This window comes from Rhipicephalus sanguineus, chromosome 8 (genome assembly GCF_013339695.2).
Source record: "Rhipicephalus sanguineus isolate Rsan-2018 chromosome 8, BIME_Rsan_1.4, whole genome shotgun sequence".
Classification (NCBI taxonomy): Eukaryota; Metazoa; Arthropoda; class Arachnida; order Ixodida; family Ixodidae; genus Rhipicephalus; species Rhipicephalus sanguineus.
Window position 1 is genome coordinate 87,786,820 of NC_051183.1, and position 72,089 is coordinate 87,858,908.

General features: G+C 47.6%; 1 protein-coding gene across 2 annotated transcripts; it reads right to left on the bottom strand.

The window, feature by feature from the left end:
• Positions 1-14,963: 14,963 nt before the first annotated feature.
• Positions 14,964-49,425, bottom strand: LOC119402887 (uncharacterized). 2 transcript variants are annotated; one of them, XM_037669929.2, is made up of 5 exons: positions 49,323-49,425; positions 35,723-35,880; positions 19,954-20,033; positions 18,133-18,216; positions 14,964-15,183 (listed from the first exon to the last, which is right to left on the bottom strand). In XM_037669929.2, exons 1-5 carry the CDS (start codon positions 49,410-49,412, stop codon positions 15,041-15,043), a joined length of 555 nt encoding a protein of 184 aa, XP_037525857.1. In that variant the 5' UTR covers positions 49,413-49,425; the 3' UTR covers positions 14,964-15,040. The 2 variants fall into 2 exon arrangements, with proteins under 2 accessions (XP_037525857.1, XP_037525858.1); XM_037669930.2 differs by lacking the exon at positions 18,133-18,216.
• Positions 49,426-72,089: the final 22,664 nt, after the last annotated feature.

Sequence of the window (72,089 nt, forward strand, 5' to 3'; positions counted from 1 at the left end):
GCCCACAGGAAGCACACCATCCGGCCGGAATAGTGGGGTTTGAATAAGTGGCGCCGTGTCGCGCGGGAACTCCGGGCAGCCACTTTCGTTGTTTCGGCACTTATAGCCCGCGGCACGCCGCGCAGGTCAATCCATGTCAAATCAGTCGTCACGTTTTTCCGTCTTCGCAACTTTTTACCATCAGAGAGCGAGGACTCCACACAGTACACACTTGAAAGGCATGCAGACACGACGCACGAAGTGCCTGCTAAGCCAATGGCTCCAGCGGTTCTAACCCCGTCTTCTCGCCAAAATCATATAGTGAAGCGAGCGCCACCTTTCAGCGCCTTCGCATGGAAAAAATAAAAGGATGCTCAAGTCACAGCAGAAAATCAGAAACGAGTAACGACCACATCGCACGCCTCCCTTTTGGGATACGTATCAGGATATTCGCAATGCCCACGAACTGTAGGTGGCGCACCGTGCTTTTCAATATGGCGCCAGGAGGAGGGTCAACCCGTTTGTTAGCATAGGAACAGATAGGACGTGCGGACGTACGGACCGTGCCACTTTCACCGGATGAAGTCATGAGCTGCGCTGAAATGGATATGAGACTAAAATACTTTCCCAAACCATGGAAAGTGCTAAGTACTCGCCACCTAATTATTTGCTGCGAAATGAAAGGTTATATTTCAGCTCCGTTACCGTGCATAACGATGCTTTGCGAAATCCTGTGCGTGCTACATAAACCTGTATGAACTAGAATTGACGTATGAGCTGAACGGCACTCCGAGGTAGTACGTACAGAGCCTGCCTGACGGATTTGCCGCAGTAGTAGGGCCGCCAGCGAGTAGCGCCATCGCTGCTGCGCGTGATGATGGCTTGCAAACATAAAAGTGTTCTGTGATAATACCCCGTCGTCATTACTTGCGCAGTCGAAAACGCGGAGTTACGTCTTCAACGGAACACAAGCATTTAACATGCCATTCAGTAGCGCTTGTGTCACAGCCATGCTGAGACTCTAGCCGTGTGTACTTCACTCGCATGTTGCAGGTTCGATCAGCACGATCGAAACATGAATATCGAAAAGAATAAACACGTATGCTTTTCGCAACGTCGAAGAAGTTCGCCGAGAGGCGTGGATTGTGGCCGTGACTGCACGTTCCATCGCTCTAACCATTTCGCTTCGTTGGTCGAGCTCGAGCGTGTTGGAGGCATGCGGCGCTCCATAATATCCACAATAATTGTGATACATGCAATGCACAAGGGGAACTATGCTTTTATTTTGATCTCGCTCAAGGATATTATACATTAAATACAATCAAAGTGACTTACGAGCGTGAAAGAACATTAACGCACGAGGGGACGTGAAGTGCAACTCGCTCCTCGTGAGTTAGCAGATGGTTCATCGTCGCTGTCACTCTCGGTGCTTTGACAGTCTTCTACGTCCAGTGAAAAATCCTCGTCGTCAAGATGGTTTCTTTCAACATCACTGCTGAAAGCAATATGAAGAATTTCCTCCGCCGAACGACTTCGACCACTCCGCGTCACCGTTTACAATTAGACAGACGTCTGGGCGCGGAGAACGTTTTGCTCTCAGACCGGTCAACAAGCAAATCGCTTGCAGTGTGCTGCCACCTATCAACAAACGTACAAAAACAAGCGGCGCAGCGGTGGCTATGAAACCCAACACACTGGCGAAGGACGGCGTGGATGGAAAGCGTTCGCTCCACGAAAGGCGTCGAGCAGACGCGTCCTCGAATGATTGAAACGTCGCTCGCACGATTCGTAACAGCGCTTTGCTGACAAAGGATAGATGCCCTATTTTAATGTATCGCCAACTTGAGATCGCTCAGTTACACATGAGCCCATCGCGAGCCCGCGCGACCTCCCTCCCGCGTGCAGTGCTATGGGACTCATGCATTACAAGAAACACTGACCAATTATATATGCAAGTAAAACAGGGTGAGCTTCAACTGAATATGTCAGACGATAACATTTAACTTACCTACGTGGCTACAGAAAGCCTCGCGAAGCTGATAGTATGTGTACACTGTGGGCTAGCATTGAAAGCGCGAGTTGCCACGTATTTTCACGAAAACTTCGCGTCTCGCAAGAATGAATCAGATTTCTCGTGTCACGGAGGTTCACTGATGCAGGGAACATGCAAAGTCGTAGTGTTCCTTTCTTGCCAACGCGTTAACACTGAGGCTAGCACAGCCGAACAAGGGAGCGACTGCATAGTGCCGCCATTTTGTCGTCTACTAACCCTCCTCGAGAGGACGCTCCTGAATTCCGCTCGGTGGCGCGACAGTCTATGGGCATTGCGAATATACTCGCCTTATGAGGAGAAGAGCTATCGGCGGCGCGGTCTTTTCTAAACGTGAGTTTTGCGGTTCTCACGCATGAATTTTTGGATCGCGCGTAAGAGAAAGCGATTGTGGGCTTTGTCGACCCGCGTCACGCTTGGGTGGAGGAAAAAAAACGAGTATTTTAAGTGACGTGGCGCTGAAAACGAATGTTACGACGCAAAGGAGCGTGTTTCACGCACCCTGGCGTCATTTCTTTGCGAAGATTCCAGGAAGCGAGGCAAGGTCGACGTTTTTTTTGAATGCGCTTCCTATCCACAGCGACTGCAGGTTACGAGAATATCTAATAAGCCTTGTCTAAGCAGCGTATTTCACAACCTTGCCGTGGGAATGTAGTACGGAGAACGCCACGGAAGCCCTGTTAGCACAACGTAGGCAGCACGCCATCACATGTCTGCGCAACCTGTTGTTGTGAGTTGCAGCTGTAAAGACACAGATATATTTTTATAACTACTTTCTTTACTTGCCTTAACATGCTATAGTATTGTTTTCATTGCCCTGAAGCGGCTAAACTCCTGGGTACAGGCTGCACTGATAGATCTTGACCTATAGGTTTGAACGTGAGCTTATTTGAACTTAAGCTTCAACTTGATCTTGAAACCAATTTGCAAGATTTTATTACAAGAAACAGCGCGAACACGTGGTACAAGAAAGAGAGGAACGACTTGGCACCGACTACCAACATATCGAGTTGGTAGTCGCTGGTACAAACAGACTGGGGAATGAAAGCAGGATGGGGAAATCAAGCCAGGCGCAAGCGTCCCAACGAGTCTACGACTGTGCAATATTCATTTTTATTTGAAGAGGAGCGTTGCACAGTGATAGGCTTGTGGGGACGCGTGTGATTGGTTTCATTTCCCCCTGCTGGTGTTAAAACATATCAGAGTTAAAGTAATTTACAGCTAAAGCACTGGAGATACACCAAGGCACATACCCACTTGTTCAACATTAGTTGCGTGACTTTCTGCATAATGCGATCCTCTGCCAAACTACGTCGGTCCTTTAGAATTACTAACAGAATTGTTCCGTAGTTCTTGTGTTGTAGAAGGCGCGTATCTGGCCTGTTAGCTTTTGTAATATGCCGAATTCTTCTGCATGCTGTAAGTTGTATTTTATAGCACAGCTCTTAGGCGCCCGTTCCTGCGTTGAGTGGCGTCGCCGTTGGTGTCAGCGTAACCGATAGAGCGAACGACGACGAAAAAGAACGAGCGCGGAGTCGGTCGATATCACAGCCACTGGCCTCTAACTTCGCTTTCTTCCGCCGTCAAGCGCGCTGGCCTCTCTGTCGGAGCTCGTGCACATGCAGGGCTGCCACGTGCACTGCGCCTCGTTTGGCTTGTCGCAACGGGGCTGTCGTCGTTACGCTTGGTTCGCGACGCCTGCCATGCAGAGAGGGGTGAGCGTAGCACTCGAGAGCTGGCAGTTTATGTGGCAATAATTAACGAATGTTACATTGGTACAATTGTGGAAAGCCGTAACTTAAAACATAATTGGCGTTGCCTCAATACGAAGCTGCACTCATAGCTCTCATTAGGCAGTATTGTAATCATCAGTGAATTTTTATTCATCTAGTAGAAATTTCATTTTATAAAAATATATCCTACTATAATAAAAAGCAACATTTTCGCGGAATGAAATGTACCTTCCGAGACGCGCGCCCGAGTTAGTCTAAAAGTAGTTTCTTCATAGACACACTTGAATGTCAAAGAAGCTGTGTTGTCACACAAAATAGCGTTGACTTGACTGAACTTTGTGTTGACTCTTGACAGGTTTCGACGTCATTTTTCGCGGAAATATTTTTAGTTTTGAGAATAACGCCAGCAAGGACTACTATTGAAAAACAACTGCTCTTGAAAAAGCTGACTCGGAGCGCAACCCCCCCCCCCCCCAATGGTATTTTAAGGTCACTCGTAATAGTGTGACTTTTTCACGGTTGGTGGGCTCTTTTAGAAGTTTTAGTGCAACTACTGAGCTTTGATCTGTATGTGCATCACTTTTTTCAGTGATCTGTACCCCCTAATAACCGTCGATCGCTCTTTTTCTCCACTTGTCATTATGCGTTTGCGTAGTAGCCGGCGTAGGTCGGCACTGTAAGAGAATACTCACTCACACTCACTCACCCCAATATTTTCAGCCTTCGCACTCACTCACGTTCATACTCACGCCTACTCACACTCATAGGCACTCACTCACGTTCATACTCACGCCTACTCACACTCATAGGCACCCACTCACGTTCATACTCACGCCCACTCACACTCATAAGCATTCACTCACGTTCGTACTCACGCCTACTCACACTCATAAACACTCACTCACGTTCATGCTCACGCCTACTCACACTCGTAGGCTCTCACTCACGTTCATACTCACGCCTACTCACACTCATAGACACTCACTCACGTTCATACACACGCTTACTCACACTCATAGGCTCTCACTCACGTTCATACTCACGCCCACTCACACTCATAAGCATTCACTCACGTCCATACTCACGCCGACTCACACTCATAGACACTCACTCACGTTCATACTCACGCCTACTCACACTCATAGGCACTCACTCACGTTCATACTCACGCCCGCTCACACTCATAGGCACTCACTCACGTTCATACTCACGCCCACTCACGCTTATAAGCATTCACTCACGTTCATACTTACGCCGACTCACACTCATAGACACTCACTCACGTTCATACTCACACCCACTCAGACTCATAGGCACTCACTCACGTTCATACTCACGCCTACTCACACTCATAGACACTCACTCACGTTCATACACACGCTTACTCACACTCATAGGCTCTCACTCACGTTCATACTCACGCCCACTCACACTCATAAGCATTCACTCACGTCCATACTCACGCCGACTCACACTCATAGACACTCACTCACGTTCATACTCACGCCTACTCACACTCATAGGCACTCACTCACGTTCATACTCACGCCCGCTCACACTCATAGGCACTCACTCACGTTCATACTCACGCCCACTCACACTCATAAGCATTCACTCACGTTCGTACTCACGCCTACTCACACTCATAAACACTCACTCACGTTCATGCTCACGCCTACTCACACTCGTAGGCTCTCACTCACGTTCATACTCACGCCTACTCACACTCATAGACACTCACTCACGTTCATACACACGCTTACTCACACTCATAGGCTCTCACTCACGTTCATACTCACGCCCACTCACACTCATAAGCATTCACTCACGTCCATACTCACGCCGACTCACACTCATAGACACTCACTCACGTTCATACTCACGCCTACTCACACTCATAGGCACTCACTCACGTTCATACTCACGCCCACTCACGCTTATAAGCATTCACTCACGTTCATACTTACGCCGACTCACACTCATAGACACTCACTCACGTGCATACTCACACCCACTCAGACTCATAGGCACTCACTCACGTTCATACTCACGCCTACTCACACTCATAGGCACTCACTCATGTTCATACTCACACCTACTCACACTCATAAGCATTCACTCACGTTCATACTGACACCTTCACACTCATAGGCATTCGCTCATGTTCATACTCACACCTACTCACACTCATAGACCCTCACTCACGTTCATACTCACGCCTACTCACACTCATAGGCACTCACTCACGTTCATACTCACGCCTACTCACACTCAGACACACCCATTCACATTCATACCCACGCCTACTCGCACTCATACGCACTCACTCACGTTCATACTCACGCCTACTCACACTCAGACACACCCATTCACATTCATACCCACGCCTACTCGCACTCATACGCACTCACTCACGTTCATACTCACGCCTACTCACACTCAGACACACCCATTCACATTCATACCCACGCCTACTCGCACTCATACGCACTCACTCACGTTCATACTCACGCCTACTCACACTCAGACACACCCATTCACATTCATACCCACGCCTACTCGCACTCATACGCACTCACTCACGTTCATACTCACGCCTACTCACACTCAGACACACCCATTCACATTCATACCCACGCCTACTCGCACTCATACGCACTCACTCACGTTCATACTCACGCCTACTCACACTCAGACACACCCATTCACATTCATACCCACGCCTACTCGCACTCATACGCACTCACTCACGTTCATACTCACGCCTACTCACACTCAGACACACCCATTCACATTCATACCCACGCCTACTCGCACTCATAGGCACTCACTCACGTTCATACTCACGCCTACTCACACTCAGACACACCCATTCACATTCATACCCACGCCTACTCGCACTCATACGCACTCACTCACGTTCATACTCACGCCTACTCACACTCAGACACACCCATTCACATTCATACCCACGCCTACTCGCACTCATACGCACTCACTCACGTTCATACTCACGCCTACTCACACTCAGACACACCCATTCACATTCATACCCACGCCTACTCACACTCATAGGCACTCACTCACGTTCATACTCACGCCTACTCACACTCAGACACACCCATTCACATTCATACCCACGCCTACTCGCACTCATACGCACTCACTCACGTTCATACTCACGCCTACTCACACTCAGACACACCCATTCACATTCATACCCACGCCTACTCGCACTCATACGCACTCACTCACGTTCATACTCACGCCTACTCACACTCAGACACACCCATTCACATTCATACCCACGCCTACTCGCACTCATACGCACTCACTCACGCTCATACTCACGCCTACTCACACTCAGACACACCCATTCACATTCATACCCACGCCTACTCGCACTCATACGCACTCACTCACGTTCATACTCACGCCTACTCACACTCAGACACACCCATTCACATTCATACCCACGCCTACTCGCACTCATACGCACTCACTCACGTTCATACTCACGCCTACTCACACTCAGACACACCCATTCACATTCATACCCACGCCTACTCGCACTCATACGCACTCACTCACGTTCATACTCACGCCTACTCACACTCAGACACACCCATTCACATTCATACCCACGCCTACTCGCACTCATACGCACTCACTCACGTTCATACTCACGCCTACTCACACTCAGACACACCCATTCACATTCATACCCACGCCTACTCGCACTCATACGCACTCACTCACGTTCATACTCACGCCTACTCACACTCAGACACACCCATTCACATTCATACCCACGCCTACTCGCACTCATACGCACTCACTCACGTTCATACTCACGCCTACTCACACTCAGACACACCCATTCACATTCATACCCACGCCTACTCACACTCATAGGCACTCACTCACGTTCATACTCACGCCTACTCACACTCAGACACACCCATTCACATTCATACCCACGCCTACTCGCACTCATACGCACTCACTCACGTTCATACTCACGCCTACTCACACTCAGACACACCCATTCACATTCATACCCACGCCTACTCGCACTCATACGCACTCACTCACGTTCATACTCACGCCTACTCACACTCAGACACACCCATTCACATTCATACCCACGCCTACTCGCACTCATACGCACTCACTCACGTTCATAATCGCGCCTACTCACACTCGTGAGTGCTCACTCGCGTTCACACTCACGTCCACTCACACTCATGAGTACTCACTCATACTCACACTCAACGTTCAAATGAGTGTGAGTGTGAGTGAGTGCACTCATGAGTGTGCCGAGCTATGGTCGTTGATCTTTTTTGTAGTCGTTGAGTGAGACCGTTTGGGACGAACTGGTGATGTTGAGTCCCAGCGAGCCTGGCAGTTCTCAATATTGTTAGGGTGGAGTCCGCGTGCGTTCACTTGGAGAAAAACCTGATGCTTCTAAGTCCACGTGAATCCGGCTGAGGAAACCTCTCTTTAGCCTGAATGTGAGTGAGCTTGGCTGAATAGTGTTTTAGCGAGTTTGAGACCAAGTGAGCCCATAAGAAGCAGCATATTTTTTTAGTGAACGAGTGAGTGTGTGCCATAAACTTTGCCGACCCCTGACACACATTCCTTGGTGCTTTTAACTTACCTTCATACTAACCTCAACTCTCACTCCTGAGTACTTACATTCAAAGTCACGCCGACTACCACGCAAAGGCACACACCATGGTTCCTCAATCACTCAGTTTTATTTACCTACCCACACTAACCGATACGTTCATAAGAAGGTCTACTCCCACCAATGGCGCTAACTCATGTTGATACAGTCATACTCAATTACAGTCATACTCACAGTCATACATTCGCACTTATATCCATATTTACTCACGCTCACAGGTCGTGTTCACACTCAATTATCACTCTCCCAGAACTCATGTTCACACTCGCGTATACTCACACACATCGGTAATCACTCATCTTCATACTCTCGTCTACTCTCATTCATCGGCTCTCACTTTCATACTCACTCTACTCGCACATTCAGGTACACACTCACTTTCATACTCACTCCACTACACCCTCATTGGTGCTCACCCACTTGCATACACTTTTATATTCACACTCATCGGGGCTCACGTTCATTCTCATTTCCACTCACAGCCGTCGATACACACATTCACCGGCACTCACTCAGGTTCATACTCATGTATACTCACACTCATCAGCACTAACTCACGTTCGTACTCACTTCTACTCACACTCATGAGTACCCACTCACGTTCATACTATGCCTACTCACACAAATCAGTACTCACTCACGTTCACTATCGCCTACTCGCACTCACTGGTACTCACGTTCATAGGTCTACTCACGCTCACGAGCACTCAGTCACTGTTATACTCACGCCAACTCACACTCATCGGTAGTCACTCACGTTCATAGTCGCGTCCTCTTACCTCCGTCAATACTCACATTCATACTCACGTCTATTCACTTTCATGAGAGCTCACCCACGTTCACACTCACGTCTACTCACAATCATCGGTAATCACTCACGTTATACTCATGGCAACATACAGTCGATACTCACGGTCATTCTCAGGTCCACTCACTCTCGTCAATACTTACTCACATACAGCTCCCTTCTACTCACACTCAATAGTACTCACTCCCGCTCATACTCACGCCTACTCACACTACTCGCACTCATTGGTACTCACTCCCGTTCATACTCACGTCTACTCACACTCATGAGTACACACTCACGTTCACACTCACGCCTACTCACACACATGAGTGCTTACTCACGTTCACGTCCACTCACACTCACGAGTACTCACTTTCATACGCCTACTCACACTCATGAGCACTCACTCACGTTCATACTTATACCTACTCACACTCATGAGTGCTCACTCACGTTCATGCTCATGACTACTCACTCTCATGAGCACTCAGTCATGTTCATACCTACTCACACTACTGAGTGCTCACTCACGTTCAAACTCACGACTACTCACACTCATGAGCACTCACGTACATACTCACGCCTACTCACCCTCATGAGCGCTCACTGACGTTAACACTCACGTCCACTCACACTCATGAGCACTCACTCACGTTCATACTCATTCCTACTTGCACTCATGAATACTCACTCACGTCCACTCACACTCATGAGCACTCACTCACGTTCATACTCATACCTACTCACACTCATGAGTACTCACACACGTTCATACTGACATCTACTCACCCTCATGAGTGCTCACTCACGTTCACACTCACGTCCACTCACACTCATGAGTCCTCACTCACGTTCATACTCACATCTACTGACACTCAAGAGTACTCACTCACGCCAACTCACCCTCATGAATGCTCACTCACGTTCACACTCACGTCCACTCACACTCACGAGCACTCACTCACGTTCATACTCACGACTACTCACACTCATGAGTGCTCACTCACGTTCATACTCACGCCTACTCACCCTCATGAGTGCTCACTCACGTTCACACTCACGTCCACTCACACTCATGAGTCCTCACTCACGTTCATACTCACATCTACTCACACTCATGAGTACTCACTCACGTTCCCACTCACGCCAACTCACCCTCATGAATGCTCACTCACGTTCACACTCACGTCCACTCACACTCATGAGCACTCACTCACCTTCATAGTCACAACCACTCACACTCATGAGTACTCACTCACGTTCATACTCACGCCTACTCACCCTCATGAGTGCTCACTCACGTTCACACTCACATCTACTCACACTCATGAGTACTCACTCACGTTCACACTCACGCCTACTCACACTCATGAGTGCTCACTCACGTTCACACTCACGTCCACTCACACTCATGAGCACTCACTCATACTCACACTCACAACGTTCAAATGAGTGTGAGTGAGTGTGAGTGAGTGCACTCATGAGTGAGTGTGCCGAGCTATGGTAGCCGGCCAGAGCGCACTAGCGCAATCTCCACTGTCGAACTTCTTCAGTGAGCTCCTCTCTCTTGCTGCACCATGTCAACGCCGCAAGAGACGAAAGCACATACACATGGATGTTAAGAGACCTGGACAATGTTAGCGCAGCAATAAACAGATGTGAAATGCTGCTCTGGACGTATTAATTCTCCAACTTTTCAAAATTATTTCAGCGAATTATTCGAATATTTAATTAATGAGGAATTCAAAATTCTTAACCTATTTTGCTCTAGAGTAATGTTCACAACTAGCGTTCGCATGAGCGCACAATATATGTGTTTGTTTCTTCAAGTTGATCGACTGCGCCATATGCAGCTTACTCGGCTCCATTACCGCAAAACAAACTGATGCTGTTTCAGATGCACAGTGTCTCAGATACATTGTTCTTCAAATGCGAGGTTATTAGCGTGAAAGCTTTAAGTCTCTCGTTAAGTGGCCCTCTGAGCAAATCATGGCAGGCGAATGAAATGGTGCAAGAACCCACGCGACCTACGTCAGTGATGACGCGATGTGGTGACATCTAATGCAATATCATAATTACTGTGCATATGACAAATTTTCGAAATCTAGATTACGTCATTGTTACATCACATAATGCTGTCCTCATATGGCACCATTGTTTGGTCGAAGGTGGGCTGGGCCGATTCTGGCGCAGTACAAACCATTAGGTACTGAAACCTTCCGTGAATGGGGGACGAAGATTGGAATTGGCTGAGCGCGTCACGGTAATTTATTGCGTGCCCCACACACCGGCTCGAAGTCCGGTCCCCGATGGTAGACCTTAATGCGTTACTAAATGTGGAGGAGGGGCTCTCTTCAAGTGTTACAAAGTGCGTGTGAATATTTTTTATTTAGTGCAGTCAGCCGTGGACAAACAAATTCAAAGTAATGCCCTTATACGGATTACTTTATTGAAACGAAGGTTGGTGTGAGTGGCCTTGATATTGGAAATATGGGGCCGCAATAAAACTGCGACCGTTGTGTTCAGCGTACTATACTTCGGCAGCTTTGTTACGAAGCTTTTGAAGGACGCAAGAAATTACACGCATGTATCCTGGAGAAATGTACCAGTTTGCAGCGCTTGTTACGTTAACCTTAACTTTGACAAGAATATTCCTGAAGGATCAGCTGATTGACATGGTAAAAAAATCAAGCAGTACACAGCCATCTGGAAGACAGCACGGCATACACTCCATCAAATAGCACATATCGATGAACAAGGGAAAGACGAGGTGACGTTGCAGTGATGCTATCAGGCAAACCTAAATGACAAGGTTTCAATGTTTCTAAACTACGGATGAGAAGGGTAGCAAGTCAGTCGCTATAGATAATGTCAAATCCTACTTTCGGGACTGTAAGCTCGCTTCGTTGATATTGCCATGCGCTTTACATTTATTTTGATGTATTCGGCTTTGACCTGCAACAGCTGCTAGCAACGACTGGCGCAGATCGCAACGCAATGTTCAGGAATCTTCGCGACTGATTGAAATCATTAGGTTTATGTTAGGTGAAGGACACGAATTGTTAAGTTTATTCGGGACCTTAAGCGAGCACCAGCGATAACTTGGTGATGTTAGATGAATGATCTATAAAAGGCGGCGCGTTCCAGCGATGATCAGATTACTCGGTGGACGACGAGTTTTCTCGGGACTATCGTTTACAACGCCAATCGCTTGTACGTTGACCTTTCTTTTTCGGGCACAAGTTCGCCCAAATAAAGCATTCTGTACCTCTCAGTCTCGCTGCCGCCTTATTCACCGTCACAGCCACGTGATGCTGTATAAGGGCGCCTAGAGACCAAAGACTTCTACAATACTATCTTGTGTGAAAGGCATTTTATTGAGGACACTTACAACCTGCAAGTACACGATAGCGTCCGAAGTAGTATAATATTACATAATGTATGTGGCGCACTTGATCATTTAGAAAATTCAAGCCAAGCGGTGGAAAACCTTGTGACGACGTCAATAAGTATCACGTGACGGTCACATCCCGTGGAGTAGATGTTTGTATAGAGATGTGCTGTCTGCTACATTTCGCACGCCCCTCCATGTGGTTGAAGGCCTTCTTGTGACGAGATTAATAAGTATCACGTGACGGCAACATCACGTGGAGTACCAAAGTGGAGACGTTTGCAGACAGATCTACTGTCTGCTAGATTTCACATGGCCGCCTGTGGTGGAAAGCCTTCTTGTGTCGACATGAGTAAGTGTCACGTAACAGCAACATCATGTGGAGTAGCAAAGCGGCCTAAAAGACATACCGTCTGCTACATTTCCAAATCTGTGCCTTCGTTTGCGGTGCCTCTTCTACAGAGGCGCGCAGCTGTGTTTCCCGACAAATAGACTATGTAGTCGTCGCTGCCGTCTTCGGGCGTATTTGACCACCAGTCCGACCAACATGTAGTGACTGGAACAACTTAGTTGTAGTAGATTTTGTGCCATAAAGCCGGCCGTTCCTCTTTAAAGCGTGACGATAAGTTATTTATCATAACATGGTAAGGAAGAAAACAATGTTGTCACATTCCTACGTGTGCTTCGTTAAGTAGTTTCTAGGTTAAGCAATTGCTGGATATTTTTTGTTGTTGCTTGGCTTCGCGGCATCGAACGGCCTTCGCCTTGATTGTTACCGGAAGAGATAGATAATGGGTTTGCAGACAGATAATGGGCTGTAGGCGCCCAGGCTTTTGCGGTGATTCGCTAAGTCTGCGTGCAGCTCTGTCTCTACAGTTTCAAAATGCCATTTGTGAAGAACAAGTATATGTCGCACTTTAAAAATCTGCTTTCAAAGAGGTGGCCGAAACCCGTATGTCCCATATTTTTCAATGTCATACACTACAGTCATGTCATTCGCTGTTTCAGTAGTACTGGGCGGAGGAAGCACTATTATTCTATGTTCTTGCAAGAAGCTGTGTGGGTATTTTATTGCGTGCCCATATGTTCAAGCAAAACCGCCACCTTGTGCTACTGCACAGTTTTTCATGTTTAGATGCTACCGCGGTAGCGTCAAACAGCCCGCGTCATACAAATTAGGGGTAGGCATCGTTCGATTTGAGCGAGAAATCGCGATGGTTCCAAATAAAGGTCATGGGTTTCGGCTGGAATCACACCCATGGGACCATACGCTGGTCATGTCACACGGTTATATTTTTGTATTTCCCAGGCATCCTAAGTAAGCAGAAAAACACTGATGTTTAATGCATATTTAGAAACTATCTAGCCGGGCGTCTTGCAAACCGATGTGCAACCTTATAATTGGAATTTTAGATGCGAAGTATCTCTTGCTCGGGGGTGTGTAAGGCGGCGTGGTTATCCGCACGCAGCGTCGGCGTCCGCACTCACACTACGCATGCGCAACTCTCTTCTTTCCCTCTCTCCTACAGCTGCGCATTACTCTCTCCACTTCTATCGTACCACCTGCTTGTGCTTCTCCTGCGTTCTCGCATCTGCTCTCACGGCGCATATGCTACTCTCCTCCTCTGGTCTCCTCTCCTTCAAATAGCAGAGCGCTGCGCACGTTCAGTCCAGCGCTTGCCTTGGTTGGCTGCTCTGAAATGCGGGCTCGACATGCCGAAATTCTCTCCTGCGCATGCGCGTCCCCCCCCCCCCTCTCTCCTCTATTACGCTGCTTCTCTCTCGGGCGCCTGTCGACGTACCCCGCACGCCCTGTGAGAATTAACTGCCAGGCTAGAGGGAAGACACGACGCGCATAGTGTTCCTCTTCGCGTTCCACGACGCGAGGTCGGTAGCATGCCCAGCGAACGCCAACGGAACGCGATCGTGCAAGTGCTCCGGCTTCGCATCGCCTCATGGTCCCCTTGAGCGGGAGATGGTGTAATTTTTTTTTGCCCACCTTCGTTGCTTCAAAAGCCGGTGATATTAATCTTGCTTAAATAAGTATCTAAGCAGCGCACAAAAGATAGCGTGTCGTACTCAAAACTGTAGTCATCAACATGCATATTTTCGCGCGTTCATATAGTACGTCGGCGTAATCTTAAACTATGGCTTGAGTTAGCTGGGGCAGCCCATAAATGAACCCGCAATAAACCTTCGGCTGGTATTCCGTGCTTGGCTCTGTCTTTAAAGGCCAACTCCGGCGATTTTTACATCTACATTTCCAAACTGTAATGTCTATATGTGTTACGCCCCACTATTGAAGTTCGAAAAAGGCAATCTACTTCTTTGCGCAAGAGGAAAAAATTTATTAAACTTGGATGAAACCACGACTTTTTTACAAGGATGCCCTTTAAACTTGTGGCGCCTAATTGATGTCTTTGCACCATTTAACATATGGGTAGTTACTGTCGCGTCCCGGACACTGGTAGTCGAACTCTTCTTCGCACTTTTTGTAAGTGCTATAGTAATGGTACTCTTTCCAAGCATGCAGCTCGCATCTCACGGTGCCTAGAAAAACAAAAAGACAGGAAAAATAAAGAAAATCACATTCTATAGGTAGAACAAACAAGCGTACTTGACACGTTTATAGCTCACTGTACTTTACTAATCGTCCGCTACGTTCACACACTACACAAAGGTGGAGTGTACTATTTATTTATTTATTTATTTATTTATTTATTTATTTATTTATTTATTTATTTATTGGTTTATGTTTATTTAGAGTATACTTCGGTCACGAAGGACCATGCAGGTGAGAAACTACAGAGTTGCAAATATATATGTACAAATGGAGCCATAAGGGACACGAACTCGCAGAGAAGGGAAACAAAGCAAACGTATCAGTGTATCTAGATGTAATAAAAGGAACAGGCGCTATCTGCCTAGGCAACAAAATAATACAGCTCATAGTAGGGTGTAACGCATAACAGTTGTAACAGAAAAAAAGAAAAGAAAGACAGAAACAACCCAACGTCCTCTCTCCAAAAATTGACACAGTCCATAATCGAGTACAAAACTTATAGCAACAGCAAAATAGAAAAAAATCAAACATAAAGGAAACTCTCCCCGAAATACATCGGGTGCGTAAACACAGAATTTGCAGATAATGAAATAACGCTGCATAAAAAAATATGTAGTTAAAAAATTTTAAAAAAATCCTGAAAAAGTAAAAAAAAGAAGCCACATCAGCTCTGAGTGGTGTACTGCCTTTAAAACCAGTTAGTGGCTCACTTTCGAAAGCATTTGCATATTCTAATGAAACAATTTTTTCAGGCAGTGAATTCCAATCGGGAACGGTTTGCGGAAAAAATGAGTACTGAAAAATATTAGTGCGCGTTTGATAAGGAAGTAAATTATGTGCATGCCAATTTCTCGACGTGCGCAAGAAAAATGGCTGAATATGCGCGCACATTCACATTGAGTCGTCTTTCACGCTACCTGCTGGTGATGCTGTATGTTCAGTCCATCTTGTTTATTATATTCAATTTCTGTATGGCATATTGCAACGTGTTTTCGGACGTTTGGAGAGATGTGGACAGCGTTTCTATTTTTAGATTTGACAAACTTTATAGTATCGTGGATTAATCATACTTTCTGTATGTAATAATACGCAATGTTTCCTGTTTACTGTGTGGTAATTCCTAAAATGCCGTACTCTTCACGAACGGTCCTAATATGATGGTGTATGTGTCCATATATTAGCATGTTTAGGAAGCCCTAGTTTATGCGTTTAAGTTGGTGATGTTCTTATGTTTTTCACCTGTAAAACATGCATTCTGGTAAATGCAGAGACTGGAAATGGCTAGTACCGGTATCTATTTTTGAGTCACCGGACCTACAAATGGGAAGTTCCGTGACCCAAACGTAAATCTATACCGATCTCACGCGCTAACACATATAGACTAGGAAGTCTCAAAGATGGTGCCTTGTTTAAAATGAAGCAACCGCCAACATATTAATGCGGTCGATTGAGAGCATTCCCAGCATTTGAGGACACATGTACGTGGCCCCATCTCTCGGCGGCAGCATCGGTGTCCTGCCAGAATGGAGTAGAAGATAGCCGAAAAAAATAAATCTCTTGAAAAAAACTAGTTATCAAAAACGACTCTGGGTTATATGGAGCAGAGACCCACTGTAACATTTTGGTAAAATTGCAGTATCGCACTAAAAACCTGTGGCTTCCCAGGACAATTGAACACCGCCATTTCGAGACACATGGGGCCTCACTGTAAAATATGAAACACTTGGAAATGCCATGCGGGATGCAGTGCGACACTGTAATTTTACCAGAATGTTTAAGTAAATATCTGCTGTATAGAGCCGGGAGTTCTTTTTTTTTTAAACTAGCTTTGTTCAAGAGATATAATTGTTTCGCCTGTTTCCCATTCAGTTACGGCAGGCCGCCGTCGTTACCGACGAGAGATGACGCTGCGTGCACATGTCCACAAATCCTGGTCATGGCGGTTTATCGAATCAAATTTCGGCAATATTTATTGTTGACAGTGCCAATACAAGTGATGTTTCTAGTCCAGTGCGAAGAGATGAAAATACATTTGAACAGAAAGTACTGTTGGAGCCAATATGTCGCCACGCGGCCTTGCTTCGTCAAGGCCGCAACTGCCTTGAAGAAGGCCAATAATGGCTGCCCTGACGAAAACAAAGCCACTTATCCAAACGTTAACTCTAGCGACAATACTCTTCGAGGACATTTCGTGTTTTCATGGCGTCAAGTTTTATCTACTCGGGAACTTCTGTCTCGTTACTGCATATAACTACTGTATAAACACAAGAAATTGAGCATCAAAGTGGAAATGACGTTCGTGTGGCATGAGAGTGAGGCAGATGGGGCCGACACATAAAAGGGAGCATGAATGTAAGTTAGGAACGAAGTTTCTTCCTTCCGCCCTTTTGGAGAAGAGAATGTGCAGTTTAATGCAGATGTGAGGTGGCGTGTGTTCTTAAGAAAAGACCAAAGGTAACAGCGTTGGCATTCGCAAATAGAGGTCAGTGCGTAGAATCATAGGTTACGTAAGAAGTAGACAGTCGCCTGATGGTCGTTGTTAGGCTGCGGACAATACCACAAAGAAAGCTGAGTTGTGCGTCGTTTCAACCGAAAAAAAAAGCCGACAGAAAATGAATTTTTGACCAAACGCTTAGGGGTGTGTATGACAACAAAATGACGTCTAGAGTGCATCAAAACCTGCATCTAAAAATTGTAGACTGACGTTGCTGAAAAAATAACTTGCAGTCACTTACGGTACCTTCCCGTATAAAATAAGCAGTGAGCCCACGCAACACACTTTAAGAAAGAGACAACAAATTTGAGCAAAACTGAAAGCACAGAAATGTAAAAGTCGTAGATAGTATATCGAGCAAAAATGGAAGTACAAAAATATAAAAGTCATAGATGGTCACTATGTGGGCTCGGACAGAACATTCTTGGCCCAGCGAACATACCAGAATAATCCTGGAATGTCAGCACGGCACAGTGGGCACTTCCATCATAGAAATGAAAGTTGTAATTTCTTTGCATGGTGCGGTCTGGAAAATACGAATCACCATTCTTTTTCACACAGGATGTATGCGATGTACACAGACACCTATTCGCGCGATCAGTATGATACGTACGCATGCAGTAGGATGTCTAAATACAGTTACCATGCCTCCCTGCCGTATATTGTGTGGATAAATACACCACGCCATCAGGTCCTGTGCTAGTAGTAAAGATTAACACATATAGGATGAGGCGTTATGTTCCCGGATTACAACTTTGCCCGGTGCAACTGAGCAGTCGTCAAATATAACGGGATTTAACGCATTAGCAATGCGAGCGTAGAAAGCGTAGCGAATAATTTTCTTGCCCTATGTCTGTAGGCTTAGTTACGTATTTCAGGGGTATTGGTGTTTCTGTTCCGAAGTGGGAGCGGCCCGCAAGGTGCTATGGCGCGTTTCTAGGGACCAAAATAAAGTATATTGATCCATCCATCATCCATCGAATGAAGCTGTGTCGATTTAGTAGCAATATTGGCTAATATGTAATGCATTTAAGGCAGCCCACCTTTTTACACTTTTGTAGCAACAAGCATACAAGGTGAACATGCCCTGTAACAGTTCTACGGTAAACACCGGTGACGCGGGATCATGATACCATTGCTTGTTGCAGCCCCCTATTTTGGCAAACACGATACCGCATGGTGCGCGTAACATGCTGTAGGAACTTCACCGCACCACAAATATTGATACCTATAACGCATATGCTACTGTCAAACAAATTTTACTTGCAGATATTTGTTGGAATAAATAAGTAAGTTTGTTGGATCGTAATCACCTTTACTTTGTCTGTGCAAGTTAATAAACATAAGCTTATTTTCACAGCTTGAATCACCTTTTGAGTGGTCTATTGTATAAAACGATTGATTCTGTTTTATTCCTGAGAACAGATCGATATAGCTGAAAGAATCACTCACAAAAATTCTTGGAAATACCTCGATAGAACTCTGAAACCACGGGCCTCAACGATTTAGGCTCCAATGCACTTTGTAAGGCTGTTTCTCGGCTAAGCTGTAGTATCATCAGATTCGACAACAACCGTGCGACGTAGCTCGCATAATATTATTCAATAATTTATTTATTCCCACCATTACACTGTTGATGGAGGGAATTATGCAATGCACGGCATGATATGACTGGTAGAGAGAACACTAAATACACTTTGCCATTATGTTAATGGTAGCAAGATTGCGAGTTGGGCTCGTCGGTTTATGTTGATCTTTCAAAAAGTGGGTTGAAGTGCACCGAAAAACGTGGACATTGTACTCTGCGAGAGTCGTGACTGTCCAGTGCCTTATCATACTCCGCACCACCTCGTGCCACAATCACAAAACCGATGAAATTTGCTGAGGAGCAGACTCTTCTTTTAGATATCAACATTTAATTGTGTAGCTCCCTCTTTTGTACGCTACAGCTCCCACTTGTCGACAAATGCAATTGATGTACTCGTTTCAGTCTACAAAAACACAAATGTCTTCTTACATAAAGCGCAGTTTACTTAAACATCTCGAGCTATATTTCTTCTTGCGGGAACGTTTGATGTGTTCCTCGTGGTGAAAAGCCACATCCATTGCCAAAGAACCACTTCGAAAATTCGCGTTTGAATATCTCTAGTTATACGAATCTTCATCACAACGCTTCCAAATTCGACGTTTAATATGTACTGCAATGTCATTTGCTGAGATGTAGTGCTTGGAAAACACAACAGAGAAAAAAAGAACGTCTTACTGCTTTTTACAAACGCCGACATTACAGGTGCTACATCGGTTGGGATGTATGCTGACTGTAGCGTGGCCTGCACTTCGTACCTGTGGAACGAACGACGACATACAAGTTTAAACAAATCATGACTACGTAGACCCTGAAAATCTACACAAACGCACACGCACACATTATATATATATATATATATATATATATATATATATATATATATATATATATATATATATATATATATATTGTAAAGGCGTTTATTGACGGCGACGATGCACGACAGTCACGACGAAGCGCAGACTCTCACGAGCACGAGGAGCTCTTCGTCTCCGAGAAGAGACGAAGAGGGCGACCCACTAGAAGGCGCTGAAGAGGACGGCCCATTACAACGTTCCAATGCTTCTCGACAATTACCCCGGGTACGAAAAGGGAGCCGTCCGGCGACCTAGCAGCTGGTCACTATGAGCGGGTCATGGTAGGGCCTGAGGCGCTCCACGTTGACAATGTCGCGCCCTCGACGGCGCATGTCGGAAGATGGGTCGATGGGTTCAATCAGGTAGTTGACCGGGGATGTGCATTCGACGACACGGTAGGGGCCTTCGTATTTGGGCAGCAGTTTCGAAGAGAGGCCAGTTGCAGTGGTAGGGACCGAAAGCCACACGAGTGCTCCAGGTAGGAACGTGGGTGCAGAAGTGTTGGTCTCACCGCGGATGCTTTTCTGCAGCTCTTGGTCCTGCGTAGTAAAGGTCTTCGCAAGCTCGCGACACTCCTCAGCAAGTCTGGCTGTGGCAGAAATAGGCGCACACTCAGATCGATCCGGCTTGTATGGAAGGATTGTGTCGATTGTGTGCGACGGGTGCCTGCCGTACAATAGGAAAAATGGTGAGAAACCAGTGGTGCTTTGAGGGGCGGTATTGTAGGCGTAGGTGACGAAAGGTAGAATGGAATCCCAATTTGTGTGATCGGCGGCGACATACATCGAGAGCATGTCTCCGAGCGTGCGGTTAAAGCGTTCCGTGAGCCCATTCGTCTGCGGGTGGTAAGCAGTAGTTTTGCGGTGAACAACGTTGCACTCTTTGAGGATGGCTTCGACGACTTCCGACAGGAAGACACGGCCTCGATCGCTGAGCAGCTCCTGGGGTGGACCGTGGCGCAGCATGAACCGGCGCAGCAGAAAGGAGGCTACATCGCGCGCTGTAGCCGCTGGGAGGGCGGCAGTTTCGGCGTATCGCGTAAGGTGGTCTACAGCGACGATGGCCCAGCGGTTACCAGCCGAAGTCAGAGGGAGTGGCCCATACAAATCGATGCCAACGCGCCCAAACGACCGGTCAGGGCAAGGTAAAGGCTGCAGACCTGCTGGTGACTGGTGCGTTGAAGTTTTGCGGCGCTGACAATCGATACAGGAGCGAACGAACTTCTGCACGTAGCGGTACATGCCTCGCCAAAAGTACCGTTGGCGAATGCGGTGGTATGTTTTCGATACCCCAGAGTGCGCACACTGCGGATCAGCGTGGAACGATTCGCATATTTCAGAACGCAGACTGCGGGGTATTTACCAGTAGCCACTGGCGGCCGTCGGCGTTGTAATTGCGTCGGTGGAGGAGGTCGTCGCGAATGGCGAAATGGTGGGCTTGACGACGCAACTCGCCACGGCCCGAAGCTTGGCCGGATCGGGAAGGATTCCGTCCTTGGACACGACGTAGCCTAGGATTGTCAGCTGCCGTGCTGCAAATCGGCACTTCTTCAGGTTCAGTTGGAGGCCGGCGTTGGTCAAACGCGTCAAAACATGCCGCAGACGTTGAAGATGCGTAGAGAAGTCCGGAGCGAAAACGACGACGTCGTCCAGGTAACACAAGCACGTGTGCCATTTCAAGTTGCGCAGAACGGTGTCCATCATGCGCTCGAAGGTCGCCGGCGCATTGCACAGACCAAACGGCATGACGTTGAACTCGTACAAGCCGTCGGGCGTGACAAAGGCTGTCTTCGGTCGAGCGTCATCAGCCATAGGTACTTGCCAGTGCCCCGAGCGCAAAAAGAGAGATGAAAAGTATTCTGCTCCTTGGAGGCTGTCAATTGCGTCGTCGATTCGCGGCAGCGGATAAACATCCTTGCGAGTGATCTTGTTGAGCCGTCGGTAGTCCACGCAGAACCGCACGGAACCGTCCTTCTTCGCAACGAGAACAACGGGAGACGCCCATGGGCTGTCCGAGGGCAGAATAACGTCGCGTCGAAGCATATCGTCCACTTGCTCATTAATTACCCGACGTTCTGTGGGAGACACGCGATATGGACGTTGCTGCAGTGGCAGCTGGGCGCCAGTGTCGATGCGATGCGTAACGGCGGAAGTGCGGCCGAGAGAAGTTTGAGCGACATCGAAAGAAGAGCGAAATTCGTCCAATAGGCCCAGAAGCTGGGAGCGCTGGACCGGTGTAAGATCGTCAGCAATGGAGGAACCAAAGACATCAGCGGGTGATGAACCAGACGTCGAAAGAGCGCCGAGCGTACTGGAACTGCGGCAGTGCATTTCATCTGGTTCGTCCATAACTTGTGCGTCTTCGAGGGGTTCCACGCTGCCGAGACATTCCCCTCGGACCAACGTAACACTGTACGGAGATGGGTTGATAACAAAAATTGACGTACTGCCCTGAGTGACTTGCACGGTCGCGAAAGGCACCAGCATGCCTTTCGTCGTGCAAACACGGTCAGATGGCGAGAGAAGTGCAACGGTGTCGGAGAGACTGGCGCAGTACACTGACACCGCCGTCGACGAGTTTGCAGGCACCTTGGTGTCGTCTTTGACAAGTACCTTGCCCGCAGCCGATGGACTGTCTGCCGGCGCCAATTCACAGAAGGGTGAGAGCTCTATTTCGGCTGGTGCGCAATGAATGACGGCGTCGTGGCGGGAGAGAAAATCCCATCCTAGGATGACGTCGTGAGAGCAGGCAGGAATTATGATCAATTCGACGGCGTACAGAGCATCCTGAATAATGACGCGAGCTGTGCACACCGTTGTTGGGTGAATACTTTGGGCGCTGGCTGTACGGAGGGAGAGCCCGGAAAGCGGCGTCGTCACTTTTCGCAGTAATCGGCTAAACTTGGCGTCTATAACGGATACGGCGGCTCCAGTGTCGATAAGGGCAGATGCGCGAACACTGTCCACAAATACGTCAATCACGTTCGAGGGGCTTCGCTGAGGGCTTTCGCAGTTCGATAGCGTCGCAGCCCTTGCCTCGTGGACTGCGACGACTAGTTTTCCTGGTCGCGTGAGCCCGAACGTGGCCGCATCGGCGACAGTGAGCGACGTCGTGGAGACGGTGAACGGCGGGTAGATGGTGCGGGGCGGGACGTCGGTGACATAGGCGGCGCTTGGTCATAGTAAGGGCTGCTTGATGAGCTGGTCAGGGTTGATGCGACCCGAGGCGGCTGCACGCGATTGCAGTAGCGTGCGACGTGACCGGCGCAACCGCACGCAAAGCAAATGGGGCGGTTGTCGGAAGTGCGCCAGCGGTTCGCGGGTCCCATCCATGTCGCAGAACGGGATGGACGAGGCGGCTGCTGATATGGGTGCATTGTGGGCAGCAGTCGGGGCCTGGGGACGACGTCGACGTATGTAGGCGGCACAGCCGCGTCGAAGGCCTGTGGTCCGACGACGGCTTCGGCGTAACTCCGCGGGCCAGTCACAGGAATCGCTGGGGGCGGCCTGGCTACAGCTTGCGCGTAGCTTAGTGGTGCAGGCACTAGAGGCGGCTGGTGGTATTCGGGAATGACCTCCGCGATTTCTTGCTGAATCGCTCGGCGGAGAGGAGGCAGAAGTGTAGTCGGCGGCTGGTCAACATGCTGCGGTGGAGTGAAAGCCAGTAGAGAGACCTGGCGGGCAATTTCCTCACGCACGAACGACTTGATTTCGGCGAGCAAGGTGGATTGGTCAGGAATTGCCGACAAGCCTGCGAGATCAGCATCGCGTGATGGCGGTCGACGGGTCATCAAGCGCTGCCGGCGCAGCTCCTCGTAGCTTTGGCACAGGGTAATGACCTCTGCCACTGTGCGAGGGTTTTTGGCCAGCAGCATAGTGAAGGCATCGTCGTCGATGCCTTTCAGAACATTCCTGATTCTGTCAGACTCCGACATGCTCGCGTCGGCTTTCTTGCACAGGTCAAGGATGTCCTCGATGTAGCTCGTGAACGATTCCCCTGCCTGCTGAGCTCGTTCACGTAAGCGCTGTTCGGCTTGAAGCTTACGAACGGCAGGGCGGCCAAACACGTTGACGATGGCGGTCTTGAAATCGGACCACATCGGGAAATCGGATGCATGGTTGTTGTACCACATGCCTGCCACACCCGCGAGGTAGAAAACCAAGTTGGTCAGCTGGCCTGCTTCGTCCCATTTGTTGGGGACGCTCACACGCTCGTAGATCGCGAGCCAGTCCTCGACGTCGGTGCCATCCGCGCCGGTGAAGACAGGAGGGTCGCGGATACGGGGGACACCGGGACAAGCGGTCGGGGCAGGAGGCGGCGTTTGCAGAGCGGCGTCTTGCGGCATGGTAGATGGCACGGTACGGGATCGGAGCTCCAGGGGCATCGAATGGAGACCGAAGTTGTGGTGACGGTACAGCACCTCCACCACTTTGTAAAGGCGTTTATTGACAGCTGAATTGACGGCGACGATGCACGACAGTCACGACGAAGCGCAGACTCTCACGAGCACTAGGAGCTCTTCGTCTCCGAGAAGAGACGAAGAGGGCGACCCACTAGAAGGCGCTGAAGAGGACGGCCCATTACAACGTTCCAATGCTTCTCGACAATATATATATATATATATATATATATATATATATATATATATATATATATATATATATATATATATATATATATATATATCAAGGTAACAAAACAATGTAATAATATAAAGTGCAGGCGCAGGCATTCCACGTTTCTGTGGGGCTTCGTGTTTTTCAAGAGGGCTGTCAACAGGTAGGGTGGCTGAACTTATACACGTTCACTGTGAGAGAAGTGCAAGCTAAGAGTTACATTGTAATAGCAGGAAGATGATCACTGCACCCACAGAAAAAGGAAACGCCAGGCCTGCGCGGAACACGCAGCACAGTCGCGGCAAAAGCTGTAAGAGCGGGCTTTCTATAGAGCCCGTACGCGTGGTTATTTTGCTCTTACACCACGCTTTATAACATACGCTAACGCGATTTCGGGTACGGAATCACGCCTGTGTGTGTTTTTTGCAAATGAGTTTAACGCAGGGCTGTATATATATATATATATATATATATATATATATATATAAGTATGAGAGGTGGCACTTCAAGAAACTTCATTTATTACGTCGACGTTTCGGTCAGAGCCTGCCCTTTCTCAAGACGAAATGTTCGTGCATATTTCCGTGTTTATATGGACATCAAATGAGAGGGGAAGGAGGTGACAGAGCGAGAGAAGGAGCGGGAGGGGAAAAGTTTGCTTAGGGCCCATCAGGAGCGAGGAGTAACACGCCGCCGCCGACAGCGGAGTGCTTCGCGAGAGAGCTTATACTTATGCGTCGGCTATTACTCATCGTTAAAATTCGTCGCTCTATTCTGTCCCGTAGGGCTGGACGAAGAGCCGGCTGAAGTTAAAAACAGCCGGTGTGCGATTCAAAAAGGCCGACCGGAGGAAAAAAAAAAGAGGGGGGGGGGGGTTTAAGAGGGTGTCGGTGAGCACTGTTGACGCGGCGTATTGTACTTTTGGGCCATGCCGAAAGAGTCTTGTATACCATCTGACTTGTTGCCGAGCCTGCTCGTTTGTCTGATAAACGACGCCCGCTTCCAAAGCGAGAACGAACACGTTGAGTGACATTAGCGACTTCCGTTCAAGGATCTACAGAAGGGGAAAAAACAAAGAAGGTAGGGGCAAGAAGGAAGAGGGGGGCGGGCTTCCACTTGCTGCTCTTTCCAAGCGCTGCACAATACAAAGCAGGGGAAGGTAAAACAATACAAAGCAGGGGAAGGTAAAAGACGGCACACATGAAAGGGTGAAAAACACTGCAGGTATGGATCACCGAAGGCATTGGCTTACACATGCATCTTTGCTGCGTATTTTGTTGGGATGATAGTTTCATTCAAAGTACTATTTGTGCTTTAAGGCACGCAAAACAGGAAGAGCACCCGGATGTTCATTTATTCCATGTTCAACGGTGTTGAATTTGTGCATTAAGCATGCTTCACGGCTGTTCACGTTCTCTATGAGAGTGGAACGTTCCTTGGAGTAGTGTTACTTTAATGGAATCGAAACTGTGACCTTCTGACTTAATATGTTTGGAAAGGGAAGGTTCGGTAGTGTGTTCACATGCGAGCGGTGGTTGTTGAATCTAATTCGAAAAGGTGTATCAGTTTGTCCAACGTATTGTTTAGCGCAGATTCCACATTCCAACAGCTAGACAACGTTTGGGGAGTCGCAGTTGAGGTCACCACGTATGATGTGTGTAAAACTACCATGCGTACTTTCAGCTATCGTCGTTGTTTGCATGTGCTTGTACACCTGACATCTACTTTTCCCGCAGGGATGACAGCCAACTTGTCCTGTTCTTTTTGTTTTAGAGTGTACTACATAGTCCCTCACATTTTTCGGGCGTCTGTATACCACCCGCGGCGGGACAGTGAAGAGCTTTTTGAGGCGGTCGCTTTGTTCAATGATATTGAAATGCTTTTTGAGAATTTTGTTAACATTCGGCGCGTTACTAGTGAATGTAAGAATTAGGTTGCCTCGTTCCCCTTTGCTTTCTTTGTTCTGATTGTGTAGAATTGGGTGGCGGTTCAGATTCGCTGCTTTTTGAATCGCGTCGTCGATGATTGGAGGTGGATAATGCTGCTTTATAAGGACGTTACGTAGACGGTCCGTGTTCTCTTTGAAGTCCTTTGTTTCAGAGCATATTCTCCTAAATCGGTGTGCCTGGGTGTATGGGATGCTGGTTTTGCAATGCCGCGGATGACAGCTCTTGAAGTGGAGGTATTGTTGCGCGTCTGTTGGCTTCCTGTAAACACTAGTTATCAATTTACCCCCTTCCACCCTTACGTTATCAAGAAAGTTAATTTCAGTTCTAGAATAAGTATGCGTGAAAGAAATGTTTTTATGAACGTTGTTAAATGCATCAATAAATTTAATTAGTTGTTCTTCAGTGCCCGTCCAAATAAGAAAGATGTCATCCAGGTACCGCTTATAGAAGGCGGGGCCCGTGGGATATGTTGACAGAAAACTGGATTCGATCTCGTGCATCAATATATTGGCATAGTTCGGCGCCATTCTTGTTCCCGTCGCCGTTCCATTTATTTGAAGAAAATATTGGTTGTCGAATTCGAAGCTGTTTAATTCGAGGACGATCTTGGCTAGTGTTTCAAGGACAATCGGGCGTGGAGAAGAGGCCGGTGCATTTTCCCTGTAGGATTTCACAGGTGCCTGAATGCCATCATCATGTGGTATGTTTGTGTATAGTGACGTGACGTCTAGTGTGACAAGAAAAGCACCTTCCATTATTGTAAGATTTTCAATTTCTCTCAAGAAGTGGTTTGTGTCAAGCAGGTACGATGGATGCCGAGGCGGAAAGTCCCTAATCAAGAAATCAATGTAGCTAGATATTGGTTCAGTAAGTGTCCCCGTTCCTAATATTATAGGTCTTCCAGGGTTGCTTTTTTGTGTATTTTTGGTAGCATGTAGAAACGTCCAGGTGTGGCGCGAGCGGGAATGAGTGATTGGCAGAGCTTGATGCCTATTGCACCCTGTTTTGCGAGGTCCTGGAGGGTCGCAGTAATGAATTCTTTGTGCTGTTTTGCTGGGTCATAATCAAGGGGTTTATAGAATTTCCTGTCCTGCAATTGCCGTACGCCTTCTTTGATGTAGTCCTCCTTGTTGAGAACGACTATTCCACCGCCCTTATCAGCTGGTTTTATAACAATGTCCTCACGATTGCCTAGCGCTAAAAGTGATTCCTGCTCCTTTCTAGACAAGTTAGAGGTGCCGCGTTTACTAGCCTTATAAGCTTCTATAATGTCCCTTTCTACCGCTTCAATGTATATATGTAAGTGTTTGTCTCTCTGGGCGTCCGGAGTCCACTGTCTCCCTGTGGCGTGATGGAATTCTGGTTTTCTATTCTGTGATTGGTTGGAGAAGAATTCTGCTAAGCGTAAATTTCGTGCAAAATTATCAAGGTCCCTTAATAGTGCAAATTCTGCGTATCTTCCATTATTTGGACAGAATGTAAGTCCGCGAGACAATACTGAGCGCTCATCCGTGGTGAGATCGGTGTCGGATAAGTTGATGATGTTTTCGCCCGCATTCTTATAATCTTTTTGATGTCTGGGTAAGCTTGTTGAGTTAGTTTGGTTTTTTATTGTGGCAGCCTAATGTTGGTACAGGTGGCGTGTCTGTGTGAGTTGATGCCCTGTGTGATGTAATGCCATCGCGAGTTAGTTTTTTAGATTTCATAGCGGCTATATTATCAGCTAGATTTCTTTCGAAAATAACTAGTTCTGTGGCCTGTGATGCGGAAAGGGTACCCATATCCCTAGCCCGACGTTCTTCGACCCTCAGCGACAGCAGCGTCTTCTCACAATGTTCAGCTAATAATTTGGTTAGATCCAGTGAGGCCGAATTCAGAATGTTTTTCCATGTTATGATTTCAGTCGGGGATAGATTATGCATAGCTGGAGTCAGCGATACGCGCAAGCCTCTCGGTGGAACACCAGCTTCTATATATGTTTTGAGCGTCTTGACATGAAGGTCATGCCGTACGCGCTTATCTACCAATTTTCTAATTTTGAGAAAGCTTAACGAATTTTCATGTGAAGAAGTCGCTGCAGAGTCTGAGGGCGAGGGTATCGGGTGGATTGCACGGCCATTATATCAATCCGCGGGAACGCGACGAGCAGAGCCACAATGCCTCCGGAGATCATACCTGTTAGTAATTTGAGTTGTGCAGGCGTTAATCTTCGGTCTCTGCATCGATGAGGTGCAGACGTTCGTCCTGGGTCCCTGCAGCGATGGGGTGGTTTCGAGGTGTTCTGTAGCCTGTGGGTGGCCGGTAGCATTCAGCTCGGTAGTGTCGTTTGGCGTGCACCGGTATTTAAATGTTGGTTCCTCGGCCAATGGTTGAGGTTCCGGAGAGGCCTCACTGCTTCCCTCGTTGCGGTGATGGGAAGCAGGCGCTGCTGGGAGTCGAGTTGTTGTTCTCGGGTGGCGTTCCGCATTGCTATGTGCCGCCGATAGGTCGCCGAGAGTTGCCCTGATGGAATCCGACTTTGCCTTGGGGGAGTGTGTCGCAGGCGGTTTTGCGGGAGGTGCTGCTGCAGTCCGTGCTCGAATTTTAGGCCTTGCCCCAGTCGACCGGTAGCCTTCGGTGTCATTGCCCTTGGGTCGCTGGCAAGCCGCCTGCGCGTAGCTCGCAGTGACTGGCTGATCTGTACATTCCGCGGGTACTGCGCAGTCCCGCCAATCTGCCACAACGGGTCCCTGCACTTGTAGGAGGAGGTTGTATATTTTCCATGCCAGCAAAGACACGCCACCAAAGCCCGGGTGTACTCCGTCGGCTGCTAGCACCATCCCGGTGGGAAGTGGTAGAGTTGATGGTCCAGGAAGAACACACCTTCCTCTCGACGGCAAAAATCGGCTATGTGGCAGTTAAAGTGATGACTTTCTTTGTTAACCGATTCACAGCACGCCAGTTAGGCCGGTGTAGTCGCTGGTTAGGCCCACGTGGCAGTAGCAAGGTTATAAATATCGTGCGGATATCTGGCCTGGTAGTCCTTATGTGTCTCACCAGTCGCATGTACCTCTCGAAGGCAGTAGAGGAGTTTGAGCGGCCACATCGTTAGTGCCAACATGCAGCACCAACTTGGTCACACCCCGAGGCACAAAGTCCATAAGATCCGCTATAGAGTCAATACTGGCACCCTGTTGACACACAAACACAGGAGAGTCTGGATTCCCAGGATTGAAGTGATTGGACAAATACCTGGTTTGAGAATCACCGATCACAGCCGATTTCGGACGATGCAAGGGGTACTTCCAAATAACAGGTCTTCCTGAAGTGCGAGCAGCAGCCATTGTAGTAGTAGTTGAAGGAGTGGTTGCCTTTGGTTGCCGTATAAGTATGGAGAGGTGGCACTTCAAGAAAACTTCATTTATTACGTCGACGTTTCGGTCAGAGCCTGACCTTTCTCAAGACGAAATGTTCGTGCATATTTCCGTGTTTATATGGACATCAAATGAGAGGGGAAAGAGGTGACAGAGCGAGAGAAGGAGCGGGAGCGGAAAAGTTTGCTTAGGGCCCATCAGGAGCGAGGAGTAACACGCCGCCGCCGACAGCGGAGTGCTTCGCGACAGAGCTTATACTTATGCGTCGGCTATTACGCATCGTTAAAATTCGTCGCTCTATTCTGTCCCGTAGGGCTGGACGAAGAGCCGGCTGAAGTTAGAAACAGCCGGTGTGCGATTCAAACAGGCTGACCGGAGGGGAAAAAAAGAGGGGGGGGGGGGTTAAGTGGGTGTCGGTGAGCGCTGTTGACGCGGCGTATTGTACTCCCCCAAGGCAAAGGCGGATTCCATCAGGGCAACTCGGCGACCTATCGGCGACACATAGCAATGCGGAACGCCCACCCGAGAACAACAACTCGACTCCCAGCAGCGCCTGCTTCCCATCACCGCAACGAGGGAAGCAGTGAGGCCTCTCCGGAACCTCAACCATTGGCCGAGGAACCAACATCCAAATACCGGTGCACGCCAGACGACACTACCGAGCTGAATGCTACCGGCCGCCCACAGGCTACAGAACACCTCGAAACCACCCCATCGCTGCAGGGACCCAGGACCAACGTCTGCACCTCATCGATGCAGGGACCGAAGATTAACGCCTGCACAACTCCAAACTACTAACATTTATGATCTCCGGAGGCATTGTGGCTCTGCTGGTCGCGCTCCCGCGGATTGATATAATGGCCGTGCAATCCACCCGATACCGTCGCCCTCAGGCTCTGCAGCGACTTCTTCACATAAAAATTCGTTAAGCTTTCTCAAAATTAGAAAATTGGTAGATAAGCGCGTACGGCATGACCTTCATGTCAAGACGCTCAAAACATATATAGAAGCTGGTGTTCCGCCGAGAGGCTTGCGCGTATCGCTGACTCCAGCTATGCATAATCTATCCCCGACTGAAATCATAACATGGAAAAACATTCTGAATTCGGCCTCACTGGATCTAACCAAATTATTAGCTGAACATTGTGAGAAGACGCTGCTGTCGCTGAGGGTCGAAGAACGTCGGGCTAGGGATATGGGTACTGTTTCCGCATCACAGGCCACTGAACTAGTTATTTTCGAAAGAAATCTAACTGATAATATAGCCGCTATGAATTCTAAAAAACTAACTCGCGATGGCATTACATCACACAGGGCATCAACTCACACAGACACTCCACCTGTACCAACATTAGGCTGCCACAATAAAAAACCAAGCTAACTCAACAAGCTTGCCCACACATCAAAAAGATTATAAGAATGCGGGCGAAGACGTCATCAACTTATCCGACACCGAACTCACCACGGATGAGCGCTCAGTATTGTCTCGCGGACTTACATTCTGTCCAAATAATGGAAGATACGCAGAATTTGCACTATTAAGGGACCTTGATAATTTTGCACGAAATTTACGCTTAGCAGAATTCTTCTCCAACCAATCACAGAATAGAAAACCAGAATTCCATCACGCCACAGGGAGACAGTGGACGCCGGACGCCCAGAGAGACAAACACTTAGATATATACATTGAAGCGGTACAAAGGGACATTATAGAAGCTTATAAGGCTAGTAAACGCGGCACCTCTAACTTGCCTAGAAAGGAGCATGAATCACTTTTAGTGCTAGGCAATCATGAGGACATTGTTATAAAACCAGCTGATAAGAGCGGTGGAATAGTCGTTCTCAACAAGGCGGACTACATCAATGAAGGCGTACGGCAATTGCAGGACAGGAAATTCTATAAACCCCTTGAATATGATCCAACAAAACAGCACAAAGAATTCATTACTGCGACCCTCCAGGACCATGCAAAAGAGGGTGCAATAGGCATCAAGCTCTGCCAATCACTCATTCCCGCTCGCGCCACACCTGGACGTTTCTACATGCTACCAAAAATACACAAAAAAGCGACCCTGGAAGACCTATAATATCAGGAACGGGGAATCTTACTGAACCAATATCTAGCTACATTGATTACTTGATTAGGGACTTTCCGCCTCGGCATCCATCGTACCTGCTTGACACAAACCACTTCTTGAGAGAAATTGAAAATCTTACAATAATGGAAGGTGCTTTTCTCGTCACACTAGACGTCACGTCACTATACACAAACATACCACATGATGATGGCATTCAGGCTCTTGTGAAATCCTACAGGGAAAATGCACCGCCCTCTTCTCCACGCCCGATTGTCCTTGAAACTCTAGCCAAGATCGTCCTCGAATTAAAGAGCTTCGAATTCGACAACCAATATTTTCTTCAAATAAATGGAACGGCGATGGGAACAAGAATGGCGCCGAACTATGCCAATATATTGATGCACGAGATCGAATCCAGTTTTCTGTCAGCATATCCCACGAGCCCCGCCTTCTATAAGCGGTACCTGGATGACATCTTTCTTATTTGGACGGGCAATGAAGAACAACTAATTAAATTTATTGATGCATTTAACAACGTTCATAAAAACTTTTCTTTCACGCATACTTATTCTAGAACTGACATTAACTTTCTTGATGTTAACGTAAGTGTGGAAGGGGGTAAACTGATAACTAGTGTTTACAGGAAGCCAACAGACGCGCAACAATACCTCCACATCAAGAGCTGTCATCCGTGGCATTGCAAAACCAGCATCCCATACTCCCAGGCACACCGATTTAGGAGAATATGCTCTGAAACAAAGGACTTCAAAGAGAACACGGACCGTCTACGTAACGTCCTTATAAAGCAGCATTATCCACCTCCAATCATCGACGACGCAATACAAAAAGCAGCGAATCTGAACGCGCACCAAATCCTACACAATCAGAACAAAGAAAGTAAAGGGGAACGAAGCAACCTAATTCTTACATTCACTAGTAACGCGCCGAATGTTAACTAAATTCTCAAAAAGCATTTCAATATCATTGAACAAAGCGACCGCCTCAAAAAGCTCTTCACTGTCCCGCCGCGGGTGGTATACAGACGCCCGAAAAATGTGAGGGACTATGTAGTACACTCTAAAACAAAAAGAACAGGACAAGTTGGCTGTCATCCCTGCGGGAAAAGTAGATGTCAGGTGTGCAAGCACATGCAAACAACGACGATAGCTGAAAGTACGCATGGTAATTTTACACACACCATACATGGTGACCTTAACTGCCATTCCCCAAACGTTGTCTACCTGTTGGAATGTGGAATCTGCGCTAAACAATACGTTGGACAAACTGATACACCTTTTCGAATCAGATTCAACAACCACCGCTCGCATGTGAACACACTACCGAACCTTCCCCTTTCCAAACATATTAAGTCAGAAGGTCACAGTTTCGATTCCATTAAAGTAACACTACACCAAGGAACTTTCCACTCTCAGAGAGAGCGTGAACAGCCCGTGAAGCATACTTAATACACAAATTGAACACCGTTGAACATGGAATAAGTGAACATCCGGGTGCTCTTCCTGTTTTACGTGCCTTAAAGCACAAATAGTACTTTAAATGAAACTAACATCAACCCAACAAAATACGCAGCAAAGATGCATGTGTAAGCCAATGCCTTCGGTGATCGTACCTGCAGTGTTTTTCACCCTTTCATGCGTGCCGTCTTTTACCTTCCCCTGCTTTGTATTGTGCAGCACTTGGAAAGAGCAGCAAGTGGAAGCCCGCCCTCCCTCTTCCTTCTTGCCCCTACCTTCTTTTTTTTTTCCTTCTGTAGATCCTTGACCGGAAGTCGCTAATGTCACTCAACGTGTTCGTTCTCGCTTTGGAAGCGGGCGTCGTTTCTCAGACAAACGAGCAGGCTCGGCAACAAGTCAGATGGTATACAAGACTCTTTCGGCATGGCCCAAAAGTACAATACGCCGCGTCAACAGTGCTCACCGACACCCACTTAACCCCCCCCCCGCTTTTTTCCCCTCCGGTCAGCCTGTTTGAACCGCACACCGGCTGTTTTTAACTTCAGCCGGCTCTTCGTCCAGCCCTACGGGACAGAATAGAGCGACGAATTTTAACGATGAGTAATAGCCGACGCATAATTATAAGCTCTGTCGCGAAGCACTCCGCTGTCGGCGGCGTCGTGTTACTTCTCGCTCCTGATGGGCCCTAAGCAAACTTTTCCCCCTCCCGCTCCTTCTCTCTCTCTGTCACCTCCTTCCCTTCTCATTTGATGTCCATATAAACACGGAAATATTCACGAACATTTCGTCTTGAGAAAGGTCAGGCTCTGACCGAAACGTCGACGTAATAAATGAAGTTTTCTTGAAGTGCCACCTCTCATACTTATACGGCAACCACTCCTTCAACTATATATGTATATATATATATATATATATATATAGATCCATGCGTTAAGTACAAATTTCATTGTCACAAACGGGTTATGACACACAGCAAACTACATGTAAGGCAATGAGAGGCTGTCATTGCCTTACACTTGCCTAGGCGGAGCCGATTTCACGTGGATCGTCATGAGCCGTGCTGCGCATGCACGGGTATCAGTGATGTCACACAGCTGGCTCACCGGAGCCGGTATCTCAAGCGCTCTCCGCCACTGCCGCGCGCGCCTCGCCGCTGCTGGCGTCGTAGTGGCGTCGTAGCCGCGGCAGACAAACTGGCGCCGGCGCGCGCGCAGACTCCACCGCCGCCGCTCTGGGCTTTCCAGAGGAATGGCGTCGTAGCATTGGCAGACGTATTGGCGCCATGGAGAAGGAGAGCGCAAATGCTGCTCGACGGCGCAGAAGAGCCGAGAAGCTTATCTCATCGGATCCCGAAGTATTTGCCTGGCAATTAGCAGTTCAGCGTACGAAGAATGAACTGAAGAAGGCTAATAATGCTAGACAATCTGGAAAGCTAAGAATAATCAGCTGAACTTTTGCTAACGCTACGTATATCCTGGCATAGCCGAGCTAAGCGACTGCAAATGTTTTTTTTTTTATTATGGATGGATGCGATGAGCGAGGCTTGGGCTAAAGCCGCCACCTCGCGCCGTAGGCCCTGAAAAATATTACTTTATTTGAAAACGCGTTGAACAATTCGGTCATAGGAATGGTGCAACCGCGCGATGCCGGGGCTAATCGCGGTACAATGTTATATCTCACTCTACCAATCCCAGACGGCGACTCCACCCGCGAACCAGGAGTACTGTGAGAGGAACGGGTGAGTGGTAAAAGGCGCGTTCGTGAAGCGTCCCGCACGTGTTACCGTCCGCCACCTTTGCATTTCCTTGACTTTAGACAATTGCATTTTCTTGCCTTTACAGAACTGCAGCTACACAAAATGCTTAGGCCTTATGAATTCTAATCTGGTCGTTGCTTCTAAGGGACCCCAAAATACCATTCAGTTCTGGTAGAGCGAAATCAAACTTCAAAGCCAGTACTTCCCGTTATAGGTGCTGACTGTTTATTGGTGTTGCAAACCAGGTGTGTGTTAATCAATACTTTATTGGCAGTTGCTATGTGTTTGAAAGTTAAAAGCGTCGACCATACATCAAGCAGAAAAATTGGCATATCTCACCTCTCTTTTAAAGGCACTTACCGCTCGTCTTTATAATAAGTTACGTAACCTTGTTTAAAAGATGCGACCATTTTATTCAAGCTGTGCACTTTTGTTTGGAGACACCACGGTTCATAACCATCAATTTTGACCATGTAGCTTCTTTTAACCAGATAAATTGTCATTCCAGTTTTATAAAACTGTAAGAGGAAAAAATAGCGAAGCTTGTACGAGGCCGCGCAAGGCTTCAAACAGCGTAGCAGGGCGATTCGGAAGATCAAACTGGTTGTTTCTAGGTTGTTTAGAGGCCTTAGATATGTGATGCAGGTTTTGCCTTGGTTGCTTCTAGGTCGTTTCTAGGCTTTATCTAGGCGATGCTAGGCTGTTTCTTCGTTGGTTCTCAGCGTAGAGAGGTTCCAGTTAACTCACAGACAGTCACAGACACGACACGAATGGCCAAACTGAGGAGGCAGAACGTCGCGTTGAAACCAAGCGTTCACGCCTATCATAGATCTACGGGCACGTCGTCGCCGGCGTAGGCCTTCCATTGCTTCAGGTCTTCTTGCAGCCGCCGTTGCCATTCCCATTCCTTAGTATTCTATCGTCGTACGTCTTCGGCTTGCCGCCGCCGCTTCGCAGCCATTTTATTGCGATAGAAATTATAGGGACAGTCTCGGCTGACTTTTGCCGTCGCTGTCGCCGCCGTCATGCACCGTATATATATATATATATATATCAAAGCGACAAAGGAAAATAATTCAGAAAAACTTTCCGACGCGCGGAACCGAACGGGCGACCTCTCCCTTAGCAGCACGCGGCATTAGACGGTTAGGCCACGAACAGTAACGTCTTTCAGCCTGCTAACGGCGAGCTGTTTGTATACACCATTGACTTCAGCATGCTTTCTTAGTCACCACATAGATGGTGTGAAGTGCGCGCATGACGCGCTTGAAAGATCGTCGCCCCGCTCCTGCGAACGCCGTTGATCTTCGCCCTACAGGGCGTGGTCGCCTTCGTCCGCTTATCTCGAGGAAAGAAGGGGGCGGCCGGGGGAGTGGAGAGGGGGGTTGTATGTCGTGTTCTTTCCCCGCGATGTCCGCGCTGAAGTCACCAAGCGTACGAAGGTCACTTCGCTCGCTACTGCGGCCGCGTTTGCGAAAGGAGCGCGCTGTTCAAACAGAAACTGTGACAGTTACTTCGCACTCGTCCTGTGTGTACCTGTTCATTTATTTTGTGCGTCCTGCTTTAAGTTTGAGCGGTGGGCTTCAAGTGTCGAGCTGTGACACATGATAGTTCGCGCTCGCCCTGTGTGCGTTCTTTTCGTGCGTCCTTTGGGTTCGAGCGACGCGCTGGCAATTTCGAGCTGAAATACTAATAATAATATCTGGGGTTTAACTTCCCAAAACCACGATATGATTATGAGAGACGCCGTAGTGGAGTCCCCATGGAGCACTAGGTAACAATACGTAGGCACCTCGAGCGCTGTAATTGGCGGCGCGGCATTACGTAGCGTGGGAGAGAAGTGGGGACACATCACCCGGTGAAGCCTGGAATGCACAATTTAAGTAGCTCTATATGCTTCCTTTATCAGCGCTGCAAGACATTCAAGTGTTTTATGTTTACACAGGGTGCTTGGCAGGTAACTGACTGTAATGGTTCTGCTATCTATTACTTCTGAATAAAACCATATGGATATGTCAAAGCTCTCTTAAGGTAGCTTTGACGTAGCTTTGACACCACCTTCGAGAAAAATATTTACAGTTACAGTCCAAAAGTTATAATAATAAATTTGGCTTGTGGGGCTGATGTAAATTTAAACTTTACAATGATGAAACTGCTAAAAATGTAAAAAAAACAAAATTTACAAAAATCGAAATGTGCCAAAATATGCATGTTGCGCCTACAGTAATAACTACAATATGGTTGGTGCGATTGAAACACAACTTGGCAGGTACGTAGTGGGGACACAATCCTGTGTATCTAACCTCCACGCACAACCCATCTCTAAGCTAAGGCGCGTTATCGTAAAAAGACTGAAAAAGTTTATATTTGACAGCTTTGTTTTGCACAAAATTGGCCATAGTACAAAACGTTACTGCTCGTTTTCAATACCTCCGCTTGAATGCACCGATAAACCTATACAGAAATAATACGCAAAACTATATGTGAAAATGTTTATCAGAAGGAAAGTTGTCACTGTTTGCGTAAGTGTAGGATGCAGAAATTTGTTTTGAGAAGAATGACTTTTAAGATTTGAATTGAATGTCCATATAATAAAGAAACATTCAATATGCCTGAAATTCGCTAGGTTCACTGATGGGTACCTCTTCTGAAGCGGCGCATTCTCCTTTTGAGCGAGCTGAAGTAGATATATTTTTCTAGCTCGTTTTGAGTCTCCAGCTGACTCTCATCTACGTACGCCACTGCAGCTCCATGCTTGGTATATTGATTCCATAACTTGCGTTGATGCTTCTTTTTCGTCCAATGCTTTGCCATATTTCATAGAGTACTATAACTTATTCTATGAAAATCGAGAACTAAGTCCAGGAGCTCGAAGTGGTGTACGAAAAAGCACTGACAGCCGAGTGAAAACGTGCCCAATCGAAACAACAGAGTGGCGAAGCAGTGTAGTGGAAATTTTCAAATAAATCGTAAACAGCATGTCCCGCAAGCTTTAAAATGTACTTAGACAACTTAGCATTACGTAATATGTATAAAGAAAAACATTTATGACGACATGGCAGGTGTTGTGGAATCAGAAACCATCAATTTCGGTTTCAAATCCATCTAAGAGGGGTTGGAAAATGGTCACAATTTTTGAACGGCTCAAGATAACTACATATTTCTTTTTGCTTAATATTCTTGAATAGACAAGGAGCTGGGAAATGCTCACTTAAAAAAATTCATTTTGAAAAAAAGAATGCGTTTTAGGAGGTGGTGGCCTATGTTAATGTTTCAATAGTTTTTCCGCATCCAATGCCCATGCAGGTGTTATGTGTTTTAAAGGCTGTGTGCGTTCCAGCATTCGTCGCATGCAACATGAAGGACTCCCTTCGTAATTTATGTGTTGTGAGACTGCCTAGAAGAAGCAGTTTGGAGTCCCGAGACTGGCAGATTGTTTCTTGTGTTTTATTTCCTTAAGGCCGCACTTATGGCCTATGGAGGTTTCCTGGGCATTACAGCGCGCAGCTAGATACCTGTTTTAATATTTGCACGAATTTTATTGTCGTAAAGCAAGCTATCTCTTAAACATGTTTTGACAATTCCCATAAAATGTGTGGAAGGGCTCTTGACTACCAGCCTCCTCGCCCAAATCAGACAGTGTCCGCGAGCGATTTTGTCCTCCGTAGAAGATAGAGTAAAATTAAACAAAGAAGCCTGTACATGCGTTATCAAACGCAAAAATTGACCATCGGTGACGTCCACTCGAGTGATGCAAAAATTACCATCATATGATGATGCAACAATATTTGTTCATCATCACGTCACTGTTACGTCACACAATGATGTCATCACATTGCATCGTCGCTTGGTCAAATGTGGACCGATCCCGGAGGCAGTGCAAAATCATGTGAGGTGCAAAAATTTTGCGGTTCCGCCGATCCAGAAGACAGTGCAAGACTGCATTGGCCGCAGAAAGCCTTCGCGAGGAGGGGAGGAGGATCTTTCAATGCAATTGCATAAGAAGAAAAGATGACGAAGGTCGCTTTCGCATTTGAGTCGTCTTTGGCGAATTCATAAGGCACCACGTTGCTTTTGTCTTCTAGTACCTCCTGTGTATCTTCCGTTTATTTTAAATGCGAAGCATTTCCTGGCGAACTTCTACGACTTTGAGCATATCTATCTATCTATCTATCTATCTATCTATCTATCTATCTATCTATCTATCTATCTATCTATCTATCTATCTATCTATCTATCTATCTATCTATCTATCTATCTATCTATCTATCTATCTATCCGCCTACGAAATTGTGCTCTCCTGGCCGTTTCATTCATGGGGTGTATACCAAAATTGTTATGGCATAGCATGACTGTGCGACAAACAGAAATGACTGGTCATAACACGAAAATCATGATATACATGTCATGTACAGCATGATTTACATGCCACAGTCTTCGAGCTCTTGCGGCCGCTTCTTTCATTTGATATATATCAAAATTGGTATGGCTTGACAAGAGGGTATTGCGAACATAAATAACAGGAGTTATGAAAATCGTCACACGGATGTCATGTACAGCATGACTTACGTGCCACGCTCATGCTGCACTGGCAGACGTTTCGATAGTTCGGTATGCGCAAAACTTCGTATTGCGCGACGTCACAGTGTGACGAACGTAAATACCAGGAGTTAATATGAATATCATGACACATATGTCGTGTACAGCATGACTTGCGTGCCACGCTCATTGTGTGCTGGCTGCCGTTCGCTAGCTCGATATACACCAAAATTAGTATTGCGCGACATGACTGTGTGACGAACATAAATAACAGGATTTAGTGTGAAAATCATGATGACATGCATGTCATGTACATTATGACTTACGTGCCACGTTCATGGTGCGCTGGCGGCCGTTTCGATAGCTTGATATAGACCAAAATTGGTAGTGCGCGACATGGCTGTGTGACTAACATAAATAACAGGAGTCAATGTAAATATCGTAACATGCATGTCATGTACAGCATGATTTACGTGCCATGCTCATGGAGCACTGGCGGCCGTTTCGCTAGCTTGATATACACCAAAATTGGGTAGTGTGTGACATGACTGTCTGACGAACATAAATAACAGGAGTTAATATGAAAATCATGACACACATGTCATGTACAGCATGACTTACGTGCCATGCTCATGGTGCGTTGGCGGACGTTTCGCTAGTTTTATATACACCAAAATTGGTATTGCGTGATGAGACTGTGTGGTGAACACAAATAATAGAAGTTAAGATGAAAATCATGGCGCGCATGTCATGTAGGGCATGATTTAGACGCCACGCTCCTGGTGTGCTCGCGGCCGTTTTGTTAACTAGATATATACCAAAAGCAGTATGGCATGGCAGGAGTGCGTGTCGAATATGACGCATCGTGTGTATATATATATATATATATATATATATATATATATATATATATATATATATATATATATATATATACATACCAGATTTTACATGCATGCATTCGTGACAAACTCGCGCCATATAGTGAACTAGATGTCACGATATGATTGACATCGTTTGCCTCAATGACAAACAAGACGATATATGCAGCTCTTTGATGGCTGCTTCGCATTACATCGATTCCCACATTGCGTGGGATCTGTCGGCTTTTTCTTTGTAAAACCAACACGTTTTTTTGGGCTTTATTGGAAAAAACGGGATTTAGTACACCTTATTATTAAAAGTAGCACTGTTGAAGGTCGAGGTTAATCAATGCGGAGCGTAACGCAGCCCGTAGGGGGTATGTGTCACAGAAATTTGGCAAGCTCCATTACTCAACCCTCACCACTAAAAATGAAGCTGTCTGCAACAAGCCTAGCGGGTATGCGCCAAGAAGCTGCTATCGGATATGTGGCACTGAAGTTGGGCAAGCCACACTACTCATCCCTGGTCCACTCGAAAATAAACAATCTGTCTGTAAGGATCCTAGAGGGTATGTGCCAAGGAGTTCCTAGCGCCCATGTGAACCGAAAAGTTGAAGCAGCATCTCTGACTTCACGTCGCGAAGACTGGTCAAACAGTGGTGGTGGTGTACTATTTATTACGCCCAAAAAGAGGTGATCAGCAGTGCAGATGGTGGCACAACTACTATACAGCAAAGTTAGGCAAGGAAATAGTAAAATGATGCCCAGCTCCACAGCTTAACCAGCCCTCGCGAGGTTAAGTCAGTGAAGCTGCTTCAAATTTTCCCCATGGTGTTGCTTTTCTTGTCCGTCGCACTCCCTTGCACCACTAGCTGCCATAGCAAACAAAATAGCGAAACTGTAGCTTTGACTGGCATTAAAAAAGGTGTATGAAGTCTGTGCTCAACATTACACCTTTTTGAGTAGTACAGTGCTTGGGGCAACGACACCCACCGTTTCAGGTGATTTTAATGCGATGGCTTTAAAGAGCTCGTTTCGCAGAAATTCCGCTGTAGGTGTCGGCGTCGGTGACGGCGTCGTTGCTTGTGAGCGAAGTATCTTCTCTGTGACAAAAAATTGAGAAATATTGAAATAAAATAAATAATAAAGAACTTTGGTTTCGAGTGAAAATCGACGCTAGGCCGTCTGCGTGGCAAGCAGTTGCTCCACCACACACAAAAAAGAGCCAAGTTATTTCTTGAAGCTCCTTCGAGGAAAAAAAGCAATAGGAATGTCATGTATTAAAAGGAGTCTCCTTAACCGATATAATATTGCGTGGCGGACGTGTAGAATCGTGTCAAGCGTCAAAACATGTGGATTGGACAACGAGGGGATGTTTCAAAGACCCACGCACTAAAAATCGCTCAGACAAAGCATCAGCAAATTGAACAGCTTCGTAGGTTCACGTGTTGCCCTACGGGGGATTCGCAAAAGGAATAGCTGTGGTGTAATGGACACTTACGCCACTGTACTTGCAGTAGACATCTTACGAGACTGAAATGGCCAATGATATGCCGACAGTGGTGCGTTGCCTTACGTCACGGTTGACGCATGCACCCAGAACCGAAGGCAGGTTAGCACATGAGAAGGCGAGTCCTATCTCTTCTGTGTTTCTCATTTTTCAATACTTCGAGCAGGACGTTCTTCTAAAGTAAGTGCTCAATCCTTTCTGGATCTGTTCAGTTTTGTACTAGAGTGCTTGAGAAATGAGAAAGGTGCACGTGCATTGTATATTTACTTTGCTATGAGTTAGACCCGTTGCGGTGGTTTAGTGACTGCTGATTTAAAAGCCGAAGGATTGTATCCTGGCCGCGGCGGCTGCATTTCAGCGTTGGCGAAATGCTAGAGGCCCGTGTATTTAGATTTAGATGATTGAAATTTCCAAAGCCTTCTACTACGTCGTCCCTTGTAATCATATCGTGGTAGTGGGACGGGAAACCCCGCAAATATTATTGCCACGTGCGTTTCTTATTATCACTTTTTTGTATTCGGTTTTCGCCCACAAAGACTGTCAGCAACGCTCAGCGCAAATCGCGCATCATTGTGCGAGAAGCTTCGCGATTGCTGTAGATCCTTTTGTTAAGATTGCGCGCAAGACGCGAACACTCGAGCGCGACAACCAGCGATAATGCTGGAATATTCGACGGCACATGTATAAATACCGACGCTCTTCAACGCTTGTCACTTGATCGACGGCCGACGCTCTGTTCGCCGCTATCAGTGCATACCGTGTGTATTGCTGTAAATTAACTTTCCGTTTCTCGGCGCCGCCACAGATAGAGTCACTGTATATGCTACCTTTAGGTAGCAGAGTTGCGCATAGGTCCGGCTAGCAACCACAGCTATGCGGTGAAGTCGCACTTCGTTTTTGCAGGCGACATGCCTACCGTGTCGCCGATTAACCTGTCTGGCGTGTCGAAGACCGGCGATAAACATTGGCTGTCGATGGCTAGTGTTAATTCAGTTCGCTGCAGCGGCGGTGTCGAGAAATAAAAAAAAATTGGCCCAAGCGGCAGCTTCTCCGCAATGCATGGTTGCTAGCGGCGTTGGAAGACAGATGCGCAACTCTGCTACCTAAAGGTAGCATATACAGTAACTCTTGCCACAGACACCCCACCGCCCACCTGTCGGCCAGCGCTACGCGCCAAGGAAGGCCGACATTTGGCGCGCCCCTGACAACCGCCCGCTCTGCAACCACTGCGGGGAGGCCGGCCTCACGTACCGCTGCTGCGAGTACCGACAGGTGTGGCTACGCGGCTTTGCAGTCAACGCGCCGCGCCTGCAGCCAGGTGAACAGCCTCGCGACATCGACTGCCTCACCCGAACACAGTGACAAAAACGACGACCTTACCGCTCGCCGTAGTCCGGCTGCTACATGTCACCGCACCGCCGGCAGTACACTGGCTCAAACCGGGGCCGTTCGCCTAGCCTGTATCCGAGAAACTAAGGGCAGCAACCGATGGAGGTGCGCTTGCTGTACGACGAAATGCCGATGATCCTCCGTGGCCGCCGACGACGACAACGCGACGAGACCTGCAGAACACGACGCGAAGCAGACGAAGCCCTGCCGACGAAATCTCGCGGACCGAAGAAAATCCGATGACGCAACGTGGAAGCAGCAGAACAAACCGACACAGCCGTGACACAACGCCGCGACCCAACCTCAATGCAAGACGACGAACTAGCGACCTCGACGTTCTCATGGACGGTCACAATGTCACCGCTCTCGTTGACACTGTGGCAAACTATTCCGTCGTCAGTGGGCCATTCGCCACTAAACTAAAGAAAGTAAAGACCACTTGGAGTAGGCCCGAAATCAGGACAGCTGGATGCCACCTGATAACGCCGATTGCTGTCCGCACAGCGAAGGTCTCTGTTATTAACCACATTTATCCCGCAAGCTTCGTAGTCCTACAGCATTGCTCAAGAGATGTCATCCTTGGTATGGAATTCTGTGCCTCGATGGTGCAGTTGTCGACCTGAGATCCAAGTCGATAACAATGACTACTGAAAAAGGACTACCACCATACACGCCGCCAGGGAAGCACGCCTTGAATGTGCTAGAAGACCAGGTCACCATTTCCCCTCGCTCCAGCGTCATCGTTTCCGTCGGCACTCAGAAAGTAGCAGATTTGGAAGGCGTCGTTGAAGGCGACCAACACCAGTTGATTAACCGCGAGATTTGCGTCGCAAGAGGAATAGCAGAGTTGCGGGAAGGCAAAGCAACAGTGATGTTCACAAATTTTAGCAACGAGTATAAGCACGTGAACAAAGGCAGGACAGTCCCCTACCTCGAAGAAATTGTGGAAGCCACCAATGCTTTCGCCCTGATCGATTCTTCCGAGCCTCCGCCGACGAACCAAGCTCCTGAACCAGCTTTCGACGTCAATTCTAGCCTTCCGAAGCATAAGCAAGAACAGCTCAAAACAATATACTCTTGTAATACAAGGACTGCTTTTATTGCAATAGCAAATATATGGACAGTCTCGGCTGATTTTCGCCGTCGCCGCCGTCATGCACCGTATATGTATATGTCAATATATATACATATATATCTGAAAGCCACAAAGAAAAATAATTCAGAAAAATTTTCCGACGCGCGGAATCGAACGGCGACCTCCCGCTTTACAACGCGCGGCGTTAGACGGTTAGGCCACCAACAGCACCGTTTCAGCCTGCTAACGGCGAGCTATTTGTATACACCACTTACATCAGCATGCTTTCTTAGTTACCACATAGATGGCGCGATGTGCATGCCTGGCGCGCTTTAAAGATCGTCACCCCGTTCCTGCGAACACCGTTGCTTTTCGACCTAGAGGGCGTGGTCGCCTTCGTGCGCTTAGCGGCCGCGTTTGCGAAAGGAGCGTGCTGATCAAACAGAAATAAGTAACAACTGTGACAGTTAGTTCGCGCTTGTCCTGTGTGTACCTGTTCGTTCGTTTCGTGCGTCCTGCTTTATGTTTGAGCTGTGCGCTTCAAGTGTCGCGATATGACGCATGATAGTTCGCGCTCGTCCTGTGTGAGTTCTTTTCGTGCATCCTTTGGGCTCGAGCGACGGGCTGGTAATTTCGAGCTGCTTTCAGTTCTTCGCGTTACATTCCATTTTATTGCTATCGCATTCATTGCTTCGCCGTCACGGCGAAACTGTGACTTTTCGTCGTCGTCAAGAATTCGGCAGACCCCAGCCGCAAAACATCGCATCATTACAGTGGAAAGTGCCAGACCACTCCGTCAGAGCCCGCACAGAGTTTCGATGCGAGAACGCAAGGCCGTAAAGAAACAAGTCGACGAAATGCTCCGCGATGACATAATCCAGTTTTCATAGAGTCCACGGGCGTCACCCGTAGTGTTAGTGAAGGAGGATGGGACCCTACGTTTCTGCGTCGCTTCTTGTCGCCTGAACAAAATCACAAAGGACGTGTATCCTCTCCCACGGATAGACGACGCCCTGGATCGACTCCACAGCGCGATGTACTTTTCGTCTATGGACCTCAACACCGGCTACTGGCAAATAGAAGTCGACGAGAGAGACCTGAGAGAAGACTGCCTTTTTAAGACCAGACGGCCTGTTTGAGTTCAAGGTCATGCCCTTCGGTCTTTGCTCGGCCCCTGCGGCTTTCCAACGAGTCATGGCTACAGTATCAACAGGCTTGAACTGGCAAACTTGCATTGTTTAGTTGGACGACGTCGTTGTGTTTTCCCAGAACTTCGACGAGCACCTCCAGCGCCTTAAATCCGTACCTCAAGCAATCAAGATATCCGGGCTCACCCTGAAGCCAGAAAATTTCCGCTTCGCGTACAATGAGCTCTTGTTTTTTGGTCACGTGATCAGCAAGGCTGGAGTGCGCCCAGGCCCGCAGAAAACAGCTGTCTTCGCAATTTTCCCGCCACCCACCAAGAAGAAGGCCGTGCGCCGATTTCTCGGCTTGTGCGCCTATTAGGAACGCTTTGTCAAATACTTTTCACGGATCGCTTGGCCACTAAGGCAGCTCACGAAGACCGACGTCGAATTCAGTTGACAAACAACAAATATGCCGATACGGAGATTCACAGCGATGCAAGCAGCGTAGGACTCGGCGCCGTCCTTGTGCAGCGGACGGACGGAGGGACTGGAAAGGGTTATCATTTATGCTAACCGGGCGCTGTATAAGGCAGAGGCCAACTAATCCACCACAGAAAAAGAGTGCCTCGCCACCATCTGGGCTACGTCAAAATTTCGCGCCTACGTCTACGGTAGGCCCTTCAAAGTTGTGAGCAAACATCACGCCTTGTGTTGGCCAGCTACCTTGAAGGACCCTTCAGGTCGCCTCGTACGGTGGAGCCCAAGACTTCAAGAATTCGACATTACCGTCGTGTACAAGTCCGGAAGGAAACACTCCGACGCCGACAGCTTCTCGCGCCCCCACCCACCAACACCCGACGACCAGGAAGATGACAGCTTCTTGGGAGCCATAAGTGCCGACAACTTCACCGAACGACAGGGGGCCGACCCGGAACTGAGGGGTCTAGTGGAATACCTGGAGGGCAGGACCATCGTTGTCCCAAAAGCATTCAGGCGAGGATTGGCATCATTTTCCTTCAAAAACAACGTCCTCGTAAAGAACTTCTCTCCGGCCCGAGCCAGCTACCTTATCGGTTAACCTTCGGGACTGCGACCAGAAATTTTGCATGACCTGCACTATGACCCCACGGCTGGACACCTCGGACTTTCCCGCATGCTCGCAAGAGTACAGGAAAAGTACTGCTGACCGTGCTTTACCACCGACGTCACTCGCTACGTCAGGACGTGCCGAGACTGTCAGCGACGGAAGACACCACCCACAAGACCAGCAGGCTTCCTTCAGCCGGTCAAGTTTCCTCGGCGACCATTCCAGCAAATCGCCACGCACCTCCCGAGGCAGTTCCCAACGTCGACTTGCGGAAATAAATGGATCGTCGTGGCTACCGAATACCTCATCCGCTACGCCGACGCAAAAGCCCTGCCCAAAAGGCAGTTCCGCTGAGGTAGCCAACTTCTTCGTTGAGAGCATTGTCCTTCGACGTGGCGCCCCAGAGGCTCTCATCACCGACAGAGGCACGGCGTTTAGGCTCACCTAACTCAGGCGATATCGGAATACAGCCACACAAGCAACCGCCGGACCCCCGCGTACCACCCTGAGACCAACATCCTGACCGAGCGTCCGAATAAGACCATCGCCGACATGCTGGCCATGTACGTCGACGTCGAACCCAAGACGTGGGACGCCATCCTTCCGTATGTGACCTTCGCGTACAACACGGCCGTAAATGAAACGACGCAGATGACGCCATACAAGTTGGTCTACGGACGGAGCCCGGCAACGACGCTGGACGCCTTGTTACCAAACGCGACCGACCAGGAAAACATCGACGTGACCTCCAACCTGCAGTGCGCCGAAGAAACACAACAGCTCGCCCGCCTACGGATCAAGAACCAGCAGACGACTGACAGCCGCCACTACAACCTTCGACGACGCCACATGGAATACCATCCCGGTGACCGTGTATGGGTATGGATGCCAATACGCCGACGGGGACTTAGTGAGAAGCTTCTTCGACGATACTTCGGACCGTACAGGGTGCTTCGACGCCTCGGCGCACTCGACTACGAGGTTTTCCCTGACGGCATTGCGAACTCTCATCGGCACCGTGCGCGACCTGAAGTCGTGCATGTCGTGCACCTCAAGCGATATTACGCGCGTTAGTGCATCTGATGACTGTACATTTGCTTTATTATTGTACTTTCTTGCATGTGCTTATTGTTTGTTGTACTATCTTGCTTGTGCTTGTTGTTGTACTTTCTTCCTTTATTGCTGGTATTTATTGTTGCATGCATTGGCCAACCCCCCCCCCCTCCTCGTGTTCTGTTTTAAGCATCGGGACGATGCTTTTTCAGAGGGGGGCATTGCCACGGGCGTTTCTTATCATCACTTTTGTTGTATTCGGTTTTCGCCCACAAAGACTGTCAGCAACGCTCAGCGCAAACCGCGCCTCACTGTTTGAGAAGCTTCGCGATTATTGTAGATCGTTTCGTTAAGATTGCGCGCAAGACGCGAACACTCGAGCTTATTTTAGAGCTTGCGCGACAACCAGCGATAACGCTGGAATATTCGACGGCACATGTATAAATGCCGACGCGTTTCACCGCTTGTCACTTCATCGGCGGCCGACGCTCTGTTCGCCACTACCAGTGCATACCGTGTGTATTGCTGTAAATCAACTTTCCGTTTGTCGGCCACAAGTTCGGCCAAATAAAGAGCTCCATCTTGGACACGTTGCCTGCGGTCTTCGTCGAGGTCACGACCACGTGACATTATATATGTTGTGAGGTAGGATTCTATACGCCTTCGTAGACTACGCTAGCCATAAAAAATCGTTTGCCTCACTGACAGTGGTACATACAGGCAGTATTTCATGATAAATTGAAGTTTTACTGTAAAACTATAACACAACCTAAGAAATGTGCGCCAGAAGGCGACGTCTCCTAGTAGACCAGACCAGAAGTAAGCTGATTCAGTCTCTAAGCCCTTGTCAAGGCTTCATGGCGTCATGTGCCAACGTAGAAAAGGCATCGCGACAGCGTTGCCACTATGATATAGCGATTACTTGTTCTTGTGTAAGATAGAGAACGGCATAAAAAGATATTTTTTGAGAATATTGCACCTCCGCTCCCGTATGCTAAAGCATGTCTTTAATTGCGCGTTTAAACCACATATGACAGCACGATAGAATAGAATTATTGTATTTCTAGCTTCAAGAAAAATTGGACATAAAAAGCTTAATCTCTGCCATGAAATATAGCTATATACATATGAAATATAACTATCGAATAATTGAGACCACATTTTAGAATTGAACGCACCTTCTTAATTTTTAAAAGGAACTGAAACGCTATAAAACGTATTTTAGATTTGACGCACTATACAATGCTCAATAAAACGATAACACAAAATTACATTTTCTATAAACTTCGCAAGTTTCATTTCATTTCACATTCTTACCTGCAACCAATCATTGTAATCTGGTCTTCCCCGGTAGTCGAAGTCGGCAGATACGAATGGAAAAAGATATACAAGGGAGACGAATATCATATCAGCTCTCAGAATGCAATTACTTCAGAAAGTGACGGCGAATCGTTGAGGCCTCTTATATACTGAATTAAGTACTACGTCAATGCAGAATGTTGAGTCTGCTCGATCTTGACACAAAAACTTTAGCTGTTCCTAACGCGATGTTTCGTTAGAAAACCATATGTTTTTCAAATATTGCCTTGAGCGGTTACCCTTTCTTTCATGGTGATGGATGCGTCACTGGTGGTGACGTAAAACGCTCGGTATTGTTCGTGCCACAATGCGTATAAAATATCTCTCTCTCTCTCTTATATATATATATATATATATATATATATATATATTGTCACGGTGTCGTGACGTCGATAAGACAGCAGTCAGCGTGTTCAAGATGAAACTCGTTATTTGGCCGAACTTGTGTCCGGGAAAACTAAAACTACAGCAATACACGCTGTACACTTACAGCGGCGAACAGGGCATTGGCCGTCGAAAAACTGCTCATGGCTGGGACGCGCCGTCTCTTATACATCATGCATCGAACTTTCAAGCCTTATCACTGGCGTATGCGCAAGCTGTGGAATAATCTTGACTATTCGCGTCATGTGCGCAATCTTGACAAAATATTCTATTACAACCTGGAATGATCCCAGACATTCTGGCGCGGCCCGCGCAATACAGCGATCACACGTGCAACGGACCAGTTAAACAAACATAGCACATGAAGAGCGCGTGGCATTGCCCCCCTCTGGAAAAGCATCGCCTCGATGGTTAAAACAGAAAATAGAACTGAAAACATCAATACACTACAAAGGAAATATACTAAAGCGAGCAAAAAGTGGAGTCCCACGGGTTCCTCAACGCGCATGGAAAGGCTTCAGGCCAACCACATGCACGACCTCGGGGCGTGCCCGGCACCGCTGAGAGTTCGCCTTGCCGTCGGGGATAACCTCGTAGTTGATTTCTCCGAGACGTCGAAGTATCCTGTACGGCCCAAAGTATCGTCGAAGAAGCTTCTCGCTAAGTCCGCGTCGGCGTATTGGCGTCCAGACCAAGACACGCTCGCCAGGCTGGTATTCCACGTGGCGGCGTAGAAGGTTGTAACGACGGCTGTCGGTCTTTTGCTGGCTCTGGATGCGCAGACGGGCGAGTTGTCGGGCTTCTTCGCCGCGCTCAAGGTAGACGCTGACGTCGAAGCTTTCTTCGTCTGAGACATTAGATAGCATGGCGTCAAGCGGCGTTGCCGGGCTCGTTCCGAAGACCAACTTGTAATGCGTCATTTGCGTCCTTTCTTGCACGGCCGTGTTGTGTGCTAAGGCCACGTACGGAGGTATGGTATCCCACGTGTTGTGTTCGACATCGATGTACATGGCCAGCATGTAGGCGATGGTCTTGTTTAGCCGCTCTGTGAAGCCATTGGTCTGTGCGTTGTATGCTGTGCTTCGGCGGTGACTTGTTTGGACATATTTCAATATTACCTGAGTCAGGTCAGCAGTAAATACCGTACCTCTGTCTGTGATGAGGACGTCTGTCTGTGGCGCCATGATGAAGGAAAATGTTCTCAACGAAGAACTTGGCTACCTCGGGGCACTGCCTTTGGGCAGGGCCCTTGACTCGGCGTAGCGTGTGATGTAGTCGGTAGCTACAATGATTCATTTGTTTCCGGAAGACGACGTCGGGAACGGCCCGAGTAAGCCCATTCCGATTTGCTGGAACGGCCGGCGAGGAGGCTCGATTGGTTGCAGAAGTCCGGCTCGCCTAGCCTGCGGCCTCTTCCATCTCTGACAATCTCGGCAAGTCTTTACGTAACTAGCAACGTCCGTGGCAAGGCGTGGGCAGTAGTACTTTTCCTGTATTCTTGGAAGCGTGCGGGAAGCGTGCGGGGTCGTCGTGCAGGCCCTGAAGGACTTCTGGTCACAATGCAGAAGGCACCACGATAAGGTACTTCGCGCAAAGTGTTGAGAAGTTCTTCTTTTGGAGAACGCCGCTGAGTAAGAAAAACGGCGCCAGTGCTCGCTTGAACACTTTCGGAACGACGGAGGTGTTGCCGTCGAGGTAATCCCTAAGGCCTCTGAGTTCCGGGTCGGATCACTGTTGTTCAGCGAAGTCGACGGCCCTTATAGTTCCAAAGAAGCAGTCATCATCCTGGTCGACTTGCGGCGGCGCGTCCGCGAGGGCACGAGACAGGCAGTCGGCATCAGAGTGTTTTCTTCCGGACACGTAAACGACGTTAATGTCGAATTCTTGAAGTCTCAACTCGATCGTGCTAGACGACCTGAAGGGTCATTCAAGTTAGGTAGCGAACACAGGGCGTGGTGGTTGCTAACAACTTTGAAGGACTTGCCATAAAGGTAGGGGCGAAACTTTGATGTCGCCCAGATTATGGCAATGCACTCCTTTTCTGTTGTAGAATAGTTGGCTTCCGCCTTTGATAGCGACCGGCTAGCACAGCTGATTACCCTTGCCAATCCGTCAGTCCACTGCACAAGAACGGCGCCGAGCCCCACACTGCTTGCGTCAGTGTGTTCTTCTGTCTGGGCGTATTCGTCGAAATGCGCAAGTATCCGAGGCGTCTGCAGGCGTCGTTTCAGTTCTTGAAATGCCTCCACTTGTACCGTTCCACACTTCAACTCCACGCCACGTCGACGAAGACAGCAGTCGGCGTTTTCAAGATGAAACTGTTTATTTGGCCGAACTTATGGCCAGGAAACGGAAAGTTAATTTACAGCAATACACACGGTATGCACTGATAGCGGTGAACAGAGCGTCGACCGTCGATCAACTGACAAGCGGTGAGGCGCGTCGGCATTGATACATGTGCCGTAGAATATTCCAGCGTTATGGCTGGTTGTCGCGCAATCTCTAGAATAAGTTCGAATGTTCAAGTATTGCGCGCAATCTTAACGAAATGATCTACAATAACCGCGAAGCTTCTCGAACAATGAGGCGCGGTTTGCGCTGAGCGTTGCTGACAGTCTTAGTCGGCGAAAACCGAATACAGCATAAGTGATGATAAGAAACACACGTGACAATATCACTACACATTAAGCAGTACTTCTGTGAAGACACATTTCACTTGCGGCAGCTGCTACCAGCAGCCCACCCTGACACGTGGGTGGCAAGCGGCAAACCACCGCCACCCCTACCAGAGACCAGCCTGGAGTGAAGCGAGTGGTGGTTGCTGCTTCGCCTGCGGACCGTGAGTGCTTGGCCTGCGGCACGCATGTTTTCCACGGGTCGCTGCTCATTGCCTGCGTGCCGTAGATGCGGCGACAACGAAACGCTGCAACATATAATTTGCTCCTGCCCTGTCTTGGCCACTGAACGATGCTTGATGGCACACCGCTATCGCCTCCTTGGTCTCCCTGCGACAACGATGGAGGACTTCCTTTTTCCCGCACGGTCGAAGCTACAAGCCCTGCAAGCCTTCCTCGAGTTTATAGACGCTTTATAGACGAATTCTTTGGCTTCGTGCTCCCGCGTTCGTTGAAAAGACACTCTTGCCATGCTACTCACGCCTTTGTATCTTCTCTTCTTCTTCTATAATCTTTACTTCCTCTTCCCCGTCGCTAATGGCATTGGGCCGTGCCCCCAAGACGGGAGGCAGAAAATAGCGTCCCTTTTCATTTCTTCTTCTTTCATGCACCACTCTCTCTCTCTGCGCAGCCTAAGATACACTAGCACTTTTAAATGCGAAGCATTTCTTAGCGAACCTTCGGCACTTTGAGCGTTTCTATATACGTATCTATCTATCTATCTATCTATCTAGCCGCCTACGTCTGGGTGCTCTCATGATCGCCTCCTTAACTTGGTGTAGAACCCCGCCACGGTGGTCTAGTGGTTATGGCACTCGACTGCTGACCCGAAGGTCGCGGGATCGAATCCCGGCCGCGGCGGCTGCATTTTCGATGGAGGCGAAAATGTTCGAGGCCCGTGTACTTAGATTTAGGTGCACGTTAAAGAACCCCAGGTGGTCGAAATTTCCGGAGCCCTCCACTACGGCGTCGCTCATAATCATATGGTGGTTTTGGGACGTTAAACCCCAGATATTATTATTAACTTGGTGTAGACCAAAATTTGCATGGGAGGGTAAGAGGAGTTAACGAATATGATTGCCGGGTCATGACATGAATAACGTTAAAATCCTGTCGCGTACGTCGTCAAACCCTTTCCACTAGACATGTGTGGCACATACCCGTTTGCCACGGGCCGCGGTGTACGGGTATGCGCCACAGGTGTTTGACAGTTTGTACCTACCCAGGAACGGAGAGAACAGACATTGGTAACTTAAATGCTACAGTGTTAAGGAAAACCAGCGTCGGCAGCGTTGACTCAACGAGTGGAAAGAATGAAAGTTACGATCCTAGCAGGAATCGAACTCACGCATTCTGCGTGGCAATAAGGTATTCTACCACTGAGCCAGGCCAGGTCTATAAATATTGGTTTTGAAAAACAGCCTACGCAGGCGTAATATCGGTGCAACGTCAATTGTGGTTGTGGTGCTGGCTATCTAATTTTACAAGAAAGCAATAAACACTACATGATACTCCTACGATGCGTACGCCTACGATACAGGCGTCATATCAGATTAACGTCTGTAGTTCCAGTGTTGGCTCCGCTTTTAGAGCAGTCTAATAAACATTACGCTTGTATTCCTTTGATTCAGCAAGCTATATTGAAGCATTGCTCGACCCCGGGGAATACATTAACGAAAGTTACATATAATATCCACATCATCGCACTGTAAAGTGCACTTCGTCCACCAGAACGACGCAGTGTCCTCTTCATTTCTTACGAGGCTGGGCGATGGCCTCATGCTGACCGAGGATGATGCCAGATTGATTCACAGCCGCTTTGTAGACTAGACTACGTATGCCACATACGCCCAGGTAGTCTCCGAATACGACAAACACCATCCACTGATGTTGGTCTACGTAGCACTATCCAGGCCTACCAGCCTCGACGGCCCAACGCAAAGGGTGGCTTCAGATTCCGACATCTCGCCGGCTCTGTCGACAGACAGTTTGTCGACGAACTGACCGAGGCATCCACGAATTCCAACGGATCTACTATACCACATACTTCACTACACATGGACCCCTCGTCACCACGATCACGACCGGATCCTCTAAGTCATGACAAGCTGCTGGTGCTCACTGATCACGGTGATGATGCCCTTGTTCAAGAACTGTCAAGAACGTCTTGCACACATGCACACAGGTTCGTGAAATGTGCGTGCGTTCTCGGGACATGTATAAGCACTACATATCAGCTTACCACTTCTGGTGTTGGCAATACCCACGTTGCCATTGACAGCGTTACCCTAACGTAAGCAACAGGTTATATAACACATAAGCGGCTCTTCAACATATATATATATATATATGTGTGCGTATAAAATTTATAAAAATATTTAGCGTCATTTTGCAACGTGTCGCTCAGTAAAAAAAGTTACGCCACAGTCACCCACCCGCCGCATGCTTCGCATCACATCGACTGCCACGGTACGTGGGATCTGCCGAATTTTTGTGTTATACCGATGCCTATGACGGAGGGATCAGCCATGTTTGTTAAATACCTTTCTTCATTCAAATCGTTCATTAATATGCAGCCTGATACATTATCTACCGTTTCAATGCTTCTATACATTTTAGATAATAGTATATCAAGAATTTACCGTTTCCATTTCTATGATCCAGTGGCTCACAGTGCTGTGCTGACATTTGTGGACTACTCAGGTAAATATGCAGTTTCTAAATTATTTATAGTTTTCTTGGCACAATACTTGTAACCAGGTTCTGAAAAAGAACAAGAACAGAGTCGTGGGTACATCGATTATTTATCGATCGCACTAGATAAGGACACCAGGGCGTGCATACAGCGTTAACGTTCTTTTTTGCGGCTACCAACACACCACCACGCCGAAGAACAGTGATCACCCATGAAACAAAAGGCGGGCCAACATTTACTTTGAGAAATCTGTAAGAAAAATAACCGACTACCGCATTGATGTAGTGGATAAAGTTCTTTACGGCTAGGTCCGCTTTCGGGTAAGCTCTACATCCCCTTGTTGTAAATATATATTAATTTAGTATAAGAGGTCTTTATTTGAATGATCATCATCTGATTGATAGGTTCGCTGTTCAAATTGTAAATGCATCACGAAAGTCGACGAATGCGCAGTTTTAGGCATACGAAAGAAAGAATTGCGTGCAATGATTGGTGCTCGGCATACCATAAATGTTGTATATTGCCGCATCCAATCTGTGCAGCGACAACAAAAAAGAGCTGGCACAGCAAGAGAGGAAGACGAGGTTCACGCCCGATCCCTTCTTTCTAGTGCCTCGCATAATTAAACTGAGCTGTGCTATATCCGACTTCTGCTGTTTCTGCTTCGTGACACTGGTGGAGGCGCTGGGTACATGTTCGGGACACCTGCCAGCAGCCCCGCGTTTAGCCCAGAAAGACTTCCGCGCGTCTATACACCCGTTCACCGCACCAGCCGCCGCCTGTTGGGCCTGAGCCCAGAGTTAGGTCCTTTGCCAGAAAGGATGAGGGCGCCCGTAAGCATTGCCCTAGACTTGGCCAGCCCAAGCACGACACAAGTGACTGTTTTGAACCCTCAATTTCCGGTTGACTTCCACGGCAACACGTATGAGGGTGCAGATGATTCGCTCGAGGAGTTCGAGTGCGTAGCCAACGTTAACGGGTGGAACGCCGGAGAGAAGTTGGGCTACGTGTACTTCCCTCTTCAAGACGGAGCCCTCTAATAGACGTACCACCATTGATATTGCGAGAGGGAGGTCTCCCAGCCCACGCCGGGGAAACTAAAGGCAGCGACCTCAGGGGCGAAGGTTACGAATCGCCGAAAAGCTGAAAATCCCCCATTACTGATGAACGAAGAGCCGAAAATTGGCAGTGACTCGACGACAGGTCTGATTGTTACCGCCGACATTACACTTAAGATTGACGGTCACGAAGTGACGGCACTGGTCGACGCTGATGCGGATTTTTCAATAATGAGTGATAATCTGGCAAATAAGCTCAGGAAGGTGAAAATGAAATAGACGGGACCGCAGATCAGAGGAACTGGAGGACAGCTGCTCACACCTACTGGAAAATTGCACCGCAAGAATGAAGATAGGGGATTCATAATTCGTCGCAATTTTCTTTATTCTTTCCGAGTGTTGTAAACAGGCAATCCTAGGGATAGATTTCTTGCGTGAATACGGTGCCATCATCAATATACCGGAGGGCGTCCTGGCCTTTTCAGCGCATCATAGCGCACCGCTACAGCGGAAGTCCCTGCGTGTCATCGACGACGTGACCATACCACCGTTATCGTGCCGCCTTGTTTCTGTCACGTGCAACACGCAGCATACTGGAGAAGGTATCGCTGAACAAGTATCGACGTTTTTACACAATAGAGGTGTTGCCATTGCCAGAATTCTCGTCAGTATAGTGTACGGGAAGCAGAGGTCCTACTGACGAATATCGGCAACGGTCGACACGTTACAGAGGGCACCACAGTTGCTTACTTCGACGAGATTGTAGACTTCTGCAAGCGCTTTGCTGTGCCACAGGAAGAGACGCCAGCCACTTCAGCACCACCACCTGTTGACGTGAGCATGGATTTATCACGAGCGCAAAAGCAGCGTCTTGTAGGTCTTCTGCACCAGTTCGAAGATTGCTTCTCATCGACCTCGCGGGTAAATCAAACGCCACTGACGAAGCACCACATTATAACAGAAGAGACAGCAAGACCAATTCGACAAAATCCATGTCACGTAGCACAGAAAGAGCGCGAAGCAATCCAAAAACAAGTGCAGAAAATGCTCGAAGATAATGTAATCCATTCGTCAAAATTTCCTTGGGCATCACCCATAGGGCTGGTTAAAAAGAAACACAGCAGCTTACGGTTCTGTGTCGACTACCGCAAGTTGAACCGCGTTACAAAAAAAGACGTATACCCAAAACCGCGTATCGACGATTCGCTGACAGGCTGAGGCATGCACGCTTCTTCTCGTCGATGACCTCAAATTGGGTATTGGCAAATTGAGGTCGATGAGCGAGACAGAGAAAAGACTGCTTTTGTAACGCCTGATGGGATTTACGAGTTCAAGGTCGTGCTCTTCGGGTTGTGCTTAGCTCCAGCAATATTTCAGAGACCGATGGATACCATTCTATCAGGCCTTAAGTGGCAGACTTGTCTTGTATATATCGACGACGTCATTGTTTTCTCAGAAACATTTGACGAACCCCTAAGACGGCTGCTAATGGTATTTCGAGCAATACGGTCTGCTGGCCTGACAGTGAAAGCTGAGCAATGTCATTTCGGTTTCAAGGAACTTCAGTTCTTAGGACATGTTGTGAGCCATGAAAGTGTTCGTGAGACCCCGAAAAGATTGCGGCCGTCAGAAAGCTTCCGGTGCCAACGGATAAGAATGCAGTGATACGTTTTCTTCGCCTCTGCGCATACTACTGCGGGGTATTGTCAATTTCTCCCACATAGCATCGCCTTTAACACGCCTAACGATTCGCTGACGTGGACTTCGTATGGGGCGACAATGAACAAGCAGCATTTCACGATCTACGACAGCGCCTGCAGACACCACCTGTGCTTGCTCACTTTGACAAGGACGCTCCTACCATGATCCACACAGATGCCAGCAACGTAGGTTTAGGCGCTGTACTCGTCCAGTGGCAAGACTTAGCCGAGCGCGTGACTGCATACGCAAGTAGGACGCTTTCCTTTGCCGAGTCTCATTACTCCACAACGGAAAAGGAATGTATTGCTGTTGTGTGGGCAGTCATGAAGTTTCGGTCATATCTCTACGGCCGTTCCTTCCACGTAGTCAGCGACCACCACTCTCTTTGCTGCATGATTAACTTGAAGGACCCATCTGGTCGGCTAGCACGCTGGAGCTTACGCTTTCAAGAAATTGATATGCCGGCCGTGTATAAGTCTGGACGGCAACACTCCGACGCCGATTGCTTATCCAGGTCACCGATAAAGCAAGATGATGTCCCAGAAGATGATGACATGGCGTTTGTAGGAGTAGTCTACACGGCCATAAATTTGTGTAAGCAGAAAGAAGACAGCGGGTTGCTTCCCCTTATTATTTCTTGAATGGGCGGACTACAAGCATTCCTAGGACATTTGCAAGGAGACTGCCATCATTCTGCTTGCGCAGTGGTGCCCTATAGAACTTTTCTTCCAGCGGAAGCACCCACCTACTTGTCGTCCCGACGCCCATTCAGGAGGAGGTGTTGAGAGTTTGCCACAATGAGCCAACGTCCGGCCATCTCGGCTACAGGCGTACATTGACCAGAATCCAACAAAAATATTACTGGCCAAGGCTTCCAGCCATTGTAAAGTATTTCTTGCGAACGCGCCTCGTTTGTCAACGACGGAAATCGCCAACTTTAAATCCAGCTGGATTGTTAGAACCAGTTCAAGTGGCCGCCGTGCCGTTTGCGCAAATCGGAATGGACCTTCTAGGACCGTTTCCGACTTCGCATGCTAGAAACAAATGTGTAATAGTCACCACCGACTATCTTACGCGCTACGCAGAAACAAAAGCTCTATCAAGCGGCACCGCTGTAGAAACCGCACGATTCTTCATTGAAAACCTCGTTTTGAGGCATGGTGCCCCGACAGTCATAATAACGGACACAGGTACCGCTTTCATGGCCTCGCACCTGAAGACAGTGCTTGAGCTCAGCGGAACAGCTCATCGAAGAACTACCTCCCACCACCCACAAACCAACGGCTTAACAGAACGCCTCAACAAGACTATTGCCGACATGCTGAGTATGTGCATACACAGACGTGGATCATAAAAATTGGGACGACATTATACCGTACGTCACGTTCTCCTATAATACAGCGCAGCAGGAAACTACGCGAAGGATGCCATTTAGTCTTCTTCGTGCCCGTGAAGTGACAACGATGCTTGATGCTACGTTACTGCATGACTGCAATGATACAGACACGAACGCTGAAGCTTTTACTCAACGAGCTGAAGAGGCGAGGCAGCTTGCACGCGTCCGAATATCACGGCAGCAGAGTTACGACGCACAGCGTTATAACTTGCGACGTCGATACGTCAGTTATCAACCAGTCGAGAAAGTGTGGTTCTGGAGCCCTATTCGCTGACGTGGACTTCTGAAAAATTACTGAAGAGGTATTTTGGTCCCTACAGTTGTTGTACGACGCCTAAGTGACGTGGACTATGTGGTCATTCCTGACAGTCGCTCGCGAACTCGCCAGCACAAATCAGAAATCGTGCATGTTGTTTGAATGAAGCCCTATTGCGCAGATTACCTTGGATTATACGTCTACTACACCGTCTTTTGTAATAGCGCATGGGGACGACGCTCTCCCGGGAAAGAGACAAATGCCGCATCAAATCTACACAGCGACAACAAAGAAGAGCTCGCGCAGGAAGAGAGGAAGACGAGGTACACGCCCGATACCTTCTTTCCAGTGCCTCGCATAATTAAAGTGAGCTGTGCTAGATCTGACTTCTGCTGTTTCTGCGTCGCGACAATGATTGATCGAGTCAGCCTTCGATTGCCGTGCATAATAGAATGAACTGCACAAATGATCATCTCTCGCGCAGTCATTCACGTGTGTCTGATTGAAAGGTGGTGCTGTCATTGCCCAAACGCTTGCCGTGTACATTTTAATCCACCCGAAGTGCGCCTGATAGTGGGCGTTTGTACTGTTCGCTTATATCACCTTGTGTGCGTTAGCACGCTTTCCCAGACTTTCATGACATATCCCTGTCATGGTGTATTTTGACTTTCATGATGTATTTTGTCGCTGTAAAAGTGAGTTGTTTTATGATGGTTGTATTGAAATATGTTTTCCTACCCTGGTCGTATTCCTACTTTGACCCGCCGTGGTGGTCTAGTGGTTATGGTGCTCGATTGCTGAACCGAAGCTCACGCGCGGCAACGGCTTCCGGCCGCGGCGGCCGTGTCTTTTATGGAGGCTAAACTGCTAGAGACCCGTGTACTTAAATTTAGGTGTGCGTTAAAGAAACACAAGTGGTCGTCACTTCCGGAGTCCTCCACTACGGCGTCCCTCATAACCATGTCGTGCTTTTGAGACGTAAAACCGCAATAATAATAATTATTATTATTGTCGTCCTACTCTGAGCGGGAATGAGGGTAGTTCTTGTAAAAATGAAAATATAGGCCGCACTCTATATATATAGGAACAGATGAGGCTGCTTTCAAATTAGGAGTTTTGTACACAAGTATGCTAAGTGAACATGTTCATGACTGTTCATTTCGACATGACTTAGGCTACATGGTGTAACCTAAGTTGAGAACACTATGCTGCATGAATTATGAAAAAAGTCACTTGTCAACTGCTATCATACAACGGTTGTACAAGAACAATGCTAACACTTCCATATTTATTATGACTGTATTGCCGAAGATATAGGTGTGCGCCAAATATGGCACACTATGAAGACGGGAGAGCAGTTTTGCTATCATAGCTGAAAAAAAACAAAAACTCACTAATAGTTGTCTTCCTAGCGTGATCCGTGGAATGAAACAAATGAATTGTTTCCTCTGTTCGGCCTTACAGTCAGCCGTCAATTGCACTTACTGCAATTGACGGCTGACTACTATGCGCAAGGCGACCACTTACACCTTGGTGCCCCCTTGATATACTTTGCCATCCCAACAATTCCAACCACCGACTTGCACGTTGGAAGCATTAAAATTAATACTGAGGGTGCATTTATTAGGTCACGAGGGATGCAAAAATGTTGCTTTCTCGTGCTTCATCAGCGAAAAAGGTCGCACGAAAAAAAAGCAGCTGCTCCTATTTGCCCGCCGGACTATCACGTATAGAGTGGCGACACTTTTCGTCTATTAAGTGCACGTAACTATGGAATTTACTCTGACAATGCGACATTCTCCACTGCGTTTCTTTGAACCTCATTAAAAAAATGTTAATTGGTATGTGACAAATATGGGGCGCCATGCAATATGAAGTCAACATGTTCGAGAAATCCAAAGTATTCAAGCAACTCATCCTTATCAAGATGTGCTAGAACTCAATTTCTTGAACGTCCAACCAAGTGCAAAGAGAGAGAGAGAGAGAATAAAAGAAAGTCTCGCTTGCGGCTATTGAAATAGATGATACAGTGATGGTTCATTGATTGCGTGTGAAATCTGATTTTGATTTTCAGCATAAATCCTGATAGACTTCTCAGCTCAGGCTCCAGGAAAATATTCGCTGTCAAGGGAAATTTGAAAACTCCTAGTCACGCCTCAATATTCTAGAACTTTGCTCTCCGATGTTTGGTCTAGTCCCACTCCAAAAGCTCTAGGGTGTACTTAGTGGTATTTCTTATCGATTACGTGAGCGCAGTTCAATTTGCCGGTATAGCTGAGACAAAGGCTGCTCTCTGCACAGCAAGGTGATTTAGCATCAACGAACGGAAAGCACATAGAATTTGGACATGACAGCTTTCTGTACAAATCATGCACTTTTTGAGAATGTTGAATGAGCGCAATTTTTACAATGCGCCTGAGCACGGGATATCTCTGCAAAATTTTCAAATAGTGTGCTTAGATGCAGATACTGCAATAAGCTCTCTCTCATTTTTTAAGTAAGATTTGCAATATATATAAAACATTTACCATTTCTTTGTTACGTACTCTAAGGTGTGAACTGCATACCTGGAAAGATTACGCATCCTATGTATACTACGGAAATGCCCTGGGCGTGAATGTCACAGCGTCTACTTAGGATCATGTTCACATATCAAATAAAGTATTCTAGCACAGCAACGACAAAAAATGAAAACAAAATTCACCAACTATTAAGATACTGCCTAATGCGAATCCTGAGCCCAGCTTTGTGTTCGGGCAACGCCAACTGTGTTTCAAGTTTCGGCTATTCGCATTTGTAGCAATGTAACATTCGGTACATATTGCACAGAAACTGCCAGTGCTCGAGTGTAAGCCACACCACTCTGCATTGCAGACGTCGTTAACCAAGCGAAACGCAAACAGTGCTCGAGTGCTACGCACACTACTCTGTGCATTGCAGGCGCCGCGAACCAAGCGAAACGCCGACAGCCCCGTTACAGGCGAAGCAAGCCGCAGTGCATGTGCCAGCCCTGCATACGCGCTATCTCCGACCGAGGGGCCTGCGCGCATGACGGAGGAAGAAAGCGAAGTTCAGTGGCTTGTAATATATAAAGACTCCGCGTACGCGCTCTTCAGTCCTCCTTTGCTCTATCGGTTACGCTGACTCCTGCAACGCCAACGGCGACTCCGCTCAACGCAGGAACGGGCGCCGAAGAGCTGCGTCCTAAAACGTCAATAAAAAAATTACACATCATCTCTCCCGACGGGCAAACATGGTAGGATGCGAAAGCATCGTGGAGGGTGCCCTTCGAGTTTCCGTTTCTGTTATGCGACTTATGATACGGTGGTTGTCGAGCCGTTTGAATTAGCGCTCGCCAACGCTGACGTTTACGTCCGGCATCCCCAGCTTTTCACTGCTTCGCGGCGGTGGCACTGCCGCTGCAACTAGCGCCGACGTTGACGTTGTTCATGGCGTTTCCCACACCGTGGCACCGAGAGAATGACGGAAGCACAGCGAACGCGCGCTTTCGCAGCCTCGCAGCTTCGATATTCGCTTACCGGCGTTGCCGTTTGCGTTCAGCTTTGCGAGCGACCATAGCGCCTTTGCGAAGGAGAGTGCAAAGCTTGCCGGCGTTGCCGTTTACGAGCGTCCATAGCACCGTTGCGAATGAGAGTGCAACGCTTGCCGGCATTGCCGTTTACGTTCAGTTTCGCGAGCGTCCATAGCGTCGTTGGGAGGTAGAGTGCAACGGGAGCGAACGCGCGCCGCATTATATACAAGCGCAGAGCTGTGGCGGAGAGAGAGGAACGGGAGAGGAGAAACGAAGTGGAGGCAGCGCTCACGCCACCTCCTCCCACCTGCTTGCGCTCACGCGAGGAGAGGGGGCAGATATGGCGCATGCGCAGTATGGGTGCGGACGCCGCAGAGCGGACATCACCCGAGCATAAGATGCTTTCGCATCTAAAAACATCATCCTCAGAATTAACAGAAACGTTGTACTAAGAGAAAACTTCCGGAGGGGCTCAGAAACTGTCAGAATTGCGAGTATGCGAAACAGACCCGCCATTGTTGTCCAGTGATTATGGCATTCCACTGCTCACCCAGAGGTCGCGGAATCGCATCCGGGTCACGTCGGCCGCGTTCCAATGAAGGTGAAATGCCAGTGGACCACATATAGAGTTAGGTGCAGGTTGAAGAACCCCAAGTAGTTCAAATTTCCGGAGCCCTCCTCTGCGGCCTCTGCCATAGTCATATAGGGGTTTGGGACGTGAAACCCCAATAAATATTGGTATTATTCGAAGTAGTGGGAAAGCAGCTGGCTTTTCTTTGTACTTTGACGTTGACAGAAGTGTTACGAGTATTATGGAAGCCTTTGTGTGAAGCTTGTAGATGAGTGCACAATACGCGCTTAGCATGCACGTCAACTGTGTGTTCACGCCTGAGTGTTAGCTATACCCCGATGCACTGCCGGCACTCGGATATAGCGCAGATGTCCGTTTCATCAGCGAGATATGCATGCTACGGCGCTCCGTTTTCTATTCCCAAGTACGTATAGAGTCCGTAGAACTCCAATAACGTTTTCGATGTTTGTGGTACATCAAGCCCGTCTTGTCTTCCCTGAGGTTGAATATGGCAATTGAAAACTGGGAACTACAATCATGCACGAAACATTTGTGAAAACACATGAAGGATGTTTACCAGAGAACCTTTTTGCGCTTGAAACTTAAGATATTTGGGTACTCAGATTTTCCTTTTTAAAAAGTAGATATCTATTGAGGTACCTATAACTGTAACAAATAGAAATAAGAACAATAATCATACAGTATTACAAAATATTAACAATTATAATAGTTATAATAACAGTAATATTAATAAGATGTCCTCCATTTTTAATTATTAAGATCAGGGAGGCTGGGAGAAAATGCTGAGAAGCAGCTTGACCAGCTCCGCCGCCCCAAAAGTGCCCTTTGGGGCTCTTACAGCAAACTGCCCTGCTCATAATAAACATGAGTCGTGAATAAACTTTATTCCGAGATCTGGCATGTTTGTGGTCCGGGCTAGACCGCACAGGTAGACACCAGGAGACCTTGTCTCCCTATAGCCTCCATGGCCTCCTGGATAGCCCATCTTTGGTCTTCGACCTCCGAGCTGAGCAGCACTAGCCGCCACCACTCCCGGAGGGCCTCAGGAGAACTTGTTGATAGGTTGAGGCATTCCTACAGTATATGTTTATACGAAGCCCTCTCTGTTGTGCATAGTTTGCATTTGTTGTCCGGGTATAGGTGTGAATAGCTCCTGTGGAGGTGCACAGGGTTTGTGTAGGAGTTTGTTTGTATCATAATAAAGATCAAAATGAGAATTATGCAGGGACGTGGTAAATAAACAGGGTAAACAAGCTGGATAAATAGACAGCGACAAAATGAAAGAATGGAGAAACACATTTATCAGCTACATTACCACGCATTTTTATTGAAAATGTAAGTTAATAAGAGCACATCTAAAAACCTTACATTGAAAAAAAATGAACACTCGTAACTACAGAATACCGTGTTGAAATTCCGCAGGAAAACAAAAGGAACATGCGTTAGGTTTATAAAAAACAATGCAATTCTTTTTAAAGGGCATCACACATTGCGCCAACAAACCTGTCAGAATATCAGAGGCATTCGATTGCGAACCTAATAGAACAAAGAAACATAAAGTTTGAGAAAAAGTACGCCGTCCTTTTCTGGAGAATCTTTTCGGTACAATGGTTTTAGTACTAGGTAAGCATAACTGCGGAGCTTGTGTCTTAAGAGGTACTGACACAAAAATCTTGGCCTCGCGTTTTTTTTTTTTTTGCTGCAATGTGTTGCTGGGGGCCTGTTAGTCATAACAGGGCGCATCGTTTGCTGCAACGCGCGACAGATAATTAACTACAGGCTCCTCATTACCGACCAGTGTCAGTTTCGGTTTCAAAAACGACAAGCCTCCAGTTTTGACTATCACCACCTAGCGGGTCCAGCGCTCGATCACGTCACACACAGAACTGTGACGCATTTCCGCGCGGTTTGCGTCGTGAGCTAGCATTCCCACGCTTGCCGCCCGTGCTGCGCGGGAAAGCAGTGTCCCCACACACAACACTTTCAACGCGTGCGCCGCGGCCACGGACTCGCGAGTAGCTGCCGAGAACTAGGCTGCTGGAGCGAACGCTGCAAAAAAATGGCGGCCATGACGTCGCCACAACTTGTTGCAGCGTGGTTAGGTGATGGAAGGGGGGGGGGGTGTCACCGAGGGTTATCTTTAAGGGTGTCAGTAGCTCGAGGGTGTCGATAGCGCACGCAAACTTCAAAATTCATTTAAAATACCTTCCAAGCCATTAATCGCTGTTGATATTTTGCAGATGATATACGAATCATGTTCCCGGGAATCGATCGCGCAGGCTATCTCGGCCGCTAAATTTTGTTTCAGTACCCCTTTAACGTTTCTGTGCCGTAATTTGTTTGACATTACCTTACTTTCTAAATCTCTAATTAACGAAGTGAATAGTTCTGAACCCTTCTTTCTAAGCAGGCTAACTGAGTGATTAAATGTCCGTTCTTCTTTATTTCTGATATGAATGCTGTGTAGAGGCGTCTGGAATAGACAGGCTCTTTGTAAAATATGATGCTTCCAGAAAATAAATGCTGAGGGGTGACCAAAGCTACGTTACGTACGTGTCTGAATATTTTTTTCTGAAGTGAGTGCAGGATTAGCAAATGCGTGGTGCAACAGATCCCAATCATGCTGACGGTAGGTTACATGGGAGTAAACCAGCGAGTTATAAAGAAGTTTAACATAGGTGCGGAGGTTTTCTCTGTTAATGTGAGTTGTCCCTATAATGCTAGATAACATTTGTGCTACGTAATAAACGAGGTCATCCCAACACAATGTTTCCGCCAAGTGTCTTGAATGAATTACCTGTGTCTATTATTGCCTGTTATATACTATAACTGCGTCGGTGACCACACGCCTGTCTTTTTGGCCGGAAAGGTATAGTGCTTTTTGGCAGTATCAAGCTTTGTTGCATGGTAATCAATCTTTAATGCATTGTTTTTAATGCACATGCCAGTCTGCGTAATATGTTGCTCGCCCTCTAGATTATGCCATATATATATATATATATATATATATATATATATATATATATATATATATATATATATATATATATATATATATATATATATATATATGTATATAGTACGACTCTTCATTAGAAGAAGAGAGATTTTATGCCAGCCTCTGAATACCACTGGCATGACACTGTGGAGGCATGAGGAATGGGATTGAGAGACTCAAAAGAGAGGGAAGGAAAGAATCATGAAAACAAACAATATAAAAAAATTAAATGCGGAAGTGAACCTGATAGAAATATATAAAACGAGGTTGTCAGGTAAGTTAAGACTTTGTATGCGAAATAGCCAACAAATAATTTTTTCGACTAGGCCAATTTCTGACAGGTAATTAAAGAGTGACTGTGAAACCCGTCGCTGCTTTGAAGGGCAGGACACTGGGTCTAATATGTTGTATAATGTTAAGTGATCGTGGCAGACCATGTCCATTTGTCGCTCAAACAATTCTCTCTCATCGCGGTACGCGGAACATCCCAGTAATATGTGATGAAGAGAACGATGTACACCGACTAAATAAAAGCTTAAAAGAAAACAACAGAAGGACGTTTTGCTGGGCGAGTTGGTAATATTCCATTATTAAACTTAGCGCAAAATAACACGGACAAAGTGAAGTGGTAACATACACAGCGCAGACTATCAACTGAAATTTATTGAAGAACATTCACACATATATACACAATGAACAAGACATGTCGGGCAGACAGAGCGCTGCCTAAATAATAGGTTATTTGACCACAGAGCCTCTTTGAATGGGCCACCATGTTCGAACCTTTCGCTTCATTGTAGGGACTGCGGCTGCGCGCCCAGGCTGACGGAAGCAAGTGTGCTGGCAAGATTTAACGGGAAAACGGAGCGAGAAATTGAGGAAGCGTTCTGTATCTACAGATGTGGTGAGGCATGTGTCGCCAGGCCATCGATAGTGTTGCACCCTATCGAAATAGATTACTTGAGTGCTAGTCACTAAAACTCGTTTTTATTCTTTCATCACGTGTCTTGTTCATTGTGTATATATGTGTGAATGTTCTTCAATAAATTTCAGTTGATAGTCTGCGCTGTGTATGTTACCACTTCACTTTGTCCGTGTTATTTTGCGCTAAGTTTAATAATGGAAAGAAAACAACGTTTCGGCTTCCATACGGAAGCCTTGTTCACAATCCAAACACAGGCCAAACAACTATTAATGTCTGCTATTACAGGAAATGCACGCATACTCGCAGGTAACTGAACTTCAGGTCAATCGACCCTGACACTCAGAAAAGGTCAGTGGTTGCCTCATTGTTAGGTCGTGCGAAACGCACTTGCACGAATCCGGAAGACCTGACCGTTGATGTGAAGACAGTTCGGGAGTAGCTTTCGACGTGCGGTTACCCGCCAGCGTTCATCAACGCGGTGGAACATCGTTTGTCTGTTGCCTCTCAGCCTGCCAGTGCCAGTCTGAAGAAACGCGCTCCTGTTCCTTGCGTACCCGGGATAAGCTAGACCTTGTCAACGCGTATTGCGTAGATACGACGTAGAGGTTTCCCCCGTGCATGTACGGAAGTTAGGGTAAGCACTGGTATGTTGGAAGGACAAGCTACCGAAGGAAGCCTTCAATGGTGTTGTATACAAAATCCCTTGTGCGCATTGCGATAGTGTTATATCGGGGAAACCGGCAACTTCAGACAGCGCATGCGCCAGTATTAGAGCGGTGTCGAAAAGAAGAAAAAAACTTGGACTATCTCCCCGAAGCGAACCCTGATGGGATGCGAAGCAGCAGCGGTGCGCACGGCGTTGACCCGGTTGAAACGGGCGTCGACGCGGGTACTGGAAGAAGGGTTTGAAGCGAAACTCGGTGTAGCATTGACTCGAGTAAACGTTTGTTTGAAACGCAGACACGGGAGGCGGGTTGGGTTTCGTGTAAGTTTCACTAAAGCGTTTGGCAAGACTTCGTAGTCGTTGTTTCGTCAGAGTCGAGACACGGGCGCTGGACCGGAGCAGGCGCGCGTTTTGCCTTGACTACCACGGGTGAAGCGAGAGAGACGTGACACGTTCAGAGGTGTTCCGAGCGGGCGGAGCAGCTGGCAGCTGCGGCCGCTACGGCGAGCATGCTGCGGGTGAGGCAGAGAGTGACGTCAGCGCGCACCTGCGAGGGAAGCGTGCGAGGGGAGCGTGACGTCAACGCAAAGCTGTGGTGTGACCTACTTGGCAACGCTCCAATACCTACGGCGAGGGGAACGCATTGCGGCGCATTTGTACGGACGCACGTAACGTACGACGTTACACACGTTAGTCAAAGAGCTGCTTCGCATCTAAAAGTGGCGTCTAATGCACTGGCCGAGCATGAAGCTATGACTGATCACACCATTGACTGGACAAATGCGAGTATCATCGGGAAGGAAAGAAATTGGAAGTCACGCCTGTATCTCTAATCACTCGAGATACAATCTACAAAAGAGACACTCAATTGCAATGATGGAAATCTTCCGTCGTCCTACGCGTGGTGTTTGCGTCACGTGCTGAAACCTACATAGGAGACATTAGTAGTTGTTTGGCCTCATTGTGAACAAGGCTTCCGTATAGCCGCCGAAACGTCCTTTTCTTTTTATTTTTGGTCGGTGCACTTCGTTCTCTTCATCATATTTCTTTCCGACCAGACGGGTTTCCGTCGAACTCTCGATTCCGCAGTAATATGTGCTCTACTGTCTCTATGCTGCCACAGTTATAACAGCAGGGACACAGTTATCAAAGCAGCGTAGAAGCCAAGAAATAAACCCAAGTCAAAAAAACAATTCACCCGGGGCATCGTAGGGGCAGGTATCATAGCCAGACATCTTCTTCGGAATGCTGCGAGCTGTCTGGCGCAGTATACGTCTAAAATATTGTCAATTCACTGCCAGTCGTCGACTTTGAGATAACGCCTACACAGCGCTCTCCTTCCTGCGTACTCAGATGAAGCGATATTATCAGGGCGTGCGTACTGTTTCTTTTTGGTTCTCTTTTATTTAGTGCCGCATCACTGCATACAACATGGCGGTACTTTTGAATACAAGGTCGGTACGCCACGTGGTGCCATTCCCGCGAACTGAACGGTCGGTGGCCAGAAAACCTGCATATGGTTGACCCTGCTCTACTATGCATGCTTGAAGTCGTTAGGACAGCTGCTCTATTTTTCGGGTACTAGCAGCCAAGCAAAGAACGCAAAGTCTTGATGGCAGCCACGGGAGCAATGCTTGAGGTTTCTTGAATTTTCGGCTCCTTGACGTCCTGCGCTTGAGGGCTCATCCTTGAGTGTTTTTGTCATTCTACGTTTTGGCACAAGTAAATACTGTGACAGTGACCACGTCCTCAATCAGCATGCCGCTCTCAGCATGTCACCTATCTTCCATCCAATGCTGAGTGTCATAACATGCCATAACAATTTTGGTACGTACGTCAGGGTCGAACTCCCAAAAAGATAAGTTCATAATTATGCCTATTTACACACTCCGTGCAATAAATACATATTATAAGCCCGCACAAAATATAAGTGCACACCCTGGATACGACAGCTTTAGCACTGTGAACTTTCAGAATTTCAGAGAGGGGCCTCATTACCAACCATACATAAATCGCGTTTAACAAACAATATGAAAATATTTGGAGCAAGATAGAATCTTGTAAAGTACAGGCGGCCTGAAATATCAACGAACGAATACGTCTAAAGCAAATGTCTCGTTTAGAAATTTGTATTATATTCTGTTGAACTGCAGAGTAATTGTTTTTCGTGCAGTCGAGAACGGGGCCGAACCAGATGGTGCCCCTATTCCACTACTCTACATTTTGTTGTTTCTGATGGCGAAGGTGAAATGGTAAATGTTCACACAGTCGAACCAAGGTAAATGTATATACCCGCCTAGTCAGGATTGCTATTTCCTCTCCGAGGAAGCTATAGAACTTTGATAAACGATAGAAGGATTGTAGAGGGCCATTAGAGCGCTGAAAGTGGAGGATGAATTACCTAGAATGTCCTGGAAACAGTTCTATGACGACAGTGCAGAATTTCCGTTATATCCCACCCACCACGCCCTCTGACAGAACGCTTTTTTCCCCATGTCATAGCACTGCCCCAAGTTCACTGCGAATTCAAAACGTCGCATTCATGTCCATCCCATTCTGACAACGCGTAGAATAGCGGAAGCTGCGTTTTGGTAACTTGCCATTCATTTAAGTCAAAAGGCTTACCTTGGCTAACATCGTCAGTGGCAGCTACCACAATGTTGCTGCCTCCCACAGCCACTCCAAGCTGTTAGATAGCTCGAATATGTATGTGGTCATTGATTGATGATTCAGGGCGATATATGTATTGTTACGTAAAAGGAACCAGGTGGGCAAAGCTATGTACGAAGTGTATACACGATGTCCGAGCATGGAGCAAAAGACGGAGACTGCGTCGCTGCTAAATCCGGGCGTCTTTCTTTGATGCCGTTATTGGTTCTGCAGTTATTATAACTGACTGTCCATGATGCGCAAGCGGGATTTCTAGCGGACTGGAACCACTCAGCACATTCCAGACCGCTGAGATTCGGCTACCTTCCCCATCTGGGGATTTCGAGCACAATGAGGATTTCTGAAGCTCATTCAGGAATGCAGCCTTGCCGTTCTGCATATTTTAGAATTACAGCAAATCAATCGCCTCTTGAGGTGCCGGCATGCCGTTTCATATGACTACTGGGCAGTAGACTGCGTAAATTAATCTCATTGTAGCAGTTGTGGCCAAGCCCCTCAACGCTGTAGTGGGTAGTCCTCTCCTGCGCCTTCTACAGGGTCGTCCGCTTCAGCTCCTTTCTGAAAGAACGCAGCTCGTGCTGGAAGTCCGTGCTGCGTCTTGGCTGTCGCCATTGCGCATCTTCACCGAGTGTCGTCTAATAAACACCTTCACACAGTATTTATAGGCAGGCGATGGTAATACGAATGACAAACCACTGCAACGGTGATATTGTCGACAAAAGACGATCAACAAGAAGCGGCCTCTGACTGTGCATACCGCTCATTAGCCGCATAGCGAAAGAAATACATAAAAATTCAGTGGACTGGTTTTCACTGCGCGTCCACTCTGAGGCAACGCATTCCTATGCAGCCTACTTGTCAAGAGCTCCTGCAAATGCTCGGCCTACAGAAATCGATTGAGTTCTTAGCCTGCAGCTACCAGTATGATATAAATATAGAATATTTATCCCTAAATAGTACTGCTTCGCCACAGCTAGTTGAAATAGGTTTCTTTTCAAATCGTACATGAAAAGTCTGAAGCCGTGCGGGGTACACATGGCACAGTGCCTACACGCCAACGTCGATGAAGTCGTAGAGAAAGTAACGACGCGTATTCGTAGGAGAGTACAAGGATCTGTGGTTACGGAAACATCGGCGCTTGTGTTCGGCGTAGCTTACCGTGGTGTTGGAGTGCGTAGT

Excerpts from the sequence above, each read along its gene's own strand:
- LOC119402887 (XM_037669929.2), bottom strand. The coding sequence starts at position 49,412 with ATGATATTCGTCTCCCTTGTATATCTTTTTCCATTCGTATCTGCCGAC. Across the intron at positions 35,881-49,322 it reads ATTACAATGATTGGTTGCAG|TTTTATAAAACTGGAATGAC; the intron begins GTAAGAATGTGA and ends TTCCTCTTACAG. Across the intron at positions 18,217-19,953 it reads GTCGGCGTTTGTAAAAAGCA|ACCGCACCATGCAAAGAAAT; the intron begins GTAAGACGTTCT and ends CGTATTTTCCAG.